The sequence below is a fragment of the Pinus tabuliformis genome, chromosome J (assembly GCF_031772625.1).
Source record: "Pinus tabuliformis cultivar Carrire ecotype Pingquan chromosome J, CPIR1, whole genome shotgun sequence".
Classification (NCBI taxonomy): Eukaryota; Viridiplantae; Streptophyta; class Pinopsida; order Pinales; family Pinaceae; genus Pinus; species Pinus tabuliformis.
Window position 1 is genome coordinate 292,713,116 of NC_142295.1, and position 72,089 is coordinate 292,785,204.

The following is a 72,089-nucleotide window of genomic DNA, read 5'->3' on the forward strand; positions in this document are numbered from 1 at the left end:
ATTGGACCTTGGAGGAGTGAAACCTAGTGACCTAATGGGACCTTGAATAACCAGACTTCATGTAGACTTGAGTGGAAAAAGACATAATGAAATGGGCTTTTAAAAATGAATGTATGCTTAGTAAGACATAGGAAGGTGGGCCAACAAATATTGATTTTTTGAGGGAGAGTGGAATTTTGACTTGGGCTACCATCAGTGAGTAAATTTTTGCATGAGGACCTAGGTGGAATGATAAAAAATTTCAACATTGGACACTAATATGATATAAAATAGGAATTTTGATCACTGACGGTAGTATGCAAATACTAACTCTAACATCAACCTTTTTTGGGGATGGAATCTCCTTGGAGGTGTCAAGAACACCCTAGACCAAGTGCCTAACCATATGGGCCAATATGGTCAAAAACTTAAACTGAAAAGAATGAGTAAATGCTGACAACTCAAATAACTCAAACTGACTCAAAACTGACTTACTGAACTGATGACTAAATACTAAAAATCGTAGAAAATCAGTGAATCTCCATGGCCTTCACTTCGAGCTCTGAACTCCAGTGATCTTCTACTTCACACTTGCCAAAAATTAAACTGCATGTACAATGAAACTAGGACAATTCAAAATTGATAGTGCTTCAGGATCCTACCATTGAATGGGCCTCCTAAGCATGGTTCTCCATTCATCTCATCCAAAAAGAAAGAATTTTGTCCTCAGAAAGCTGAAATATGATAAGGGCCTTTCCATAGGTTTTCAAATTTACCATGCTTACCCTTGTCTTCATTTCCAGCATCCCAACGAAGCACCACATCTCCAATTTTGAAGTCATCTTCCTTTGTTTTCCGATCATAGATTCTCTTTATCCTCTCATGAAGCTTAGAGATGTTCTGAAACACCTCATCCTGTGTCTGTTGTAGGTGAATCATTTGATTGATCCGACGCTGAATATCATTCTCTTCACTTCCCACTTCTTGTAACAATTTCATGATCGGTACTGCTAATGATGAAGGAAAAACAATATCTACTCCATACATAATCTAAAAAGGAAAATGCCCAAGAGATTTCTTACTACTCACCTGATCTGCCCATAATGCATTGATTATCTTTTTGTGCCAATTCTTTTTGTTGGCTTCCAACATTTTCTTGATGATGTTGATTAAGGATTTATTGGAGGAATCCACCAAACCATTTCCTTGTGGATAGTATGTTGTAGAATGTCCCAACTTAATGTTGTATTTGTCACAAAACTCAGTCATCTTTTTGGACTTGAATGTTGCTGCGTTTTCTGTGATAATCTTATTAGGACAACCAAAACAGGACAAGATATTAGTTTCTAAAAATTGAATGATAACTGAATCTGTTGCTTGCCTGGTTGGGATCGCTTTGATCCACTTAGTAAAGTAATCTATAGCTGTCAATATCCACTTACATTGTGCAGATTATTATGGATTGATCTCACCTATGAAATCTAGGCCCCACTGCTGAAAAGGTGCACTAACTGATATAGGTTGTAGAGGCAGAGGAAGAAGCTTTCTTTTACCTTAGAAAACTTGACACTCGTGACAACTCATCATTGCCTTGTAGATATTTACAAAAAGTGTAGGCCAATAGTAACCTGCTCTCAGTACTTTGTTGGTCGTGGTCTTCCAGTACAAGTGGCATCCACAATCTCCTTTATGGAAGTCATTTATTACTTCTTGGTGTCATATTCGGTCAAACAATTCAACAACACACCTCTAGGATCTTTCCAATAAAGTGCATTGTCCATGATACAATATTTGGAAGCCTTCAACTTCAATGACCTGATCTTAGCCTTAGACATGCCTAGAAGGGGATTTAGATGTTGAAGCACATAAATAATATCAGAATATCATGGGGATGATAGAAAGATTTCAGATACCTAAATGAGATCCACTTCTTCTTGATTTTTGGACAATGTTGCTACAAGGTTGATATCTAGAGCATGAAGGTTTGACTCGGCCATGAGTTTGGCTAAGCCTTGACCCTTGATCTCAGGATCATATTCTGATAATGCTGCTATCCATCTACCTCTTCTATCTTCCAGGCCATTCTACACAAGAACTTCTTTTACCACTGCATAAGGCACATAAGCAAGAGTATGTGAATGTAAAATGTAAATTATGAAATCTTTGATCGCTTTTACCAAATACAGGGCCTGTTTCTTAATGATGTTGTACTTAAGGGCTGCATCCCTAATGTTGCAATTGAAAAATGCTATTGGAAGCTCAGTTTTATCCCTTTTTTGCATTAGTACTGCTGCCATGGTATGCTCAGAAGAAAATTAAAATATAATAAAATCATCGAAGTAATTAGGACTGATTAAAATAGGGGAAGTGGTTAAGGCCAGCTTTACTGCTTGAAAGGACTTGCGGGCTTCTTCAGACCACCTCATCTCATTATCCTTTTTCAATATATTGGTCATTTTTCTAAGATGTTCAGCCAAATTAGGAATAAATCTGCATAAGAAATTCATCTTACCATTGAATGCTTGGATTTATTTCTTGCTATGAGGGAAGTCAATTCGCTGAATGGATTCTACTCATGAAGGTTCAATCTAGATGTCGTCCTTCAAAATGATGTGACCGAGAAGTTTGCCTTCCTCCATAGAAAAGAAACTTTTCTTTGGATTGAGAGAGATCCCAAACTTTCTACATTTCTAAAAAATGACTCTTAAATGAAGCAAATGTTCATCATCTGAATGTGAAAATACGGTTACATCATCTAAGTATACAACTAAGAAAACATATTTTTCATCTGAAAAGGCTATGTCCATGGCACACTGAAAAGTGGCCCCAACATTTTTTAGACCAAATGGCATTTTTTCATATTTGAATGTGCCCTAAGGTGTGGTGAATGTTGTCTTGTCCTGATCATCTTCATGCACTAAAACTTGATTGTAACCGGAGTAGCCATCCAAAAGTGACAGTTGGGAAGTGCCAACAACTCTCTGAAGGATATGGTCCATTTTGGGAAGCGGATAATTATCTTTCAGAGATACTTTGTTTAAATTTCTGAAGTCTACGCAGAGCCTAATCTCTCTGATCTTCTTTCTCGTCAGGACTAGATTTGATATCCAATCAAAAAATCTGATGGGAACGATGATGCCCACCTTGAAAAGTTTGTTAATTTCTTTCTCTATGGATGGCAGCAACCTTGGGTTAATCCTTCTTAACTTTTGTCTAAAGGGCTTTTGATTGGGCTTAATGAGGATGGTGTGCTGGATTATTTTCTTATCATACTCCTTCAAGTCTGCATAATCCCAAGTGAAAACATCAAAAAATTAAGACATTAAATGAATATATTTCTCTTTTACCTCGGGAGATAATGATTTGGACAGCTTGATCAGTTTTGGTTTGTCTGTTATTCTGATGTTCACGTCTTCAACACCCTTCTCTATAGGAACCAATGTAGGCTTCCTTGCTTCATCATCTTGATCAAACAAGTCTTCTAAAGGTACAAGACCTTTCAGAATATTGTTTTCCTTCAGCTGTAATATATGAACTTGGGTTGCCTCGATGACTTGATCATCCTTGTCATAAACTTCATCCATGGAACAATTCTCAAACCCTCCTTCACTTTGAAGAAAGTTATTCACCTATTTTTCATCCTAGAATACTTACCAATATCGCTAGTTTTCAGGAATAGAGGATTGATGCTTCACATGAATCTCAAATTTCTTGTTTGTAAAAATGGGGATTTTGAAATTGCTTGCAGTTGTAGCTAATGAATCCACCATAAGATTCTGACTTCTTGGTACAACTAAAAGTTTATATTCAAGAAACATCCTAAGAATATATAAAACCAAATTTATATATTATTTCATTCGCAGATAGTGAGCTTGATATTCACCTTTAACTTGCTTGATCACAAGTTCTGAATCACCATACACATAAATTTTCCATGCACCTAACCTTTTCAAGATATTTAAACTTGTGATCAGTGCTTCATACTCTGCCTCATTGTTAGTGCAATCAAAAGCTAACTTGTATGAGCATAATCTAACATTCTGAGGGAGCTTACCTTGCTGATGATGTGGAATTCAAATCCAAATGCCAATACCTACTCCATCTTTCCCAAGAACACCATCAAATTCCATGGTCCAAAGGCCATGTTCTTCTTCCAAGGGTTGTACATCTTGTTTATGTTTTGGGTCAATTTTATGAAATTTCTCTTCAGACTGTTCTGAATTTTCCATTACCTTCTCTGATGGTTGTTATGAGCCTTTCTTAGTGTTTTTCAATGGTTGTTCTAATGAACTTGGCAGTATTTCTTTTTCCTGATCTAAAACTGTCCTTATACAATTGAAAATCTCTGGTACATCTTTAATTTCCATAAGCTGACTATCTACATTGTTTAGTCCACTATCATTATATAAAATAGATTACTCTAAATCTATATGTACAACATTTATAGGATGATTATTGGGCTTCTCCTTGCTAGTTATCATGAATTTCATTTTGGTTTCTTGGTACAACTTCCTCAATTTCCCGAAAACCAAGATGGTGGCATAGGAGAAGTCTAACTACAGTGTGCCTCTTAGTTTCACTCCCCAGGATCTTGGCAATAACATCCCAAACTGTGGTGGTATGTCAGCTACCACCACATCCATTAAAACATTATTTGCCAGGGTTTGGTCCAGGGATACTACCAAATCTTTGATTAGACCAAGACAAGGGACCTTATTGGAATAAAAAAAGTACAAGTCATGATACTCACAAGTTATATCTAGACCCAATCTTTCCATGATGGCTTTGGGCAGTAGATTATGGGAGGCTCTAGAGTCAAGCATGGAGTTATGAAGAATGAACTGATGGATTCTTAAGCTCAGGTACAATGGAGGAACATCACTATCTCCTAACTGACCATCTATGGCTGGACTAGAAATTAATTTAGGTTGGTCATATTCAATATTAACCATGTTATACATAGGATCAACTTTCAGCATTTTAACTATATCAGACTTGTACTAGCTATTTTTGACAAGTTCAGTAACAGGGATTGACACTTTCAACTTTGAAATTTCAGTTTCTAAATTGAATGAGCTAGATTTGTCTACCTCTTTTTGGATGATGTCTCTTTTCTCAAGCAGATCTCTTGGTGTCTGATCCTTTTTCTGATTGTTATGGTCTTTGTTTGGATTTCTTGTAGACACTTTATTTACTTTTCTCTGGTTAGCTGTTGCCAACTCTTTACCTTTGCTTTGATTTCCTTGAGGATTTATTTTTGGTTGAGTATCCTTCTACTGTGATGTCCTTTTCTGAATGGGAGTGATTGGGACTTCTATATTTCTCAAGGAATATTGCTTCTGCTGAGAGCTGAGTGCATTTAAGTATCCTCTTTGATAATCATCGGATTGAGTTTCCAATGAATTGTCATTTTCTAGTATGTAGTCTTCATCCTTAGGATCCTCCATCTCGTCGACATACTTCTCGTTTTTAGTTTAGAAAATGGGATGGTAATATTCCCTGAAGAAGTGATTTTCCTCTACAATCAGATATATTTCATCATCAAACTCTCCTTGAGCATAGTTTTGCTGCAAGGGTCTCCGAATTGGCTGTTGAGATGTCGATGCTTCAGAAGCTTTCTACTCTCTCTATTTTATCATGTACTGAGGTTTCTGCTGGTTTCTAAAGTTCAGATTTCTAATTTGTGGCTTCTCAGGTCTATTTGAGTTTATCATCTGGTCATCCATTCTCTTCATGGTTCTAATTAGTGCATCTAGTTTAAGATTGGTGGAAGAAGAAGGTTCTTCTTTGATGCTTACTCTCTTTTCCAGTTTCTCATGTTTTAACTGACACATTTTAATCATCAAGTTCGCTTCCACACTTACTACATTATTCTACATTTCTTCCATAGTTGGAGAATCTCTTTCCATTAGTTTATAATCCATCTCCAAATCAAAAGCATCTGATTAATGTTGAAGTGCTAAATCGGGTGGAGGTTTCATGTTATCTGGAATAATTGTAGATCCGATTAAACCTTATAATGAACTCCCAAATTGTCTCGTTATGATTCCTTTTCAACATATTGTATTCCGCCAAGATCTGCAATGGATTATTCTTTTCCTGCCACTTGGCTAAGAAAAACTCATTTAACCTCTGAGGAGTATCAATGGAGCCAGCTGCCAAACCACAAAACCATTTTTTCACGTCTCCAGAAAAATTTTGGGCCATTAGTCTCATTTTAGCAACATCTTCATCAACCTTCTCTAAGTTAATGAAATCAGCCATCTTATCAATATGCTATTGTGTAGTGACTCATGGGCTGCCACCAAAAAGACGAAGTCTCTAGCCATAGGTTTGAGGTAAAGCTGCCAACTGACCAGGCAATACTAAGGGTACAAATCTCACCTTGACTATTGGGGAATGATGAATGGGAACTACAATGGGTTGTGTTTGTTGGGATGAAGATGAAGGTGGCGATATGGATGTTTTTGGAGGTGTGGTAGGGGATATGGAAAAAGATAACCTTTCAAGCTAATACTGAATATAGGCCTTTTCCGTAGTGATTTGTGATTGATCAGCTAGGCTTTGAAGTTTCTAAAAGTTAGACCAAACCTCGTGCTCAAGTTTTGAAGATTGAGAAGCAGCAAAAGGTTGATTAAACAATGACTTTGAGGTGAGAAGGTATGAGTCAAACTTTATGGGATCAGAAACTTCTTCTATAAGACAAGACTCAGATCTTGAACGAAATAGGGGTAACTCAAATTTAATATTAAACAGAATATCCTCAACACTAAGTATCTGACCTGGCAAGGAAGTGGTCCTTTCAAATTTTGTGCTTTTAGTCTCATGGAAAGGGATTTTAGGCTTTCTCAACAATATTTCAAGATCATCAACCAGAGAAGGAGGATTTGGGTTAGGGTTTGACCTGGTATATCTTTTCGAAGCCAGTATCTTAATAGGGTCACAAACTATATGAGGAAAAATACCTAAGACTTTGAGCTAAACAAAGATCTTTTCAAAGGAAAGTCTTCAATAGAGAAAAGTTAAATTGGTAATGATCGAGAGCTTACTAATGGAATGAATTCTGATCAAACTTGTGACTTGTAACCTTATTCACTTTTTGAACAAGTGCTGATTGTCTTTGACTGAATCAGCTGGATCAGGATGTGAAATTTTGTCTTGTTTGTCTCCTTGAGGCCGGCTCTACAATCTTGACACTGCAATTTTGGAATCAACCTTTATGAAGCTTAGTCCCATCATCTAGAGGACGAAATTCAAATGAGAACTAGTCATACATCCAGGGAAAATGAACCTTTCATTCCTTGGTAACGGCGCCAATATGTTATCACTCCTCTGGATCTCCAAGGCTGAGGAAGAGTCTAGTTGAGGTAACCACAAACCAATCTTTTGACTTGGTAGTGATGCCTACCAAGCCAGAGAGGGCTATCTCCAAAGAAAAATAGCCAAGAGGGCTGGATAGATTAGGGTTTTAGGATAGATATAGTAGCTCGGTGTTTGTTTGATTTGATTTGATTGGGGTAGTCACTGGATGAGTGAATTAGGTCGAAGAGTGAACTAGGTTAGGGAAAACGAAAATCAGAATTGTATACATATGATGGGGATAGGTAGGCAAGTTACTTTAACACTTTGTAGTATAGTGATGAAATGGTTTAGACTGGTGAGGTGCTAAAAGGAGCATGAAAAACATGAATTCTTTTAAAACTGAAGAAATGAAACAATTTATGATGATTTTCCCAAAACAGAGCATAGAAGATGAATTCTGCTTATCACACCTTGAAAATCAAACATATTTAAACTGAAATGGATAATGAAAGGTAAAAAACATTCATACACATGTAACTGAAGAAGAAACAATATCAAAATACCATGCCATAGGAATCCCACCAAAATAGTTGCAACTCATCCAATATATTCCATGCCAAAGTCTGAAACACTAGTGCAACATCCAATATAGTCAAAACTATAGAATTACTGAGAAATTACATGATATAGGCCACAAACCAACTCATCCTAGCCTCAGGGGTTGAATCCATGAGAGGAGGAGAAGTTACAACAAAAACTGAAACGATAGCTAGAGTGTAAGGTGGTCAAAGTGACTCATCCCTAACTTCAGTAAATTGATTCATTACAAGTCAAGGAGGCCATTTACCTAATGTAATTACCCTAGATAACAATAAAAAAATAATAATTACATCAATTACATCAATAAAACAATGATTTCCCATAGGTAAAAATCAGTTTTGTAGAAGAACAGTGAATAACTGGGTCAATTGTCAAACATGCAGAGCTAGTGTCAAATGCGTAGTGCCATCTTCCAGCTCACTTTTACCTACCTTCCTGATGCCTAAATTTAGCCCAGGATATCTCATTGAAAATCTTATCCTATCTAGTTTCCAAAATGGACTTTGGTTTTCAAAATGGGCATGATTTAACCCTCCAAAACTCCATTCTCCCAAGACTACTTAAAAACACAGTGCCTAGTCCAGAAATGAGGCAGAAACAAGATATTTTGGTGGATTTTTGCCTTTCTCACCTACCAGTTTTGTATTCCAAGGCTAGAAACATGGTTTTCCTCGATGTCTTGGTCCTTCTAAATCAATTGGTGGCTTCCGTTCCTCCAAAAAATGCCTCAAAAAAGTGTCAAGCACCTAGGGCACTGCGCGTTTGACCAAACAATTGATATGAAATTGCCTTAAAAAAGACAGGAAATACAATATTACAAAAATTGAACCAAGAGTCTTCAAAATTGGTCAAGAATCTAATCTTTGGTGTGGCTAGGAATGGAGTGACACCTCTACAATTATATCAAGCCTCTTCTTTTCTTCTTGGTGAGTTAGGGCTTCAATTCTTGCCCTAGTAGCCTTGAGCTTTGTCCTTGTTATTTGATTTCTTCGGCAATAATACTTTGCCATCTTTCTCTGAATTTTAGTGTCCCTTTTGGCCTTGTCTAGGATATTTTCAGGATGGTTGTTCACCCTCTCAAGCCAATGTTCCCAGTTCTCATTGATCATTTTGGCAAATTGCTCATTTAGGTTGAGCTCATTAGCTAGTTCAGCCTCTTTCTATTTTTCTAGCTCCATTGATCTTTTTAGGCCTCTGGTCCTTGGCCTTCTTCTAGGCACATGTTTCTCTAGCTGGTCACTATACTCTCCATATGATTCATCAAGTAAAGCCTTAGCCTTTTCAGCCTCCCTCTTTACCTTGATGAGTTGCATCTCTATGAGCTCATGTTTGGTCTCAAATTGCTTGTTTTCCTACTCATAATAGGAGATGATGTATTTTGCCCTCAGTAAGTTGACCTAGAGCTCCCCAATGACTACATCCTTTTCTTTGATGACAATGTTTGTGCTTTCACTGTCACCATGCTCACTTAGGTCAACTAAGTAAAAATCTTGCTCTGTCTCATGGAGGTCCTCCTCCTGTTACTGGATCTCTATCTCTATCATCTTTTCCTTGCCCTTCTGTACCTAATTTGCTGATGAAGAAGGCAAAGACCCTCCCACAATTTGTGGGGAAAACACCTGCCTATGTCCCCTCTAATAAGTGTGTGTCAAAGTGCCCAAATCAACCCCTTTAGGTTTGTTGGCCTCACCCTGTTCAATGTATTCTTGCTCTCTCATTTCATCTCTGTTAGGTGAATGAAAATGCTCATGGAATGGTGATGATGGAAGTGATGGTGAGGCTGACTCATTAGATGAGGATGAATGATCTATGGGCTGAGATGGAGGAATGTAGGTGGAAGGATGAGATGATGAAGGAGTGAATATGGGATTAGCTATGAAGGTACTCCATGCAATGTTGAGTTCCTTGAGATGATAAAGGACTATGATTTTAATGAGGGAATGATGAAAGAGACTCTTCATTTGATATTTATACTCCCTCTTTTGGGAAATGTAGGCCATCTTCTCAACACTTCGGAAAATATAGTAGGGTATATTGAGCATTTTTACCCTAGTGAAATGCATTAAAAGCTCAATGTGATAAGAATAGAGCCTAGAAAATCTACCTTCACATGAAAAATATTTCATAATAATCTTCATCATTGGGGCATATCTATCAAGGAGGTGTGAAAAAGGAAAATAGCCCCTTCTTTCATTTCGGTACCTTGGTTTCATGTAAGGCTCATAATAATGTCTCTCCAAATCACCTTGTTTAAACCATTTCTCCCCAACATCTGGGATTCCGGTGGCAGCTGATATAATGGCAGTAGATAGAGTAAAATTAATACCCACTAAAGTGACTTGGTTGTCTTGAAGTTTAGCTATGAAGAGCCTAGTCAACTCAGGATGGTGTTGGACTGCCTAAACTTACTCACAAAAATCATAACAGCCTAGCCATTTGAAGGATGTCACAGTCGTAGGAGATGCCATGAGTTCCCTGAGATCTGTGGGTTCAAATCTGTGTATTTTTCCCCCTTTTTGTATTTTCTTGACCTGTGTTTCTTCTCTATCTCTTTCCTCTTTCTCACTATGTGGTTTGTATTCCTCATCGGCCATGGTGTTTAATATCAAACCTTAAGGAGGTATAAGGTTGTGGGAATGTACTTTTTGGGAAATAGGAAAAGGGAAGGGTAAATATGAAGATGATGGGTGAAGGGATATATATGTAATGGAGGGGGATATAGGGTAGTATTATGGTAGCTTGGGGATGGGGGAAATTGTTTGCAATATAGGGGGTTTGGGAGCCTAGGTAGTTGTATCACCTAGGACTTAGGGTTTTGGGACAAAGGTTTAGATGGCATCTGGGATAAACAAGTTTAGGGAAAGGGAAGGAAGGTGTAGGGGAGTGTATAAAAGGGATTGAGAGTGAAAGGTAGTTTTTGGGGGAAATCTAGGGTTTAGATATGGAATAAAGACCAAATCTTCAATTAAAACTTTAAAACACTTTGGGAGTGACTTGAGGAGGAAGAAAAACACATTCCTTAGCTGCTACTTACATGTTTGGATGTTGAATGCACTTTGGAGGAGCTGAGGAGGTGACTATAGCCTTCCTGGACAAACACGTAGCGCCAATGCAGAGTGCGCAACACCTCAGGCAAGTGCGCAACGCCTTAAGGGAATGCATAGAACCTTAAGGAAACACGCAATGCCAGGTAAATGCACAGCGCCAGAAGAGAACAAGTAGTGCCTGCTCTGTTCTGCTGATTTTCGCCCTAGACTGTGAAAATGGTCTCTTGGGGTTTGCTAAATTAGTGGTAAGAGGCAAATGAAGTTGAGTTTGAAGCCAAGAAGTCCTTTATAGCTAAGTGAATTTGATTTTTTTAATTTAAAATCCACTTTCTAATGTTTAATTTCACCTTTTTGACCTCTTTATTAATTTCCTTTCTCCTTTGCAGGTGGATGATGCTGGAGTTTTGGCAATGTTTACTTTTGAATTTACTTGGATGATATTGGCAATAGAGTTTGAGTAAACAACTACGAATAGTGACTTATTACATATGATAAACATAAAATTACATAAATAAATAAAATTATTACATCTCTCTTTCTGAAATAAAATTACAATTTGAAACAAAACTTATGCTTTTGGAATGAAAATTAGAGCTCTAGCAACCATAGCTACATGCTTGCAAATCCTCTTTGAATGAAAAAGGGATATTATTTCTTTCACTCTCATACTTTTTTTGGTCTTAGGCAGTGAATGGTGTTTTTTTTGGACCTTGAAGGAATGAAACCTAGTGACCTAATGGGACCTTGAATAACTAGACTTCATGTAGACTTCAATGACACAAGACATGATGAAATGAGCTTTTAAAAATGAATGTATGCTTAGTAAGACATAGGAAGGTGGGCCAACAAATATTGATTTTTTTAAGGAGAGTGGAATTTTGACTTGGGCTACTATCAGTGAGCAAACTTTTGCATGAGGACCTAGGTGGAATGATAAAAAATTTCAACATGGGACAATAATATGATATAAAAGAGGAGTTTTGATCACTGATGGAAGTATGCAAATACTGACTCTAACAAGAGGTAGGTTATGAAATTTTTAACCACTTTGTATACAACATATGCTAGTTTTTCCACGGTGGGATAGTTCAGTTCAGGTCCTTGCAAGCTCACTCTTATGAAAGAGATGGGTCGTTCATTGTTCAACTCGTCTTTCTGAGTGAGCACAACAGTGAGTGAAGTATCGAAAGAAAACATGTAGAGAAAGAAATCTTTGTTGAATTTTGGGCTATACAGTGTAGGCACCTCTGCTATAACATGCTTAATCCGAGAAAAAACTTCCTTTTCATTCCTTCCCCAACTATACACTACGTCCTTCTTAGTCATTTCTTGAATGGGTTTGACAATATATGCTTAATCAGAGATGGACTTTCTGCGGAAGTTGATCTTCCCCAGGAAAGAATGCATAAATTTCTTATTCACAAGATGAGGAATCTGCATGATGGTCCAGACTCTGTCCAGATCTACCTTGATCCCACTCTTGGCAATGATGTTCCCAAGGAGGTTACCCTCAAACACTGTGAAGATGCTCTTCTTGGGATTCAAGGATATCTCGTACATTGACATCTCTCAAATATTTTCTTAAGATGGCATAGGTGGTATGACTGACATCTAGAGAAGATTGTCATGTCATCGAGGCAGACCACTATGATTTGTCTAATGAGCCCATGGAAAGCGATGTCCATTGCACGCTAAAATGTAGTGCCTACATTTACCAACCCAAACGATATTCTACAATAAGTGAACGTACCCCACTTGGTACGTAAAGTTGTTTTCAATCTGTTAGGCTTTGCTATCAGAACCTTATTATATCCTGAGAAATCGTCTAGCAAAGAGAAAATCTATGGTCGAGATATTTTCTATAATATGTGCTCCATAGACAGAACTGGGAAGTTATATTTGTCTAAGGCATGGTTAAGATTTTAGAAATCAACACACAGACGAATCTCTGTGGATTTCTTTCTACCAGGGGCTAAATTTGAAACCCATGTGGAATGACAAACCTTGTAAATGATCTGAGCATCCAGCACCTTAGTCAATTCTTTCTGTATGAGAGGCTCAAGTGATGGATGTAACTTCCTTAGCTTCTGTTGAAAAGGCTTGGCCCCTTCTTTAATTGGAATGCTGTGTTGGATTATTTGTATATCATATGTTTTCAATTCATTGTACGTCCACGCAAACACATCACGGTACTGTCTGAATAGGTGGACAAAAGTTTGCAACTCTTCTGGTGTGCAACATGTACCTAGATTTACGAACTTCAAATATTTATCAGTTCCCAGATTGATATGTTCATAAAACATTGTGGAACTGTGGGTTTTGGCATTCACTAGCCCCTAAAAGTGATTATGTAATTCATATAGATTTTCGAATGATACCACACCCTTGGGGATGAGGTTACCTTTAGTGTCATCAGCTGCGCTCTGCAGAGAGTACTCATGCTCGTCTTCATCTATTGTTGCATCCTTGAAGACATCAGTGTTGGCCATGAAATGTAGTATATGTTGATCATCATAAAAAACATGTAAATTATTGATGTTATCAGGGATAGATGGCTTATACAAAATTTCAATAGAAAATCTATCCCTAAGCGGTGTCATCCTAGCAGCTGCATTACGCATTCTTGGTACAGAAATAATATTGAAGGCTTGGAAGTTAGAGATAAGTTTCCATACCTCTTGTTGGTAACTCTTAAGATGGGGTGAAACACATTGTATGGTGTTATGTACCTGACATACCATGATCTCTGAATCACCTACCACTTTAAGGACACCAACAATAAGTCTGATGGCTTTTTTGTAAGCCCAAAATGAGTTCTTCATACTCAACGGTGTTGTTCGTGCACTCGAATTCCAAGTGGCTAGAGACTAAATGTTTTCTTTGCAATGAGTCCATCAAAACATAACTGCTATAGAGCCCTCTTGTGTCTTGGATCTATCAAAGTATAGGGTCCACATACTATCTATACAAGGATCGCTTGTCATGTTAGTACTATTGTCACTACTATTGTTACTGTTACAATCTATGGTAAGAGTTTCATTTTCGCCAAATGGGAAAGGAAGGAGACCCAACTGTGTGTCTGGTGGGGTTGGGGCTGGTTGTGCGAGATAACACCCCAACAGTGTTTCCAGAAAGAAACTGTTGAACATGAGTTCTATGAAATCCAATGGTTCATTTTGACCATCCAAGGGAGTAACGCTATGTTTCATGTACCTTTCTGACAACACCCAAATCTCGTTGTTTTTGCTCTTGTGTGGAAGCCATAAGTGTGACCAGTCCATATAAAATTATCCTTATAGCTTGCTGGACCAGTAATTGCCGAGTAATAAGCCATATGCTTTATAGGATGTTGAAAATCACAATGCTAATGCACTGGTGAACTTGTCCATTGGATGATAATCGGAGGATCACATCCAGAAGTTCACCAATGGCTGGAACACATGTTCTATCATGTTAGATGATATATGTAGTTGTGCTACTCCATTGAGCATTGATCAGCTTAGCAATAGAGAGTGTCATGACATTGACTGATGTGCCAGAATCAACCAAACAGTTGTGGACATTGAAGTTAAATATTTTGAATGACAACATAAATGGGGGGTAGAGCGATTTCACTTCATCCATGCAAAGCACGTTAAGCACAAATGTGAGTGAGTTAGGAGACTTGCTTGGTCCCTTGCTAGAAGAGGCAACATTGCGTGTGGAGGTTTGCCCCAGTCCACACAAAATAATATCCTGCTAACACGTGATCTTGGTTAACTCATAACGAGAGAAGTTTTCATGGGTCTTTTTCATGTCTTCAACAATGTTGTAATCCAAAGAAGGAAGACTCACTGAGATGTCTTGGGATAGACTTGTATTCGCGTTGTCCGGGGAGCTACATTTGTCTTCGCTGCTCACGGATGTACTTTTAGCTGTAGTTGTCTTCCCGAACTTTCTTTGTGTTTTATGTGCTAAGCTAACCGGTGGATCAATTGTTCTAAGAAGATGTTGTCTTACCTTTTCTCTTGGTATCTCAAAAATAGCGAGGGCCCCTTGACTCCTGAAACTGTATCAACTGTTTTTCTTTGGGGCTGAACAATTGCTTGAAGGGTCCTTCTCTGTGGTTTTATGTTGGGAAGTGCGAGAACATTGATACATGTTGATTACCTACACAGTACATGGAGCTTCATTAGATGTAGCAGCTTATTCTTCATCTTCATCCTCAGGCTCAGCCTACTCACTGGCCATAAATTGGTCAGTCAATTGTGTATCTAGGGTCCTCATTCCTTGGTTCCATCCTTGGAAAGTCCTCTCCGAATGTCTTTCGCTATGGAACTTGGAGTAATGATCTATCATGATATTATCCAGATTGAACACAAGGTTAAAGTTTTGTGCAGATTTGGCTGGGTGATTGTTGTTGCTGCCCAAAATAGAGTTCTTCTTCTACACAAATCCAGGATTTCTATTGTTCACAGTAGTCTCACTTGTTTGTTGCTTGAGTTCGGAAACATCAGTTGTCAACGACTTGATGAAACAAGTAAGGATTTCAATTTCACTTGCTTCCTTTACCTTTGCCTTACATAAAGTATTTTGATACCTCCTATCCTTGTATTTGGAGCCCTTAGCTGATTCGTCATCAACAATGACTCCAATAGCATGCAGGTCTTTCTCCACAGTAATTGCCTCTTGGAAATTTTCCAAAAGTGTTGGTTTTGCAGCTCGCTTAACAAACTATGAAATGTTAGTTGATGTTAAAGACATGTGGTAGTCAACTGTGATGGAGTCGTGAGGTTTGGTGTCTACAGTGAAATTGTTCAAGATATAGTTAAATCGATGTTTAAAATTTTTCACTTTTTCTTTCTTGTCCACCTTGAGACTACCCAACTCTTTTAGCAACATGGCGGCGGTTTTGTCTTTAGAAAACTTCTCAAGGAAAATTCTCTTGAACACCCGCTAGTTATCAATGGAGTTGATAGGAAGGTTGTGGTACCATACAACTTCTTTTCCATCAAAGGTACATGGAAACAGTCTACATGCAACATCATCATAACGTACCTCGAGTGCCTGCAAATGTAGGTAGAATGTGTCTAGATGATATTCCACCTTCACTTCTCTGTGAGGGTCATACTTTGTTAACAATTTCTCTATGTGTCTTTGCATCTTATGTAGGACACCCGGGAGTTCCAGTGGGCCTTTTTTCATCCATTTCAAATTTTGGTCAGCCATGTTGTCCTCTTCTTCGTCCTCCTCCTCTTCTTTTGAATCTCACGATTCAACCTCTCAGTCTGTTGGTTTGTCTCTGCCTCCACCTCCTTCGCTACCTCTGCTGGAACCTAAGCCCAATAGTACGAGGTTATCTTCTTCTCCTTCTTGGAAGACTTGAGGTTCCTCTTCATTTTCAATAGCTTCTTTAAGCTCTTCAAGAGTGGCGACGATTGCTTCTTCCACAAATGAGACTACCACTACTGTGGGAGTATTATTTTGCTTCCTCTATGAATAGGGAAGAGTGTGAAATCCTAGAATCAGTCCAACAAATTTAGAAAACTGACGGGTGATGGGATGGAAAGAGTGGATGTGTTGATATGAAATTTCTTGTTCGGGTCTAGGAGGTGAGGAATAACCAACTTCATAGTTGTGCGTAGGAGAGAGGGAGTTCGTGTTCCCGCCTTGACCAGATGATAGATAAGTGGAGTTGGTAGGACATTCAACCATAAACTATTGACGTCCCTCCTTTTAGCATAAGAAATGTTGACAATGTTGGACCCACCAACATTCACGAGATCTCCCTGTATGAAGTCCCAACTAGACCTCACATCGTTTGGTGTAGGAGTCCCATCTGGTATGATGGCCCGATTGCAATTATCTTTGAGATTTTCCTTTGCTATTGTTGTTCAACACACAATAGTGTTATCGTTGTATCTTCAAAAATTGAGGTGAGTATGCCTAGTGAGTGCATAATGTAACTTGTGTGCTGGTTCTCTTACTATAAGGGAGAGGGTAAAAGTGAGCTTCTAGTTGAGAGGTAGTAGTACCACCTAGGGAGAGACACATGTGAAAACAACAAGGGTGTGTCTAGCATCAAGCAAAGTAGACCACAGTATATGCGACAATTGTTAAAACCAAAGTGCAAGGGAAAACATGTACACCATCCAACGAAGTAGTCCACATGGGGGTGACAATTTTTATAACAAAGAAAAATAAGAATGTCATGTCTAATATCATGTAGAGTAGTCCACACGGATGAGACAACACTAGTGATAAACAATACAACACATGTTCAACAATGTAAGTACTAAAATAACCAAAGTAGTTCAACTATCTTAGTAAAAGTTAAGAAAACATGCATTACAAATGTTTAAAGAGTAGTCTTACAAACATCTACGAAACATGCATGAAAACATTCTGGCCTAAAATAGGCTTCTAATTTAAGCAAAAGTCCCAAGACACATATGTACACCATACATCACTAGTCCCAGTAGTGGGACATTGGAGCCACTCCTCGCTCCTCAAAGAATAGACTATAGACTCTCAAGGCTATGTGTGAGGATATAAGGTGAAAAGTCCTTTTCTCATACAATGGGATGGGTATATATACCCAAGGGTGATGCTTAACCCTTGTGACTCTTGGACTACCCTTGTGACTATTCAACTTCCCATGAATTTTCAACTAACCTGACTCTTTGACTTGTGTGTGCATCCATTGGACTTCACTTTACATTAGATTTAGTTACAACGAATATGGCCCATAATGGTGACGTGGATGAGACAACTCATGACACAACTCAACATGACATTACTGATGCATACTGGCTAATTGTGGTGTCCATTGTCAAGTTGTTGCGCTACTAAGTGATGGATGTACTCTTGGTGTGCTTTGTCTTCTCCTCTGCATGGTATAGTGTTGTGGGGTCTTCGATGGTCTTGGCCTTGCTTGATGGTTCAATACATGTGTTCCTTTTGCTTGTTGCTTGATATTCTTAGTATGTCCATCCAGTTGTAAGCAATTCTTCTAACATGTGCACTCATTCTTCATCTTGTTCATCATATCACCATGGTCTACCAATGTACCTGTTCCTACAATTCACTCATGACGGGACGACATCAAATCCAAAACCTCCTAGTCTATCATTATGCATTGTTCTCGTGTTCCAAGTGATAGGGAGGGAGGAAAAATCATTGAGATAGTGCAAAGTGCACCTCAGGCTGGAATGAGCCATTCTGGGAGGACAACTTGCATTGTCAGGAAAGACTGAGCAGTGATCACTTGAAGGTACGATTTCACATTGAGATTCACTAGTGTCAGCCACAAGGGGAGACACTAATGGAGGTAGCTTCTATGCAACTTTCATAGGGAAGACAGAGCGAGATATAGAGGGACTACTGGCCAATTCTACATAATTTCCATAGGGAAGATAGATTAGGGTCGTAGAGGAACCTACTAGACATGACTGTGCAATCTATTGGACCAGTGCAGGACAGTCAATAGGGGAGCTGCCAGACATGTTTGTGCAATTTCTGGGGGTAGGGTTTCATCTAGGTAGCTCTGCACAATTTTTGGGAACAGTGTAGAGCAAGGCAATAGATGACCAGCTAGGCATGTTCATGTAATTTTGCGGAAAAATGCAAACTCAAGTCTCAGAGAAGTGTAGGCTCCTAGTAGGCAAGGAGGAGGGTTGATGAATGTGCATGAGAAATGTTTAGTTTAGTTGGACAGGGAGGCAGTTTCTGTGCAATTATGGGAGGTAGACAGGTTGCTCACCCACAGGATTTTGCAGTGTAGCTCACCTAGAGGACAACCCCAAGAATTGCACAGTTCTGGGTAGGCGAGTAGGGTCACTAATGGTTTAGACTATAGTGCAACTCTGTTGGGGTCTAGTGGAAGAGGGTTGTCTGATCGGGTAGATATTTAGGAAAATAACTAAGTGTCAAAACCAAGAAATCTTGTGCAGACTGACATTGTGAACATATACTTAGCATACTCGATGATGAGACAACATAAACCACCATGACAACAAGACAAAACATGCCCTCAGTGAAATTGTCTTGGAGCTGAGAGCGACAAGTGCAACACTTGTCATAGACCTTTAGACAACCGTGACGACACTTGCATGATAATGCTTACATTTTTTTGTGTGAGTTTGACAGGTGTTCACATAGCAAAAGACAACCCAAACACACAAAGATAGACCTTCATAACTCACCAGAATTAGATCATAAGCATGACAAAGAAATCAACATGCTGGAAGACAATCATTGGTCAAACAAGCAAAAAGGTGGAAAGACTTCACAAGAGCTCATGGGGTGAGCTTGATTGTTGTAACCATCAAAGGAAAAGCCAAGGAAGGCTCTAAAATTTGGATGCAAGCTAAAATTTTGGAGGGTGTTGCAGCCGCTACAACAAAATGAATATAAAAGATAATGGAGGGGAAAATAATATAGATATATATTCATAACATGAGAAACATTACATCAATTATGTTTTCACCTTAAGTCCCTTTCTAAAGGTATCTCATATCTCCTTACTCCAACTCCTCATTGGCCCTCACACAAAGATTAATATGTTTATCAATAAGGGATGGTGTAAAAGAGTCTCTTTAAGTTTTGGCTACATAATTTTATCATAAATTATTCTTGCCTCCTCCCATGGAATTCCTTTCTATTTGTCTAATTTATGCTACAAAAAAAGGGACTATTTTCCCACATATCTTACCTTATATCTACCAAACAATGAGCAAGATGAATGATTATAGTTACTAGATATAGTAGCAATCGATCATTTACATGGAATGGAAATAGATGAGTTAGAGGCATACCTTACACCCTATGTGCATTGATGAAGATAACAGACATGTTGCAATAACCAGAAGACTTTCTCCCGACCAGAGTTCTCACTCGCACTCCTTAATCACAACACCTACACATATACAAAATCAAACAAACATGATGCTTTTCCCTTCCAAAAAAGTAGGTTAGATTATATACTAGCTAATATAATTATATAAAAATGAACATGAACTCATAAACATCATAAATGTAGAGAGGGAAACCAACTTTAAATTCATACAAAATAGAAATAGAATTAATAAGTATATTTTCTAGTTTTGAGTCCTACTCCAATCCTTTACTCCTTAGAATCCCTTTTCTCACACATAAATTGGTCTCATTCATACAACAAGACGAGGCCTAGTCTAGATGGAGTTTTATAGAGTAAGGTTCTCTCAATATGTTCTCCTCCTCCTTCACCCCTCAGGGAGTTTCATTATAAAGGCCTTTTGAGATGTAGGAGGATGTATATGGACACTTATATCCGTAATAAGTGATGGGTGCTTAATTTGAAATCTTTTTTCCACCCATTCCACACCTTTTTACCTCTCCTTTTTCTTAATTAAACCCTGCCTTCCTCAATTTCCAATCACAAACACATGCTTTTGGACAAAGGTATGACTATCACCTCAATATTCCATTCATATGCTTATTGATACAGGAGGATTTTGTTGATTCAATTGTACATGTGTTCAAGTGTCGTCATTAGTGTTCAGTGTCATCGTCGCTTCAGTTCAGCTTCGATAGTTCGACAATATTGGTTATGGATAAGGTTGTACAGGTAATGTTATGGTTTCATGGCATTCAGTTGATATGGGTGTGTACCTGGCTGTCGACTTATGTCCATCGACAGTTCCACCAAGATTGGTTGATGACATGTGTCTTGTCATTCGACTTGCAGGAGTAGGTGTCGACATGGTTGTGTCATCCATTGCAAAGGTTTGATGTGTTGACATGGGTGTCGTCCAAAGCAAAGGTTTGATATGGTTCACCTTCTCAGGATTTAGGGTGTTGTTGTAAAATGCTCTTGTGTTGATGATATGCTTTTGGGTTTTGTCTCATTATGACAAATGTATTACAAAAACCCTAATCTAAATCCTAAAAACTAAACCCTAGTTCCTAAGCCTAATGCATTAACTTATCACCTAAGAATTAAGTGTTAATCTTAACTATTGGCTTATTGGGCCCTAACCCAGGTTTGGAAGAGTTATTAGCCAAACAAATCCCGCAGCTACCAGCCCTTTCGACAACAGCCTGTGGAGTGCAAACTGAGGTCTCACCCGAGGTAGTAGGGAAGGGTACTGGAACTAGGTTTTCGCACCCTTGGGATGTCTTAATGTGGTCTGGAGGGGGTCACGACCCTTTCTGTGGCCTCGCACCACTTCTATACTACTATCAAATTGCATGTGTACTTTCTTATTAAGGAAATTATTATAGATCTGATCTTCTTGTTATAGTCTTTAAGCAAACATTTAAAAATAAAACCCAGTGCGCGCAATTATAAAGAGATATAACAGATGCATAAACTAGAACACAATAGATCCGCGATATTTTAGAAAACAAATTATCTTTATTAATATCTTCCGTCACTACAACCAAATCCACCCTGCGCACTCAGCTGCAGGGGTCCACGTACACAGCTGCGGACTCTACCAGGCCTCTGCGCACACAGCTACAGAGCCTCTATTTATTTACCAAGACCCTTGACTCGGACTTATAGACACAGAGAATATTGCCTTCACAAACCCATAATCATCAAGATCCAATGTAAAACTTAACTGCCTTCTACCCTTAGAGCCTCGCTCTACTTATACATTCCCACGGTCCATGGACCATGGGCAGACCGACTTACTTCCTATTATTCTATATTATTTTTGGGCAAACAACCCCTTGACTTGACCTATTACATTTCGTGCTTCGCGCATTCCAGAGATTTACAATATTATTACTTTATCTAAAGCCCCAAAACCCTTATGCGGGACCTCTGCTACCCAACAAGCCCCTAACACAATCATCGTGACTCATCTCGAGTCACTCGTCGGTGCGGTGATACATGCTACCTAGGCTTCATGGTCCACCATCCCTGTGAGTGACGCCCTTTGTTCTACTGCTCCCTTGTTGTCTTCTACAACTCTTCTTCTAGCTCCTGCTCCATTGCCTCCAGTACTTTGCACAACCAATCATGCTCATTCTGCTCGGCTCGGTTAACACAGAGCACCCCCTCATAGGATTTTATCTCAGGCTGGGGTACCACCTACAAGAATTCTTCAAGCCAACGCAACAAGTTTCCAATTTATGGTTGCCTGTACACACTGTCTATTGCAGCTTGTGTTACAATTTTGCAAGACACTTGTTGCTATCCGCGAGATCCCACTCTACAAGGTTCATTAGAGATGAACTGTTAACTACAATTCCAACATTTGTCTCCGTACTTATAGTCTTTCCCTTATCTTTTATGGTTCTCTGACCAGCCCATGGGTTAGGTGACGACATCTAGACTAGTTCTGCTTCGTGTCTAAGAACTTCCGGCACATCCCCTATCGTTGGTGCTGAACTCTACGCAGTGTCAGCGACCATCGATGCCATACTATCCAGAAAATCTTGCATCTCCATTGCCCATATCACAACCCTTGGGCCTACTCCTTGAGTGTGAATAATGAACAGTTCCATATCAGCAGGAAGGCACACTGGCTTACTTTCCTCACGATCATAGATCATTTGGAAAATGCCCCTTTGTGGTTTATAAACATTTCGAAATTGAAATTCGGTGGTTCCCTCAATTTCTGGTGTCGTAACGTTGAGCCTGTGGCAGATCGTTCTAGTTCTGGCTCATACCGCGTCTCTTAATTGCCTGCCGCCCACTCCCTTTTTCCATAACTCAGATATCTTGTCATGAACAGTGTCAACAATGGTCACCTCTCTACTAGTCCATGCAGCAGCGCAGTCCCTTCCGCGCAACCACAACCCTAGTGACATACCAATTCTACGCGCCTCTTGATTGTCATGCAGCTTCCCCACAAACTGCTTTAACATCCCGCACTCTCTTTCAACTGCCTGGAGAGGTGAGACTATCCTTCAATCGGTTAGTCATGCAGTCGGCCCACCTATGTAGAGCTTCAGGCGACTGCCATTTACTCTGCTTGGGAAAGTTTCTCCATTCAGCTTGGCAAGCTAGACCGCGCCCCCATCTGTGACTTCTTGTACTATAGAGGGTCCCAACCAATGCATTCAGAGCTTTCTAGGGAATTTCTTGAACTTAATGTCATAGAGTAATACTAGATCATTTTCTTTGAACATGCATATCTTGATATGGCGATCATGCCAGGCATTTTCTTGCTGCTTTTGTACCTGCTGATGGAATTCTGCCAGAAACTGTTCCTCCTCAAGTTCTTCTAGTTGCGCGATACTCTCTTCCAAAGCCACGCAGTCTTCCACGCCTGTTGTTGTTGCTATTTTCAAACTGGGGACAATGTACTCCATTGGCATGATGGCTTCCTTTCCATATACTAACCGGAAAGGCATCTAGCCCATCAACTTCTTGCATGTTGTTTGATATGCCCATAGCACAGCAGGTATGCGCAAATCCCAATCATTCCATTGTGCATTACATACCTTTGTCAATGTAGTCTCCAAGATCTTGTTGAAAGCTTCAACAGTTTCGTTGCCTGTGGATGGTACGGTGTGCTTTGTTGATGATATATTTGGAACTCCTCAGTGAGCGCACTGATAGTTTCATTTAGGAAGTGCATTATGTGGTCACTCATTAGGATTTTTGGACATCCAAATCATGTTAACACATTCTCGAACAAAAACTTTGCATCTGCAGCGGTTGTGCAGTGTTTAACCAGCTATGCTTCTGCCCATTGGGTCAAGTACTCTGTTGCGGTGATGATATAGCACGCCCCCGTATTTCTTGGAGGTGTGATAGGCCCCACAAAATCGATTGCCCATTTCTCTAATGGTTGCAGCATTAGCTGTGGCTTGAGCAACATTTCATCCCTCCGCGAAGGTTTCCCAGTCCGTTGACATACGTCACAGGCCTGGCAGTACGCTTTTGAGTCTTGATGTAGAGTTGGCCACCATAGTCCTGCGCGAAGAATCCTCTGTGTTGTGGCGTGTCCTGCATAATGTCCTCCTACAACCCCCCCATGTGCTTCAATAAGGATCTGTTCGCGCTCAAATTCTAGTACATATCAATGTAATATTTTATCGTTGCCCATTTTGTAGAGGTTCCCATCAATGACAGTAAAGTCTGCTATGCGTATCACCAGTTGTTTCTTCTGCTAAACCAAATACCCCTGTGGTGCAGTTCCTGTGGTTAAGAATTGGATAATGTCCTCAAAGTGGCCATCTGTGACATGCACTGCATAGAGTTGTGCATCAAGTAGCCCCTCCTCTAGGTTTGTGGGTTTTTCACCATTCTCAATTTGGGACAAGTGATCTGGGCCTGCGTTTAGATGTCCCGGCTTTATGATGACTACAAAATCATATTCCTGAAATAATAACAACCATCTAAAAATGCACCCCCCCAACATAGGCTTATTTACTAGGTATTTTAGCGCAGAGTGGTCAGTATACATCTCAAAGTGTCCTCCAAGTAGGTAGTGGCAGTATTTCTAGAGCGCGTATACCATCGCCAATACCTCACGCTCTGTAGTGGAGTAGTTCTTCTCAGCTTTGGACAATCGTCGACTTGCGAACATGATCAGGTGATCAATGCCTTCTGCTCCTTCCTGTGTGAGTACCACTCCCAATGCGATACATGACGCGTCAACATGCACGTGAAATTCAATGTCCCATTTTGGAAAGACCAAGATAGGAGTTAATGCCATCTTTTCCTTGAGCATTTCCAGGCTTTTGTTACATTCCTCATTCCAACAATAAGTAGCGTCCTTTTTCAACAGTTGTTCCATTGGTGTCGTGATCTGCATGTAGCTCTTGATGAACTTTCGATAGTAACCAGTGTGTCCCAGTGTGGCACGTAGCTGCTTGACACTTCGTGGTGCTTGCAGATTGAGTATGACAACAATCTTTGCCGGGTCCACCATGAGGCCTTGCCTACAGACCACATGGCTGAGCAAGTTCCCAAAGGGGACGAGGAAAGTACACTTCTTCAGATTGAGTGCAATCTGGTGTCGTCGGCATGTATCTAGCATTAACCGTAAGCTCACGGTATGTTTCTTAACTAGTCCAAATACATTCCAATCATCAAGATATACCTCCAAGAACTTGTGTATAAATTCCTAGAACACAGCTACCACGACGTGCGAGAATATCACCGGCGCATTCTTCAGTTTGAAGGGCATCACAGTGCACTAAAAATAGCCCCATTCAGTTGTGAAAGTCATTTTACTCCTATCCTCTAGCGCAATCTTGATCTGGTGGTACCCCAAGAAACTGTCCGTGAAGGAGTAAGCTTCATGTCCACCCACATTTTCTAGTATTTTGTAAATGGCGTCAAGAATGGATCGTTAACACATGCATCATTGAGCTTCCTGAGATCCACATAGATGCGAATCTCTCCCTTCTATTTCTTCTCCTGCACAACCATAGGACTTACCCAGTCAAATTCTTCCACTAGTTCAATTATTCCTGCTGCAAGCATTTTGTCCAACTCGTTGCAGACCTTTGCTTTAGATTTTGGATTCAACCGATACAGCCGCTGCTTGACTGGCTTCGCATTTGGCTGTAGAGTTATCTTCATCATTCCTAGGTCACCGAGGATCTCTTTTAGCTCCATGATTTTGGTCGGGAATAAATCTTGATATTCTCGCAATAACTCGATGACCTTCTCCACCGTGGCATCATCCCAATAGTCCCCATGCGTTGCATACTTTGGCTCCTCCTTCGTACCAATGTTCACTTGTTTTGTTTTCAGCGGCGCAGTGATTTCGAGGTCCTCGATCACTGGTCCGCGAACCTCACGATTCCCCTCTGTTTTCGGAATATTGATGTTTCTAGGGTCATCCTCATCATCTTCTATCTACACATTGTAACATTCTAGGGCTTGGCTCAACTAACATGACCAGTCTAGTGGCACTATTTCTTCTGGTTCTAGTGGTACCTTGAAGATGGCGACCTTCACCACTTGCAATGAATCATCAACAATGTCCATCCATTGGTCCTCAAAAAAGAATGTCAATAAAAACCCTTGGCACAAGATATCCCATTCGCTTGTACCATGTCGGAGTTCTGTTTCAGTGTACTAGTTCCTTGGAATGACATCCAAGGTGTGATAAAATAAGTGTACCCACTCTGGTTGAGGCTCTTCTCCATAGGCCTGGGTCCATCTGGTAAGATGCATGCATGGGTCATCACACCCATCATAATTTTCAGTTATTTGGAGTTCCAACTTACCAAACCTTATCTACATCATCCACCTACAGTCGTGCCAGTCTTCAAAGGTTCCTTCATGTGTTCCCCACCAACATGCAGGCATCGTGCGATGACCATTTTAACACATTGAACCATTGGTGCACTGGTACCGTGCTTTCAAACTTGGTCAGGAATTCATCTACCGTAGTCAGTCCATCATACATCGGTAGTTCACGATCCTGAGCTTTTACGCAATACAGCGACCTAGTCATCATATTGCAGTTTAACATTGTTACTCTGTTCAGCCGATTATGCCACCACTCATCTTCCTCATCTAAATCTGCAGTGTAGGACTCTGCATGCTCCCACGATATTATGCCTTCTGCAGTTGGATTGACCTGATCTTGATTACGTGAAGTAATATTGTAGATACAATCTAGTTCATCATCACTTCCTTCATCACACACAGGTTCAGTGTAACGCGGTCCTTCAACCGGGTCTAACGGGATGACTACGCGGAGTGACTTATTCTCAAATATCATTTTCCACTTCTTTAAATTAATGACCCCATTCATATCTATGGCCCAATCTATCCCTAACAACGCAGGGTAAGGGCTACTTTCATCCACAGTTTATATTACCTCAAAGTCTATTTGTGTGCTCGTGCCTTCTATATCTATGGTAATTCCTTGTAGTCTTCCCATGGGTAGGATCTTCTGTTGGTTCGACATCCGCAATTGAATAGGAGACCATTGCAGTGTGGGCTTGCCCATGTGTTCCCAAGTTTGTTTAGGTAGCACGTTTGCATTCGAGCCTAAGTCTAGAATGATCTGATCCATCTCATAGTCACCAATCTGCACTATTAATCGCATTTCCCATCCAGTACACGAAGCATGTTTCCCCATTTTTCAGACCACACGCAATTCACCCGATCCTACGCACCTAGTTATCAATTCTTGTAAGCCTTTAACTGCCCTATTATCGTGAAGCAATTTCATGCATGTCTCTAAGAAGGTAGTTAGCATCAAGGGATCCCTTTCCAGCTCGGGTTGATCCCTACTACCCGGGGTAGAGACCTTTGTGAAGATCTTCCTAGCTTCCAGACATGACTCCTTGCAAACCCCTGTGTCTTCCTTGGTTAGTTTCCCTTTAACCTCCCCTATGGCCATGCCACTTCTAAGCATCATGTTCACATTAGGGTCTTCTTCGTGCAGTTCGAACCTCATCATTTGGACGTTCTATGTCGCTATGGGTTGTGCTGCCCTTTTCTCACGGATCTCCCTTATCAGTGTGGGGAAATCTATCATTTCGTGATCGAACTGCTCGCAGTAGGGGAACGATATTCTAGTTAGATTAGTACAATCTTGCGCGTAGTATCCTGGTCCTCCGCAGTTGTAACAGATTAACTGCCCATGACCCCTTCCTAGCCTCATTCCTCCCCATCCTCGTCCTCACCCCTGGAACCCACCACATGCTATCGCCGCGGTTGGATCCTGACCTCGTGCCTCAGTCTACATCTTGTAGGCCGGTGTTAGATCCATCAATAATTCATAACTACGACAGTCTCATTCATCGTGAACCACCGATCTGCAAAAATTGCAAAATAGTTGTTGGGGGGTCTGGGTAAACTTTTGCAGTAGGTGATAGTTGTTCGTGTTGTGCTTTCCTTCCACTTGACAAATTGCGCACCAGAGCGAGGGCGCCGCGCTTGGCCTCGCTTATGCCTTTGGTCACAACGGCATTGGTCCCCCCACTATTAAGTAGTTTTTGAATATCAGACAATGATCCTTATCATGGCCCTAGCCTTTACACTTTACACACCACACCTTCTCACGCACTTCTGGCCTAAGCACCTTCTCCTATTTTAGACTCTGCATTTCCAAGCATAGATTTTGTATTTGCACATGTATTTGTTGAACTCCCAACCCAAGATCCTGTATTGGAGTCTCACGCAACCTCATTGCTATTTCTAATGCTTCAACCTGGGTCGAGATCTTCTGCTATGACAGCGTTGTCCTCAGGTGTGGCGTTAAAGATGCCACAAACCACACATGGTGCTGTGCATCCGTTAGTGTCATTTTAGCCTCTCAGATTGTACTCTTCAGTCTCTGATCCAGATCCCAAGGGGTTTCTCCTGGAAGCATCACAATCTCCTTGAATCCTATGATCGACTGCGTCTCTGATTTCTACTGACTAACTCCTTATTTAGTGCATCCTGGATCTCTGTTATTCCGGCATTGAGGTAATCGCTAGAGTGCTTAATATACCAAGTCAGCGCGCGATCTTGTAGTGCACTCACCAGGATAGAATTTTTAATATTATTGTCCGTAACTCCGTGCACTTCCCACACTGCCCTTACTACGAACCAAAACTATTCTAGATATTCACTTCTTGCTCCTTTGAACACAGGAAACTTAATCATGTTCGCCATGCTAAACTTCTGGTTTGCGCACAGGTGTGCTAAGGCCACCTATGAACTTGTACCGCTTCTGATCCAATCAATCTTCAATCTCTTTTTTCGTAGGGTTCCAAGCTATCGACATCAAAACACCCCTTAGGCAAATCCCGGTCCCAGCAACGGAACCATTTTTTGGCTTATTTGGCCCTAACCTAGGTTTGGAACAGTTATTAGCCAAACAAATCCCGCAGCTGCCGGCCCTTTCGGCAACAACCCGCAGAGCACGGACTGAGGTCTCACCCGAGGTAGTAGGGGAGGGTGCTGGAACCAGGTTTTCACACCCTTGGGATGTCTTGATGTGGTCTGGAGGGGTTGCGAACCTTTCTATGGCCTCGCACCACTTCTGTACTACTATCAGAATGCAGGTGTACTTTCTTATTAAGGAAATTATTATAGATCTGATATTCTTGTTATAGTCTTTAAGTAAACATTTAACAACAAAACCCAGTGCATGCAATTATATAGAGATATAACAGATGCATAAACCAAAACACAATAGATCCATGATATTTCAAAAAACAACTTATCTTTATTAATATCTTCTGTCACTACAACCAGATCCGCCCTGCGCACTCAGCTATAGGGGTCCACGCACATAGCTGCAGACTCTACCAGGCCTCTGCGTACACAGCTACAGAGCCTCTATCTATCTACCAACACCCTTGACTCGGACTTACAGATGCAGAGAATATTGCCTTCAAAAACCCATAATCATCAAGATCCAACCTAAAACTTAACTTCCTTTTACCCTTAGAGCCTCGCTCTACTTATACATTCCCATGGTCTGCAGACCATGGGTAGACCGACTTACTTCCTATTATTATATATTATTTTTGGGTGGACAACACCTTGACTTGACCTATTACATTTCATGTTCCGCACATTCCAGAGATTTACAATATTATTACTTTATCTTAAGCCCCAAAGCCCTTACACAGGACCTCCGCTACCCAACACTAACCTAAGTTCTAAGTCCTAAACAACAAAAATCATGCATTGAAACATTAGCCTAAGCTATACAACCCTAAACCTGTTGCAATTCAAATCACGTATTAAAAAACCTAGCTCTAAACTCTCGAGATATGTTATAAAAATAAATTAAAAACATTATAAATAAAAACCCAGTCCCTAAACACATCCACAGACCGTAGTGGAATCGTGGTGATGTGACCAGAAACGGGGTTGACTACAAGGGTTTGGGAACCGCAGACATAAGCTGTCAGTCCTAAACCATGCGGGGGTCCTGAATCATGTGATCAGCACATGGAGACTGCAGTGGTTAGCATAAATTGCAGTCAACAAAACTGTCTGCTGGAAACCACATTGGGGAAGCCACTAGAGGTAACTATTGGATAGTGGTCACACGCTGACTGTTAGCACAACCATCGCCAGAACCGCTGGGGGAAAAACACATGGTGGCATATCGTTGTTAGACCATCAGCACTCACATGCATCAATTACAACCCTCCACCCAGTCAACCAATTGTTTGCAGTTTCAAGGTTTATCCAATGTTTTATTTGGGTTTTCAGTTGGGTTTTGAACTATTTTTAATTCAACCACCATATGACTAGCCCTAAAGATGTCCCTTTGCTACTAGACTGTTACACTAAAATTTGTCACCATGACTATTTGCAGTTAGTATGGCTCCATCAACTGTCATACTATCCTCCTTGGCAAGCCTCATACCTCTGCTCTTCATGTCAAACTCCAAGAAAGAGAGAAAGTCATTAAAAATCTATATATCTCTAGGTACGCAGTTTCTCTTAGCCTTACCTGCGTGTACGCACCCCAAGTTCACAATACCTGCGTACATGTACGCTCTGTCTGTAAAGAAATGGGTGCGTACTCCTGTAAAGGTCAAAAGGCGCAAGTTTCACTCCAAAAAAGTTACTTGTGGTCATTTCTAGAGCATTCTAGAAGCTTGTTTGACGTGTATGAAGCGCCTCCAGATGGTTCATGTATCCCTACCAAAGAGGAACTTATCCCATCAAGAGGGGAGCTATCCCATCCAAAGAGGGGCTTATCCCATTGATGGTGGACCTGAATAACTTCCTCTAGAGCACTATAAATACAGGCATTGGGCCAAAGGGAGGGGAGGTTGAAAGCTGAACATTCCTAAGGGTAGATGCTGCTGGAATTAGGACTTCCTTGTATAAGCTTGTGAGGAGAGATTACCATCTTTACTTGTTGTATTTGGAAGTGGGTGAGCTGATCAGAGTAAAGGAGGACTCTTGTGGACCCTGGGAGGAACTTGCACAACACCAAGGCTCAGGTTGTAATGGTTTCTTTTGTTACCTTTTAATACAAATAAGTCCATTCTTCTCAACAATTTGTTATTTATGAGTTGTTTCATATACTCCTTGGTCTATATGTTAAATGTGTTTTATTTTATGTGATATTCAGGTGCTATTTAATCGTTTGATTGTTAGTGAATGCAGGTTTCGAAGAGAAGGAGGAGCTCATCCGGATCAACGAAGCTGGACTACTACAACAGCGTTGGGTTACAGGTAAGATCTAAAACACTTGATTTCTCATAGTATAAATGCATATTTAGAGAAGGATTGCTCCTATTTGTCTTGTTTGTCACTAGAAAGTCTTAGGCTTCTAGGGAGGTCGTTTGTGTCCGCACTAACGACTCTTTCCGTGTGACAAAATGGCGACTCCGCTGGGGAATCCATGAATGTGTTTGAGTTCTTTTTTATTTGATATTTTGGTCTGAGAAAAATCGCTTGTTTTTTGGTTTTTGGCTGTCTGACTGTGTATTTGGGTGGGTTAGCTTAAGGTTAATTTAGATTTTCATTTTTCTTAGCTTTGCCAGCAGTACGCAGCCTCTGAGTCAGGCACAGTGTGTACCTGTACGCACTGCAGCTTTGTGCACAGAGCGTACCCGCACCTGTGTGAACAGATCACCTGCGTACCCCTGTCAAATTTGAGAAAATTTCAATTTTTTCCTTTTTGCCTCTTAGATTTTCTTTTCAATTTGTTTTTACTGCCCAGATCCATTGGTTACCTGTCAGAGATCTTCATCTAAGCTTGTTTCATTAGCATTCCTGCTTTAAGCTTTCATCAATTGGGTGTTTTGAGTCTCTTTTTTGAGAAATTCTAAATTTGATTTCCTTTGGTCATTACTTGGAGGTTTATCTCAGTCTTTTCACAATTTTGCATCTTTTTGCTTTTGTTTTTGCAAAAAAAATTCCCCCTCATTCGCCGGGGGGGGGGGGGGGGGGGGCTAAAATGTGTATGAGTGTTAATCGCCTTTGAGTGTTTTTATTTTTTGATCTTTGGAACTCTCACCCAATTTTCTCGACTTGCACTTGATTGGTTCTTAGATTACATTAGAATCATCTTGTGTTTGAGAATTCTCTTGCATAGATCACATTTGCATAATTAGAATTCTCATCTTCAGAATATGAATGAAAAATGTGCATAGATTACATTTGCATACTTTTCAAGTGAATTGTGCATAGATTACAATTGCATAGTTTACATTCTGAAAAATCAATCGTAGATTTAGATCAGTTTCTTTGATTTGAATTTACACAAAAATAAAAATAAAAAATGGTTTGGAATTGATTTGCATTAGTTTTTCTTGATGAAATTAGTGCATTAGAGAATTTGTTATATTTTCTCTTAGTGATCAATTTTTTGCATTGTTGGAAGTGAATGGAAACTCTCTCCTTACTTTAATTAGGATTCATCGAATTGAAAAGATCACATTATCATATTCGATTGCATTCAGTTGAGTCGGGTCATAACACCATTGGTTTCATATCCATTTACCCATTTGAGTAATAACAGCCTTAATAACACAGTGCTTAATTAAAATTCATCTAGTAATTTTTACATTACTAGGGCTCTGAAACACCAATATAGATCAGGCTAGTGTCTTGGAGTAGGAGAGTAATTAACTCTCCAAGATAGCAAAACCAAACAAGTAGCTCATCTTGTGGTAGGATAAATCCAACTGTTTCATTTGTACTCTGGGAAAGCTCCTCTTAAAGGAGAAGCACGAGACCGTGTCCGAACCAGTGAGGGGATCAATCCTCCTTCATTGGGAAAGACGCCAGATACACACGTACTACAAACGGTAAACCTCGGATTATTATCGAGGAGCCTGGGGTCACTTGTCGGTAAACCTTGGATTATTGTCAAGGAGCTGGCAAGGGGATTGAGCTTGTTACTCTACCCTTGCGTGCTATCGGGTCGTAGACTGTTCCCCCAGGTATATTTGTTGCTGTTGGTAACCTTAGTGACTATTATCTTTAGGGTTCTACCCAAGGTGACGGTGGAGGGAAGATCCCACTGTACCTGGAGCAGACGTCGGCTAGACTCACTTGGATTTTCTGGGGGGGTTCACTTCACTTGAGACGGTTAAAGTGGAGGAACTTGGTCTAGTCTATTCATTAAGCAGGTTGCCGGGGTAACTGTTCCACCCGCCACTTCTGTACTGAATTCTGCGATGTTGGATTTCATCCCCAACTAGTGTTTTCAGTCCGGAAGGTTACTGTTTGTGTATGGTTTGACTCCTAGATTTGATAGCGCATGTTAATTTGTTTGTTTTTACTTTTAGAGACCATAGGTGTGAATTTTGAATTTTAATTGTTAATTTTAGTTATAAATTGTTAATAAAATTCACTGAAGTTGAATATAATGGCAAACGTTCCGGAATTTACCAACCTAGGAACCCCTCCTAATGATAATCCTAGTACTTTTCCTTACTTTGGAAATGTTGGTCCTCCTTATATGGCTACTTTGTCATTACCTGGATTTACAATAGGATTACCGATATGGTTATTTTCAACTTCGTTGGCCCAAAATACTCCAATTGTTCCATCTCAACCGGATGCTTCACCTCAACAGAGTTCACCATCTCAACATCACCAACCTTCTGTTGACCCTTTACCTTCTTCGCCTAATTTTTCTTCCTCCATTTCTTCCTCTTCGCTTGGTAAAAGCCTTGATGCTAGTAACCAGGTGTCTAAGAAGAAGAAGAAAGGGAAGAAGAAGAAGAAGAAGAAGAAGAAGAAGCAAGATAAGAAAGAAGTCAACCAACCAACCGTGGCTGTAAGTGTTAGTTGTGTTGAGGATGTTGGCATTATGTTTCAAGTGTTGTCCTTGATGGCAACTCACTCAGAGGTTGGTACAGGTGCTCAGAGGTTGGTACAGGTGATGGCAATTTGATCAGAGGACAGATCTCAGTATAGCAGGACAAGAAAGAGATATACGCAGGTTCAGCAAGGAGAATCCGCGTGTACACGCAGGTTGGCTTCAGTAAAAGCGCGTACATGTGAAAAGTACCTTTGGTCCATGGTAGTTAGACCTTGGAAGTTGTGCCTATGGTTTTGGACCATAATGTCTCGACGGACGTGTTGATCCCTAGTTTCGAGGTTGATGGTATTGTGTTTCTATGGTTTTGGCTCTTGGTATTGAACAAGGCCTAAGGCTATATAAGGAGAAGATCACTAGGCAAAGGTGTATGGATTGTGAGTGTCTGACACAGTGAGAGGATCTGGTATTGCTGGTTATCTGTTCGGGACGCTTGGCAAGGGTCGGATCTGACAGCGAAGGCAGAAGTAATCATTTCTAGATCTGCACGCGGGTTGCCTTTGGAGAAAGCGCGTATACACGCGGTTTTGGTACAATGAAGTAGCGTATGCATGATAAGGGTTAATATTTCAGGTTGCTGCTGATTCTGGTGGTTGTTACAGAGTTCTGGATTCTGGTTTGGGTTCTGTGTTCTTGATGACAGGGTTTCAGTGATTCGGTATTGGGTTGTTTAATGAATTATGATGCAAGTATAAGTTGATGATTGTATTGCGGTAATGTTTGCTTTGTATTCTTGGATCCAGTCTGAAAATTGATGAAACGTGTTCCCTGAAGGTTGTAGGGTCAGCTCCTACGTACTAGTAAATGGATCAGCTAGTACAAGAGCTGAGGGGGTTGTAACTCCCTTCCAGAAGTAGTTGGAAAACGAGAGAGGGTTGTAGCCCTCTGCAGGTTGTAGCCTGCGTACTGGTAAAGGACTGCACCAGTACATTGTAAAAGAAGTTTCTCATTAAAGAAGAAAGAGACGAATTGCAGCAGGTGGTTTTCACCCACATTGGGTTTCCACCTTATATCATGGTGTTCATGTGTGTGGCTCTTGTGTGATGTTCTGTTCTGTTATACTGCGCCTGTTTACTGTTAAATTGCTTAATAATGTTCTGATGCATTTACTGAAGATTAAGCTAACTGAATTATAAGATCTCTGGGTATACGCTAGTTGCATTAGACACAGTCGCGTGTACACGCGGGTTCACTTATTTGAAGTCGCGTATATGTTTCTGAGTATGAAATTGAAAAATTTTATCTGATCTGATAATACTGATTCACCCCCCCCTCTCAGTATTTTTTCCAACAATTGGTATCAGAGCAGGTCCTTCAGAGAAAGCTTGATCGCTTGAAGGAAAAGATCCATCAAATGGCTAATCCAGAAAGAGAGGCACACATCAGGCCACCAGTCTTTGACGGGAACAATTTTACTCACTGGAAGATAAGAACCACTGCATATCTACAATCGCTTGGAGCAGAAGTTTGGGGAATCGTAGAAGGAGGATACAAATTCCCATCAGCAACTCCTACAGATCCAGCAGAGAAAAAGCAATATGAGCTCAATGCCAAAGTAGTTACTGTCCTATTGAGTACTTTGACTCAATCAGAATTTATGAAGATCATGCATCTCAAATCAGCTAAGGAAATATGGGACAAAATCGTTACAAGCTACGAAGGAGATGATCAGGTAAAAATAGCAAAGCTTCAAACTCTCAGAATCCGGTATGAAACTCTTAAGATGCGAAGTAATGAAAGCGTAGCTAATTATTTCCTGCGTATGGATGAGATTGTGAATTGTATGAGGGATCTGGGTGAAGAATTTGAGGAAGTTGTCTTAGTTCAAAAGGTTTTGAGATCTCTGTCTACTAAATTTGATTCTAAAGTATCTGCCATAGAAGAAAAGGAGAATGTGCGGAAAATTACCATGTCACAGCTTCACGGGATCTTAACTGCTTTTGAAATGCGACAAGAGGTACCACCAGAGGCCGCATTCGAAGTGTCAGAGGAAGAAGATGAGGTAAATTTTGTCAAGAATCTTGAACGGGGATCTGGACGGTTCAAAGATAAGCTACCTTTCAAATGTTTTCTATGTGGTAGAGTTGGTCACAATGCTGCTAGATGTCCTCATAACAAAGAAAAGATATATGAAGAAGATGGTAGAAGCTATTATACCCATATTAAAAGTTCATTAAATGATAGTGAGGATATTAGAAGTCTCATGGCACATAAGAAGAAGAATGTTTCATCCAATAATAGCGAGGATATTAAAAGTCTCATGGCACATGAAGAGAAGAATGCAGAAACTGAAGAAGTTGCCAAACTAAAAGAACTATTGGAGACAGAAACCAGGGTAAGGGAGAAATTGCAGGATATAGCAAAAGATCAGAGCACAACTATTCAGAGACTTGAATCAAAGATCCTCTCTCTAAAAGAAGATCTTGAAGATCAAAAACATGAAGTGATCAAACTAAAGCGACAAGTGGAAGAAGGGAGAAAAGTTGAAGAAGACCTAAGGAAGCAGTATCTAAAAAAGGAAGAAAAACATCAAGTTGAGGTAAATATCTTGAAAGGTAAACTAGAAGAAAAGGATAAGCTCTTACGATTTCAAGATAGTTCTAAAGTCTTGGATGATATTCTTAATAGTCAAAGATCTCCTGCTATCAAGACTGGTCTTGGTTTTCATGAATATGTTGAAGGTGAATCTAGTTCACAAGGTGAGGCAAGAAACTCTAATGAGAAATCTGAAATGCTCAAGGAACAACCAAGGAAAGAAATTCCTCAAGGAAGATCCTTTACTCCTAACTATGGACGTGACAGACGATTATTTCCTTCGCTGAATAATGTTGAATGTTATGTATGTCATAATCTTGGACATGTTGCAGCCAGATGCAAAAGTAGAATGGTTCAAGAAAGATCATCGCATCCCAGGTATTTCAGAGGGTATTGCTTTGCCTGTAATGCATATGGACACAAAGCAATTGATTGTGATAGAAGGAACATGAAAAATATAAGGTGTTATACATGCAACAACTATGGGCATAAAGCAAGGGAATGCAAGAGCAGATTTCAAAATTCAAGACAAGGGGACCATACATCATCACAGTTGCAGGAATTGAAGAAGACAGAGACAGAAAGGTGTGGGATAACTCAGTCAGCTGACATAACAGACACAGGGGAATCTGAAAGTGATGAAATTCAGTATTCCATCCTGCATACGTTGATATAATGAAGACAAGTCGCGTATATACACGAGTTACAGGCTGCAAAGTCGCGTATATGGAGAAAGGGCAGCAGAACAGACCCAGGTTCAGTCATGGTTGGCTCAGGCTCAGGGGGAGCAGAACAGACTCAGGAAATGGTTCAGACATGGTTGGCTCACACTCAGGGGGAGAATATTCTTCAAATAATTCATTGTTGGCACTATGGTTAGAAGTTGATGATACATCTTGTTGTTTGATCAAAGGAATGGTATTGCAGGCTGATGCTTATGATACAGATCTGAATGGCTGGTCTTAGAACTTGCATCTGCTCAAGGGGAGCGTGGATAGATTGGTACACTTTGGCATATACAAAGGGGGAGTCAAATCAGAAACTTCAGCATGTACTCAGGGGGAGTATGGACAGCAGTATGGACAGTAGAAGGTATACCAAAGAAGAGCATATCTTGGTACGCCCTTTGCCCTTGATGTCAAAGGGGGAGAGTGACTTGGTGTGGTGGTTGCCATCAAGTCCAAAGGGGGAGATTGTTGGCATTATGTTTCAAGTGTTGTCCTTGATGGCAACTCACTCAGAGGTTGGTACAGGTGCTCAGAGGTTGGTACAGGTGATGGCAATTTGATCAGAGGACAGATCTCAGTACAGCAGGACAAGAAAGAGATATACGCAGGTTCAGCAAGGAGAATCCGCGCGTACACGCAGGTTGGCTTCAGTAAAAGCGCGTACATGTGAAAAGTACCTTTGGTCCGTGGTAGTTAGACCTTGGAAGTTGTGCCTATGGTTTTGGACCATAATGTCTCGACGGACGTGTTGATCCCTAGTTTCGAGGTTGATGGTATTGTGTTTCTATGGTTTTGGCTCTTGGTATTGAACAAGGCCTAAGGCTATATAAGGAGAAGATCACTAGGCAAAGGTGTATGGATTGTGAGTGTCTGACGCAGTGAGAGGATCTGGTATTGCTGGTTATCTGTTCGGGACGCTTGGTAAGGGTCGGATCTGACAGCGAAGGCAGAAGTAATCATTTCTAGATCTGCACGCGGGTTGCCTTTGGAGAAAGCGCGTATACACGCGGTTTTGGTACAATGAAGTAGCGTATGCATGATAAGGGTTAATATTTCAGGTTGCTGCTGATTCTGGTGGTTGTTACAGAGTTCTGGATTCTGGTTTGGGTTCTGTGTTCTTGATGACAGGGTTTCAGTGATTCGGTATTGGGTTGTTTAATGAATTATGATGCAAGTATAAGTTGATGATTGTATTGCGGTAATGTTTGCTTTGTATTCTTGGATCCAGTCTGAAAATTGATGAAACGTGGTCCCTGAAGGTTGTAGGGTCAGCTCCTACGTACTAGTAAATGGATCAGCTAGTACAAGAGCTGAGGGGGTTGTAACTCCCTTCCAGAAGTAGTTGGAAAACGAGAGAGGGTTGTAGCCCTCTACAGGTTGTAGCCTGCGTACTGGTAAAGGACTGCACCAGTACATTGTAAAAGAAGTTTCTCATTAAAGAAGAAAGAGACGAATTGCAGCAGGTGGTTTTCACCCACATTGGGTTTCCACCTTATATCATGGTGTTCATGTGTGTGGCTCTTGTGTGATGTTCTGTTCTGTTATACTGCGCCTGTTTACTGTTAAATTGCTTAATAATGTTCTGATGCATTTACTGAAGATTAAGCTAACTGAATTATAAGATCTCTGGGTATATGCTAGTTGCATTAGACACAGTCGCGTGTACACGCGGGTTCACTTATCTGAAGTCGCGTATATGTTTCTGAGTATGAAATTGAAAAATTTTATCTGATCTGATAATACTGATTCACCCCCCCCTCTCAGTATTTTTTCCAACAGAGGAAAACTCCAACATGCATCATAAACCCAAATACCCTTGCAGGCTTTGTAAGGGTGACCACTTCCTTGTCAATTGTCCTGGTATTCCAAAGGTCTTGGAAGTATGGTCAGAAAAATCTTATCAACTTTCTATTGATCCATCAACTAGTGATAGTCAGGTTCCTGGGAAAAAGGGTAAAGTTAGGTTTCCTTGTAAGTTATGCAAAGGGAGTCATCAAACTCACATTTGCCCTCACATGGATGAAGCCTCAACATTGTTGGAAAACCTTACTATTCCACAGCAAGAATTTCCGACTGGTTACCGTAAACTTTCTCCCAACCTACCGTCAACTGATGGAGTGATCGATCTAAATTCAAGTACAGTCGATCACACTCTTCCATTGGAGAGTGAAACTCATGTCACTCAGGTTGATGATCCATTAGTTGATCAAGTGGTTGATTCAATTTCACAAAGAGTCGATCCCACTTTCCCTTTAAAGAGTGAACTTCATACCGCTGAGGTTCTTCTTGTTACATCAGATTCTTCTATGCCGGGGGGGCATTTCACCTATTTCTACAGAACCCCCTCCAAGTATTGAGGTCTTTTCCTTTGATTGGAATAGACTGGCAGAACCTCGTCTTCCTTCCTCCATCCCTTTCCAAATCATTGTCAAGGCTGGTGGTAGGGACATACATCGTACTCAGGTAGATGAAGGTGCTTCTGTTAGTATTTTATCCTCAACTGTTTGGAAAGCTTTGGGTTCCCCTCAGCTTGTGCCTATTACGCAGAGTCTGAAAGCTTTTAACAGAACCATTAGTGAACCTTTAGGGATCCTTCCTAAGTTTTCTATTACCTTGGAAGGTAAAACTGTCTGTATTGATCTTATGGTAGTTCGAGGTCCCTTGGATTTCAATTTACTCCTTAGGAGAGACTATGTTTATGCAATGAAAGCTGTCGTATCGACACTCTTTCGCATGATGTCTTTCCCTCACAATGGAAATATTGTGACTGTAGACCAGCTTTCGTTCCCTAGTCTTGTCTCAACTACCAATAATATGACTCCCCTAAATGTTCCTGATTCTAAAGTGGTATCTACCCTGCCACGAGTTAATTATGTGGCAACTGGTCCCATGTTTTCAGTTACCAATGTAAGTGAGCCTCTCACTGTTTGCTCATCTTCCTTTGATTTAGATCCGGTAATTGACATGGAAAACTCTATGGGATTACTTGAACACGATGTTCTTATCCCTTTTGAGTCCCTTGACATGTGTTCCTTCCAGAGGAGTATTCTTCCTTCTGATGAAGACCTCTTGGAAGCCATGATCAAGGTGTGTCCATTGACATGTCTTTCTTCCAGTTGGAAGCCATGATCAGCTAGCACGAGGATAGTTTTTTCCTGTATCAACCTCGTTAAAAAATGAAACAGGCTAGCACAAGGATAGTTTTTTCCTGTATCAACCTCGTTAAAAAATGAAATAGGCTGTGGTGAGGAAAGTTCCTTTTACTGTGTCAACCTCGTTAAAAAATGAATCAGTGTGAGTGAGGAAAGTTCCTTTTACTGTGTCAACCTCGTTAAAAAATGAATCAGTGTGAGTGAGGAAAGTTCCTTTTACTGTGTCAACCTCGTTAAAAAATGAATCAGGTATGAGGATAGTTCCTATTACTGAGTCAACCTCGTTAAAAAATGAATCAGGTGTGAGGATAGTTCTTTTACTGAGTCAACCTCATTAAAAAATGAATCAGGTAGATTTTAGGATATGTAGGTAGATTGTAGAAAGTAGGTTTTGAGGATAGTTCCTGTTACTGAGCCAACCTCGTTAAAAAATGAATCAGGTATGAGGATAGTTCCTGTTACTGAGTCAACCTCATTAAAAAATGAATCAGGTATGAGGATAGTTCTTTTCTTGTGTCAACCTCCTTAAAAATGAAACAACTCCCTTTTCAAGTTAAATATTGAAAGTAAACCTTCATTCCATCCATCTGGTTGAATGCAATGAAGCCTGGGGGGCATGTACCTCGCTTTGCATCATTATACTGGGGGCATGCGAACTTTTGGAGCATAGTTCCTTGTCTTGTGTCAAGCTCATTAAAAAATGAAACAAGGAGTTTGGAGCATAGTTCCTTGTCTTGTGTCAAGCTCGTTAAAAAATGAAACAAGGAGCTTTGAGCATAGTTCCTTGTCTTGTGTCAAGCTCGTTAAAAAATGAAACAAGGGTAGGTTAAGTAGGTAGATTGTAGAGAGTAGTTATGAGCATAGTTCCTTGTCTTGTGTCAAGCTCATTAAAAAAAGAAACAAGGAGTCATGAGCATAGTTCCTTGTCTTGTGTCAAGCTCGTTAAAAAATGAATCAAGGTTTTTAGAGTAGAGTTTTTGTTAGGTAGATTGTAGAGAGTAGTTACGAGCATAGATCCTTATCTTGTGTCAAGCTCGTTTAAAAAAATGAAACAAGGGTTTTGAGGATAGTTCTTTTCCTGTGTCAACCTCACTAAAAAATGAAACAACTCCCACAAGTCTTTCCAAGATCTTAAAAGTAAAGCTTCATTCCATCCACCTCATTGAATGCAATGAAGCTTGGGGGGCATGTACCTCGTTTTGCGTCATTATGCTGGGGGCATGCGAACTTATAACAAGCATAGTTTTTCATTTCAAGCTTGCGTAAACATGAAACTGGATCCGAGCATAGTTCTTTTCCTGTGTCAAGCTTGTTAAAAAATGAAACAAATCCTCCTCTACTTGAGTCGAGAGATTGACTAGATCTCGTAAATGTTAAGTTGTATATTTAGGTTAGTTATTTCAGTTTTAGGTCGGGTCTTTCAAATGATCTCGTACATGAACCTTCATTCCATCCAGCTTGTACTTAGTTGAATGAAATGAAGCTAGGGGGGCATGCGCTCTAGCAGTTATGCTTAGGGGGCATCAAGCACAGTTTTTCTCTGTTTCAAGCTTCTGTAAAAATGAAACTTATCTCGAGTCAATTTCAGTTATTTTCAAGACTCGTTAAACTCATGAAAATCCCGAGATTATTTTGCTATCTTTCATTCTCGTAAAACAAATGAAAATGCCGAGTTCTTTCCGTCTTTTCCTGCTCGTAAATTAAATTGAAAGTCGGCCATATGAGTATATTTTTTATCATTTTTTCGAACTCATTAAAACTTACGAAAAAATGAAAACCATGAGTACATTTTTATCATTTTTTCGAACTCGTTAAAACTTACGAAAAAGTGAAACCTTGGAGTTCTCTTTTAAGCCCTTTTCAGACTCTCAAAATATGAAAAGATTGCCGAGCGTTTCTATTACACTCGTTAAAACGGAATTAAAAGACAGTCCTCTTATAGCTCTTTTCTGATCGTAAAAACAGGAAAAGATTGCCGGGTTTTTGTCGTTTCAAACTCGATATGGAAATAAAACGACGTGTCCTTGATCGCTTTTTACTTTTCAGGTCAGAGGCACTAATCATGAAAGTACTCCTTGGTTGCAAGGTTAAGCGGTTCTCTCAAGTATTATTTTATACTTTTTCGGGCTTGGGAGACACAACTTTACAAAAAAGTTCAACCTGGAGTCTTCTTTAGTTTTTTCAGACTCTCTAAAAATGAAAAACGCTGAGTTTCTCCTATACTGGACTCGTTAAAATTTCACAGTAAAGGACCTGTTCGATTACAAACAGGAACGGACCACTCCTTCTTAGGGTTCGAATCAAAACTAAGTTGGACTCATCCGAAGGATGAGCTTATAATCAAGCATATGTTATCCTCCTCAAGCTTGTAAAAAATAAAGAGGTACTTGCCAGAAATGGTGGGGGAAAAGAGAGAAAAATGAGCCCATTTGTTATCCTTTGTCTCAGAAGAAGCCTTATTACCACTCTTGAACACGACACTTTTCATTCACCTGGGTTAGGAAATCCTTTGCCTCACAGTTGATCAAACCACATTGAAAGTATTTAGCCGGGTATTAACTTTGGGTCAAATGTCACCAAGCTATCTGTCATGTCGTTATGTGTTCAAGAGGTCTCTGCAATAAACATTCATCTGCAAAATACTTATCATCCATTTTGACCATCCCTGAGTCAGTCCTTACAGCTACATTTCTTCAACTTGATCTATGATTTCGTGTTGTGGGCTTGCCTGCAACGGGTCGCTTTCTATCGACATCAACACATTATCTAGAAAGATGACCTAGGAATCGTCAGTACCTTGAAGTCTGCATGCATCAATGGCAGGTTTCTCGCCTTTGACGACAGTTTACATCATTGACTTTCGATCGAAGGACTCCGTGAAATGTTCGACTTCAACTCGTTCATTCACATCTCATGGATTGTACTGGGTACTTTGAGAACCATTGACATCACTGGTGGTCTCTCTCACGCTTGTTAACAGTTTACATCATTGACTGGTAATCAAGTGGATTCTACCATGTTCGACATCAACTCATTTATTCGCATGGATAGAATCGTACCTGTTTGGGAAGTAGAAATGAAGACCCTGGATCTAGTTTCCACCATCCAGGCTGCGAGGAGTTTTGTATTCATTATACAGTAGACTAATCATAAACAGATGGCTGCGTCCATACCGTGTCTACAAAAGTCTATGATTATGATGTACTACAGAATCATTCCTGTATCAGAGCAGTAGATAGTCAATTAGTTAAAGTTTTCAATCTGAGTATGGGAATGCCTACCTCAGCGATGATATGATCTTATATATGTATTTTGTGTTGAATACTTGCAGGTTCCGACTGGGCTCTCCACAAGATAATCCTTGAAATGATAAAGTACTTCACCCTTCCTAGATAATATGAAACCCTTATCTACTACAGGCTTCGCACTTTAGGGGGCAATCTGTTACACTAAAATTTGTCACCATGACTATTTGCAGTTAGTATGGCTCCATCAACTGTCATACTATCCTCCTTGGCAAGCCTCATACCTCTGCTCTTCATGTCAAACTCCAAGAAAGAGAGAAAGTCATTAAAAATCTATATATCTTTGGGTACGCAGTTTCTCTTAGCCTTACCTGTGTGTACGCACCCCAAGTTCACAATACCTGCGTACATGTACGCTCTGTCTGTAAAGCAATGGGTGCGTACTCCTGTAAAGGTCAAAAGGCGCAAGTTTCACTCCAAAAAAGTTACTTGTGGTCATTTCTAGAGCATTCTAGAAGCTTGTTTGACGTGTATGAAGCGCCTCCAGATGGTTCATGTATCCCTACCAAAGAGGAACTTATCCCATCAAGAGGGGAGCTATCCCATCCAAAGAGGGGCTTATCCCATTGATGGTGGACCTAAATAACTTCCTCTAGAGCACTATAAATACAGGCATTGGGCCAAAGGGAGGGGAGGTTGAAAGCTGAACATTCCTAAGGGTAGATGCTGCTGGAATTAGGACTTCCTTGTATAAGCTTGTGAGGAGAGATTACCATCTTTACTTGTTGTATTTGGAAGTGGGTGAGCTGATCAGAGTAAAGGAGGACTCTTGTGGACCCTGGGAGGAACTTGCACAACACCAAGGCTCAGGTTGTAATGGTTTCTTTTGTTACCTTTTAATACAAATAAGTCCATTCTTCTCAACAATTTGTTATTTATGAGTTGTTTCATATACTCCTTGGTCTATATGTTAAATGTGTTTTATTTTATGTGATATTCAGGTGCTATTTAATCGTTTGATTGTTAGTGAATGCAGGTTTCGAAGAGAAGGAGGAGCTCATCCGGATCAACGAAGCTGGACTACTACAACAGCGTTGGGTTACAGGTAAGATCTAAAACACTTGATTTCTCATAGTATAAATGCATATTTAGAGAAGGATTGCTCCTATTTGTCTTGTTTGTCACTAGAAAATCTTAGGCTTCTAGGGAGGTCGGTTGTGTCCGCACTAACGACTCTTTCCGTGTGACATAGACCGAAGACAAAACCTATCAAAAATCAACCCAATTCACCTCAAATGCAGCCAAAGGTGGTTTTTATGTATTTGCAAGCCTATAAAAGGCAGATTTGTCCTTTGAAAGACATTAGGAGTGGTTTTTGAATTTTGTTTGCAGATTCTGGAGGACATAAGCGATTTTGTTTTCAGAGTGACGGGAACATCCAGGGTTAGTTTGGGAAACTGTAAGAAGCGTTGGAAAGCTGGTTTAGAAGGATATTTGATGGTAGTGATCAGAAGTGCTTGTGTGCACGCTCAAAGTGGACTTTTCTCTATGTAATCAACTTCTTGTTCTCATTCCTAATAAAAATGTTTGCCCATCTTGAAAGCGGACCCGGAGATGTAGCCCATCAGGGACAAACTCCTTCATCAATTTTTTGTCTAGTATCACTATGTTTTTACTGTTTTCACTTCTGTTATGCATCAATTTTATGTTTAATCAGCGGTCATAAAGTGTTCTTTTCAAGCAGTTTTCCCATGGTTTGCATGCTTCAGCTAACATTCAAATCATTAATGGTTAATCAATTCTACATCAGTTTTTAGTTTATGATCATTTAAGATCACTTATTATTATGCATTATTTGGGAAATTGTTATGTACTAACCATGGTAAATAGGGAATAAGAGAACACATGAACTCATTCACAGTAGTTGCAACTCCTATTTCTACAACTCTTGTTTCTGTAGTTCTCATTGTTGCAACTTTAGACATGTTGCGGTTACAAATTCAAAGAACAACTGATGTTGGAACTCTCATTCATGCCATTTTTGCAACTTCTTCTCTAGCCTATAGCTGCAACTATTATATGCATATGTGGCTTCAACTCATGCTCTTGCTACAACTCTAAACCAACAATGCTGCAATTTCACTATAGTTATGGAAGCTTGAATTTCAAATGAAAAGTTGTTACATTTTGATCGGTCAAATGCATAAAAACCCATAACATACCCCAGACACCTAATGCTCTATTACAACCTTTGTTGAGGCCCAATTCTATACCAATTGATGGCCCTTAGTATTACAAAAAAAAATCTAGAACTCTTGAGGGACTCAACTTTATTTATCAACCCGAGGTTCATACATACTTAAGAGTTATCGATACTATATGTACAATAGGTAATATATTCTACTTAAGTTGATTTGATGTAGCTAAAGAGAATTTAAAATGCATAGAGACCACTAAACTACAAGAAATTCTTAGAAAATTCGTTGAATAATAAATATAACTTGTAAGAAAGGAAACAAATGAAAGGAATCCTATTATATTGAAGAAAATTAAATGATATATGATAAACCCTAACATATTTGTAGGAAGGTAAATGAAAATAAGTAATTAGACTCTATTTTGTAGAAGGTAAATCAATGTTATTGCAGGAAAGTAAATGATTGAAAAAAACCTATGCTATTGCAAGAAAGAAAAGAAAACATTTCAAGAATGTTGGAGGAAAATCAATCATACTCTATGGTTCATAATAAATCAATTCTACAGCTAAAAGAAGACATAAAAACATCAAACCCTATTTGTAGAAAGAAAGCTACAACTACTAGGGTAAAGTTCCTAAGGGGTATTTGAATGTCTAAACTTCATTTCCAGCATAAAATGGATGTTTTAAAATTCTAAGGAATGATATACAAGCTTCTGGTGCAAATTTTGGGACATTCCTAAGGTAATATGTGTATTGCTACAGGATGGCCTTGTTTTGCTACAAGAAACATCTGAGAGAAAATTTATGAGGTCTAAGTGTGGTTTGAAGAGTTGAGAAGTTGGGGGAAGGTTGTGGAAGGGAAAATAGGTCCTTTCCAAGCCCAAGTACACCCAATGGATCAACTCATACAAGGAAGAGTAAAAAGTAGGGGTTTCTATTAGCTCAATTAGGCAGAATTTAGCTTTGCTAGTAGTTTGTAGAGATGTAAAATAGTTGGTGAAAGATGATGTTATGAGTGAACTAAATGCATCAAGGCAGCACTAAATTTTCCTATGAAATAATATCATCTAACTAAAATCAAAGTGCATGGTTAACTAATAAAAAAAAGGTGCATAAACAACTAATGAAATACTAATGTGAAAAAAGTAAAATGATGGAAAGGATTAACTGACATTTAAATAAATATTACTACTACATAAAAGAAACTATTTTGGTGTTTATCATAACAAGGTACATAAACAAACTCAGAAAAGAGCTTACTCATAAACCTTGCAGAAACAATACATTTTTCGGAGACAAGATTTGCATAAAATCACAACTAAACTAAATGTACAAGAAGGGAGATTGATCACCTGGGTTGGGATCTAACCTAAGGAGACTTAGGTCCCTTAGAATAAAATAAGACTAAGAACAAAAGAGTGATTTTCATTAATCCTCAAAAGTTCTCATACATGAAGCATGACAAATTGAAATAATAAGAAAGAGTATTTTTCTAATGATGACTATATTCCTATAGAGTTTTTTGAATCCTTATTGGGTTGTTAAGGCCCCTTATTTATACAAAAAGTTCTTGAGGGGAAACCTCATTGAAGAGAGGAGTTCTTAACTCCAAAATCCATAAAAAAGTGGATATGGTTCCCCAGTGTCCTCGCAACTACTAGGAGGTAGTAAATGTCCTTGATCCAACCAAGTTGTGATTAGCATGTAGTAGGGGACAAACCCCATAATCTTCTCCTGTTGGACTCCTGCATGATATGCATAATATATCCTCAATATCTTGCCCATTTAATGCATTAAGCACAAAAGATATAACAATTATCTCATGGCCCTCCTAAGAACATATTAAAGTTGAGAAATACATTATCAATTGTAGAAGGTAAGGTTAAATACACAAAAGGATGTTCAAATGGGCCTTAAATTATACCTATTTGGGAGGCCCATCACCAATTATTGTTGGTATCTTGTGATCTGTGAATTTTCCCCTTTCTGGGAAATTACTACCTAATAACTTACATAATGAAATTCATACTAAAATCCACAAAATATGCCTAAACATATCTTTAACATAAATATTCTCCTTAACTTCCATTTAGAAGAATTCCATTCACATGTATATATAAAAACATAGTTGATAAACACTTACTTTAATTTGTGAAAATGGCTATAGTCATTCAGTGTTCCACCTAGCCATAGACCATGCTATTCATTTTATTCCAAAAATGTGCCACCCTTGAGTTCATGCTTTAACTCAATGGCCATCAAGTCACCTAAATCTTGGTACACATTCAATACCAACAATCACTATCCAAGGTACGACCGCTACCATCATCCAACCAACAGTCCTATGGCTTCCAAAAGTTCCATTGTCCTCAAAGGCCTTCCAAGTACCCTTCCATGCCTCACACAACTAAGGTACCAAACCTGATAGCCTCCAACCAACAATCTTGTGGCGTCCAGGAGTTTCACTATCCTCAAAGGCCTTCTGCGTACTCTACTAGGCCTCACACAACCAAGGTACCAAGCCCAACAACATCTAACCAACAATATTTTGGCTTCTAGGAGTTCAACTTCCATTACCAACCTTCCAAATATGCCTCAAGGCCTGATATCCTCCAACCATAAATCCTATGGCTTCTGGGAATTATACTTCCCTCACAATTCTTGCATGTAGCCTTATAGGCTTCCATTTCATCACTATCACCGTGATTCCATGGCCATATTTCTAGAATCATGAAAAAGAACCATTCCATACTCTTTTCATAGTGCAAGAAAATACTTTGTGTAATCCCCTTCACAATGCCAAACATGCCTCTTTATATATTCATGCTTCTTTTTCACCACTTTGCAAAATCTTCTATGTAATCCCCTTCACAATGCCAAACATGCCTCTTTTTCACCACTTGGCATTAAATCCAACCATCTCATGGGCCTTGGTTATCTACATGGGCTCATTTTAATGATTTCTTAAATCATATGAGCCCCTTTTCTCATCCATGGAGTTTCATCCCCTCGTTCTCATTTATCTTTCAGTCTGCAACCATTTTATTTTATTAATATGCATGTGTTACATGATTACATTGCTAGGCCTTTTGACCTTAAAATATAAAAAATGTGTAAAAAAGCAATCTAACTAAAAATTATATATAATAAATTATGCTCAAGTAATAATGGATATACCAATCCATGCTAAAAAATAATGATAATTCATAGATAATGGAGGGAAAAGGCCATAGATCTATATTAAATAAAGATGGAAGTGAAAATAATGTAATAATACCATGATACCATTTGAAGTAATTTTTTGTCCCTTTCTCTTTAATCCCTCCTTAACCCACTATCCAAGTGTAGTTGAACTTACTAAGGATATGAAGGATCTCTCTGGTTATACTCTAACAACATAAGTATAGAATAAGCCCTAGAATTCCTTTTCCTTTTGAACTACCTTTCTTTTATATAACGTTGCAAGAGGATTGCAGATAGCTAAAAGGAATGGAAATTATTAGCACGTATCATAAATAGATCCCAAGGCTCATCATAAATTATGGTCAGCAAAACCCAAGCTAATATCCTTGAAAATTATCAAATATAAAAAAATATAGAGGCAATCCCTTGTTGGAAACTAGCAACAAGTCATGATTGCTTCTTGTAAATTGGAAGCAACTAGTTTCTCCTTGCAAACTAGAATAAAGTGATCAATCACTACTTGGAGTAGGACAAGGTGCAACCATGAACAAAAGTAATGTTTTGACAATTAAAAGGACACAATATTAGCATGATGACATTATTAGGTCCCCTATGAGGCCCAGGGTGGCAAATAGAAATATGACATGAGTGATTCTTGTTTGTTGAACTTGCCATTAATTATAGGAAAGTTTTTCTTAGTAGCAACTCAATTGTAATCAATTTTTTTTGCATCATTACACAAAATTTATAAGTGACAAACTTGGGTGCCATAATCATAGTTTCAATTAGCCATATAGATGGGGTGCATAAGAAAAAAGGTTACTTGACGGGGATGTTAGTGATATAAGAGAAATGTAATGGGACCAATTGTTGGAGCATCACTTTGAAGAAATATTTTGGGATCTACACGACGGAGCTCCATGTATAAGGATTCCATGCAAGAAGGTTGACTAAAGGTCAATGTGAAAAATGCATAAAGTAGGTAAAGTTGCTAGGTTTAGCTTGTGGGTTATTTCCCATGGTATTATTACCGCCCACAATAAAAATAGGTTTTTTTTCAACTTTGTTCTCAAATCTAAATATATAAATAGTTAAGTAATGATCTAAAAGTATACTTGTGTGTTCTGATGAAGGGTTGTAATTCTTTTGTATGAGCCTTTTGATGTAACAATTGATCTATTAGGCTGGTGAGCCATGACAGTTCAAATGTAATAAAGACTTTACAATAATAATAAAATATATATTTTGCCTTAATTTATGTGCCTCCATATGATGTGGTGAACTGTCTATTTCTTTGTGTATGGTTCTATTAAATATAATGGATTTAATGTGAAAAATAGGGGTATACCTAAATTTTTAGTTCAGAATGACTAAGGTGTTGAATAAATATTAATGATAAGTGTATAATACACATCTCCTTCATCACCAGAAAATTTTCTAGGTTGTTGATGTCCCTCATAGATGCCTCAGGTGAGTCTTCACCTACTTGCAGGTGATGCTGAAAGGGCCATTGTCTAAGCGGTTTTGTTGGATAATCCACTCTAAACCTGGGTCTACCCTCTGTGTGCCAACAAATGGTTGTGTTTTCGAGACCAAGATATGTGATTAAAGGGGATGTGGAGGAAAACTAAGGAGGAAATACAATAGTGGGTACAAACAAAGGAATGCGAATTTGCAGTGGAATAGACTAGAAGACAATAAATTAGCCTTGAGAAATGGTTACAAAGGTACATTTTCATAGATTTTCATGAAATGTTCTTCACTAAGTTCCTGATAACTTTGGCTAAGTGGTTGAAAAAACTATAAGAGAAACTCAGAAATTTATGCCCTATGGTATCACATGATTGGAATTATGATCTAATATAGAGAGTAAATTTTGTAAGAAAAAAGGTCTCATACACACTATATTTCTTTTTGAATAGTGTTGGGTGCAACCTAACTTGGTCCAGTTTTTGTCAAAGACTGCATTTTGAGGAGCGGAGCACGCGGAGTCCGTAAAGTTATATTTACCATGCGATGTTTAGGTGCTTTAGGGTGGGTCAAAGCCCCTCATTTTGTAATGGGTAATGAAGCCTATATAAGGAGATGTAATACTTTGTCGAGTAGTAGTAGAGAATTCATAGATCAATAATTGATCATATCTTCTATCTTTAGTCTATATTTTGGGGAAGGCCCCATCGCTGAGTGCACGGAGGCCTTGAAGAGTCTACAACTGAGTGCCCAGACCACCTGTAGTTGGGTGAACAGGTCGAAGAAGTTTCATGTATTAAGATCTATCTTAATAAAGAATAAGAGGATTTGGCAAGTCTTGTGTATCTGTGTTCATTATTTGTGTTTATACTTATTGTTATGCATGATTTTTACTAAATTATGTGAAAATGTTATACTATTCTCTTATATGTTTATGTGATAGGTACAAATCTGTGAAGTAAATCATCAGCGTGAAGTTATTTATGTATGTGAAGTCATAGATAGGTATAAAACATAAGTAAACACATGGGTGCCATAGCGCGCATATCCCTCTGGCTGTAGAAACCTGGTTCTACAACATTCCATAACTGCTTCGAGTGAGACTGTGATATGCTTGTAGGTCATTGCTAAAAGGGCCAGTGGTTGAGGGTTTTGTTGGTGCATGGTACACTTCGAACCTGGGTCTAAGTCTCTTAAGCCAACAAATGGTTTCATTGCTGGGACCAAGATCTGTTTGAGGGATATGTTTTGGCAACTGTCGAAGAAGGTGTTAGTGCATGTCAGTCATGTCAGTCACCGATGATCAAATGTGCTATTACATTTTTTTTTACTAGGGTCTTAGGTTAAATTTTTATGGTTTCAAATAGCTTTTCAATAAAAAATTGGTCACTGGATAGTGTGTCTAGCGCTATTTCCACTCTCTCAAGAACTTCATATGCCGGTCACTTTCATCACATAGTTGAGTCTACCATCATGAAAACATCATTCACATCACTTCAGGCACATCATCATGGTCTCCATTCAGCTCAGTGTCACCATTAGGTCATTAGGGTTAAGGTCACAAAATCAGTCACTTCATGTATAAATACGAAAAATGAGGAGTGGAAATAGGTAAATTTGTTCAATACCACTTTATTTCAAAATGTAATTTATGTTTTTATATGTAATAATGTTCCTAAGGTTCTAAAGTTACAAGAAGAGGTACTAAGGCTACAAAACTAAAAAATAAAGTTAATTGGTGAGATGGGCCATCCTACCTCATTAATCACTTAGACACCAAAAGAAAATTATAAAAGCACATGGAGAAGCTCATTCACACTCATTTGCATTTTTCTACCATAGCCCTCATTGGAAAAAATTGGCCCTCGTTGCGCACAAAGAGCCCAGGCTATGCACTTGGACAACACACTGCGCACAGGAACCCTTCACCACGCACAGTGCAGAGTTGTCCAAAACTAGTGTTTGACCACCAAAATCCATTTTCCAAATCTCCTCTTTAGTCATTTCATCCTCCAGGCTCTATAACAAGTAAGTTTAATAATTTTCATGCCCTCCTTTACCTCATATGTCATGAAATTGATCAAATACATCTTCTCCTATGGTTTACATGATTTTCATGGTTTTGATGTTCAAATGATGAATTGCTGCCCTAAACCCTAGATTCTTTGCCCCTACACCTCAATTTTCAGCTAATACACCATCTCCATCCATCACAAAGCCTTCTCCCCTCATTTTCTATCATTTTCCTCTAAACCCTAGTTTGCCCTATCTCTTTCTAGGGTAGGTCCATGTTTTGGCCTTTTCTACCCCCTCCCTTCACTCATTTCCAAAAATTCCTTCTTCCCCTACTCACTAACATCATCCCCTACCCTCCTAAATTTCCTTAAAAATTTAGGCAACTCCTAAGTCCATCATACCACCTCATTCCCTCACAACAGCAAATTTCATTGTTTTTTCTTGCCTTTCACCTAGGGTTTGAAGTATGGAGCCTGACTCATCACCATCAGAGAAGAGGAAGTAAAACAAGGGGGAAGATACTGAGTTTTGAGCCCTCTGAGTGCAGTGAAATCACCTCCTCCCATTTTGTCATGAAATGCTTTGAAGATGTCAATTGTTTAGGGTTTTGTCAAAGAGTATAGGAAGTAGGTTACCATGAGCATCTCACAAGTATATTTTCCCTCACCTTGAAGGAAGACAAGATCACCATTGCAGGGATTGATTTCATGTTTTCAATGGATTCCATCTCTCAAGCTACAGGCATACCAAACCATGGTGAAAATTGGTTCAAAGACATGAAACTAGACCTAGAAGAGTACAAACCCTACTTGAAATCACAATACAAAGGAGATCATTCACATGTTTTCCCATTCAGATACTTGCTGGAGAGATATGCACCATTGAGGAAGGTTTTCATGAAGTTCTTCATATGTGAGGGCAGATTTTCCAGGCTATATCAATACCACATAAGGTTGCTCATGCACTTTACAGCTGCCAAGCCTCTCAATTTGTGCAGCTACTTGTATAGAAGCCTAACCAAAATGCCTAAAAGGGTGAAATTGAAAGGAAAAGAACATTACACCAACCTCTTTCACCATATCCTGATAAAGGTTATAATACTCCATCAGTTGGCAGAGATAAACATGACATGGTACACCTTCATTGAGGCATCCTTGAAAAGGCACATAACCACTTCACCAAGCCAGCACCAAACCATATCAGCACAACCCATGGAGGTGGGGTCATCAAGCAAACATGATGAGGTTTCCAAGGCACCTAGGCTTGAGGTGACCAAGACATATCAGAGAGGCAAAAGGCTTGTGTTTTCTCCTCAAATTGAGGAAGGGGCCAAGCCTACTGCATTGGCAGAATAGGGATCACCATCACATCATGAGGCTTCTTTGAATAATGAGGAACCCATTTAGCATGACTTTGACCTAGTTGACTTAGGGGCACAATATGAGCATCAAACCTTACAACAATTCATCAAAGAGAAGGATTCTTAGATCATGGAGCTCAAGGACAATTTGGTTAGGGCCAAATTCATCATTTCATTCCTTGAGCAAGAAAATAGTCAACTTAACGAAAAACAACTAGTCATGGAGAAAGAACAATTCAAAGCCAAGAAACAAGAGATGAAAGGCAAGGAAGTGATGGACAATGAGGAAATTGAGTAGCATGAATGACATGTAGCAAGGAAGATACCAAGGACAATGGGTCTTAGGAAGGCACTTCAGAGAGAAAGAGAGCAAAAGCCACCAATGGAAGAATTGACCTTTGAAGAGAGGATTACCATGGAAATAAATGATGATAGGGAGTTTTGTCTTGAAAAATTCAATTTCCACCTTGAGAGGCTCGTTGAAAAGGCCAACAGGGATAACAAGTTGCAAAGGAAAATAGTCATCCACCACTACAAGGAAAATCAATTTTGCAAGGGAAAAATCAAGAAGTTGAAGGCCCAACTAGATGAAACCCTAATTAGCCATGAGGAGAAGGGTAACTTAGATTTTCTTGCTGGTGCATCTATGGTTTCATAATATACCTCATTAGGCATCTCTAGAAAAATTTTGGGAGGAATTGGAGAAATTTTTTTGTTTTGGTGCATACTAGTGCAGACTTGCAGTTTTTAGCAATTTCTGTCTAGGAGCACAACGAGCTCACGTTGCGCTTCTTCCTTAGGGCTCCAAATGATGGAAACTTAGCATTTTTGGAATCTTATAACCCCTTCTAAAAATCCATTTTCCCACTTTCTTGGTCTAGGGCTCAAATTTTGAGAAATTTGCAAAAAGGAGACCAAACATCACCTTTCTGCCCCTCTTTTTCCATTTCGCTGCGCACCTGGAGACACCTTGGGATAATGGAAATATAACAGCCAAAAATGGGTCATTTTGAGTGAAAAATACTATAAATACATATAAACTCTCCCATATTTCTATAACATGCTTCAGATCTGGATTTGGACTTCATAAAGGCACTCAAAAATGGCCTCCAACAGCTCGCTACGCACCCGGAAATTTATGAGATTTTTGCAAAATTTTCACTGTGTAATTTTTTGTAATTCCTAGTTTGACTTTGGTAAAAGTCAAAAGGATGATGTGATTGAGTAATATTACTATAAATATGATGTTATAGTGGGTAATTAGTCTTGTTAAGTTTTTTTATGTAAACTTAGGCCTCATTAAAGAAGAAAAGCTCAAGTCAAAGTCTAAATGAAGAGTTTGTATTCAACCTTCTCAGTCTTAGTTGTTGGTTGAGATATTCATGGGAACTATTCCACCACTCATCGATTCAAACCCTAAGGGTAGGGAAACTATTTCTTTTGGTCTATATATATCATTATCTCAGTCAAAGAGAAGGGTTGGACATTTGAGGAGAGAACTCTTGTAGCTTGTGCTTAAGCATTTTCAGGCAATCAAAGGAACAATTACAGCTATTATCTAGAAATTCATGTGCCGTGAGTTTTTGATGTTGTATTTTCTCTATTATAGTTTCATATGAAAGATATTCATCTTCTCTTTCCATTCATCAGTTCTTCAGTGGTTTTTCCTTAAGTTTATCAGCAAAATTCTTTTCATAAAGCTTTGTTTTGATGGGAATATCATTATGTGTTATTTTATTTCTTGATTAATGAATTCATGATATATATGCTCATTAAGACCTCTTATTTCTTCTGAACACTACACTACACTGACAACCCTAAGCCATCAAAAAACTATTTCTACATTGATCCTTTATATCGTTTTTGTTGTTACCCTTTTTATCCTTTGACCTGGTTACCTGGTTTTCATCCCTTATCCAGCATCAAAACCCTAAATTTTCAAAACCTATCTAAGCCTAGCATATCTAGCCTAAATTCCTTTTATATTCCAGTCAATTCTTTGGCTATGATCTCATAGATAGAGCCCTCCCTGGTTTGGTAGGGATATCTAGTAAACTGAAAGCTTGGTCTGTGGTTACCTCCTCCAATTCCTCTCAGCCTAGGACATTATGGAGGATAATAGAAGGAAATCCAGGAGTGGGTTGAACAAAAAGAGTGAGAATTTGAAGTTTAGGAAAATAGAAATCCATGATTTTTGACTGAAAGTTGGTTGTAGAAGTATCTCTTTGAACAACAATACAAAATCTTCTTTGATTCATTCCACATTCAACTATATGAATGGGTATCAAATTTTATCGAGCATAGGACTTGTTTTAAAGGAGAGGAACCTAAGGAGTGGAATCCTGGATTGATAAAGCGACTCAAGAACATCAATAACAGGATCTCAAGAGTTGGCAATTTCTGGATCAATAGAATTTTGGGAGGCTTTATCACTAAATTCGCAATAGACACGATTGTATCTTAGAGTGAAGCCGAGTGAAGAGTTTTCAAGGGTCTGTGAGGTAAGTATGTAAACTCTTTGAAGATGTGGATTAAGATGATGTTGTATGAAAAAGGGATTTTACGAATGTAGTAAGATTAATGTTTGGGTGAAGAGGAAATAAGTATGAACCATGATCTACTCGAAGTGGGAAGTGATATAGAGTAGAACACAGACCAAATAACTTTATTGAGACTGACTATAGTCCCTTGTTCGGTGGTTCTAAAAGTGAAGAACAAGGAAGTAAGGTCGTGGTATTCCCCCTCCCATCCTGAAGGCACGTTGAAGTTAGGAGTTAAGAAAATTCAAGGTGTCTTTGGGATTCCCCATCCATCTACTTCCCTTACCCCCCATCCTCCTCGCCAGAATTCCCTTACACCACCTCCCCCTACCCCTCCACCCAGCCCCCCGAGAAGAAAAATGGTTGATGAGATTAAGCTACCTATATTTAAATAACTTGCATCAAAGGACCCTGACCAATTTTGGTTTGTAGCTGATGCAGTATGGAAATCAAAACAGATCACTAATGATGATGTAAAGAATGCACAACCCATCACGACATTGCGAGAAATTGCATTGACATGGTACATGAAGTACTCTGTTACTAATACGGCTGCTTTGCTGGATGATATTAAGAAAGTGATGGTATCAAAATTCAAGAAGTTGAATTCAAAATCATAGTGCATTACTGAGCTGAATGAAATCAAATAGTTTGATACTTAGTTTGTGTGGGAGTTGGATCAATGATTCAAGGTGTTAATGGGATAGCTAAGCTTTAACATACCCCCAAAATAGGATAAGGAGTGGTTTATAGCCACGCTACTACCACATATAAGGTTACCCTTGATGTAATAGATGATCGCGACTAAAGCTGAAGCATTGGAGACTTCAATGAAGCTGGAAGATTCGCCAATCGGAGATACTCATGCAGGGGTACAACAAATTCAGATTCAGCTAGCAAATTTGATGTTAGAATTGCAAGATCTAAAGAAAGGTAAAGAAAATAGATAAGAAGTATGGTGTACAAAATGCAAAGCGTAGGGCCATTATAAGGATCAATGTCTGGTGTTCAGAGATTATTTAGCAAGTCAAGCACCCAATCTAGTGAACCTAGGATCGAGTTTGTAGTGCAATATTTGTAGAATGAGAGGCCAACACTACTTTGAAGATTTTTATTTATTACAAAAGTACATACAGACCCCAAAGAAACTATTTTACAATTTTTGTAAATCAGTAGGGCATCATGAGAGAAATTACCGAAGTTATGACTTGATGATGGAGCGCAATGCCAATGCTTATAAATTGCAAGTTGAAGGACATACACATGAAGAACCAAACCAACATGCTGGCCTACGAGGGTTCTAAGGACAAGGACAAGGATCTGGTTGAGGACACGTCCAGATTATCTATTATAACTGTGGATAGGTAGGACACTTCGCAAGAGACTATCAGAACCCTATGAAAACCTATAGCTACTGTAAGTCTTTTGATCACGTGATAGAAGAATGTCCCATCCTTATCATGAAGATGTAGGAGAAAAGGAACCAACAACCCACAAAAAATATTCAAATGATGACCATTGAGCCAAGGGAGGATCAACAACGCATCGACATTATAATAAGAAGTGGAGCTGAGATTGGAAATGATAAAGTCGATGGGAAAAAGGAAGCTGAAGCTACATGGGTAAGAAAAATTACTGAAAAATCTCTTGCATTTGATATTCATAAGGAAAAGAAACTATTCATGGAAGTGAGGTGAAGCTTTATGGATGATGGGGTTTCAACCTCTACTACATAGCCAACATAGAAGAATAACTGCGAGATAGTACCAACTACAACACAAGATGTGGATCTGGATAGTTTGAAGTCTTCTCTATAGACTTACATGAAGTTGTTAAGAAACCAGACATCTATGGAGGGATTGCGGGAATCGATAGAATCTTGTGCTTCTAAGGAAGTACCACAGAGTGAGATGCACACAGTAAACAACCTACATCGACACAAGAAGAGGATTGGAAAAGAAATGAGGCTTAGTGCATAGATTGGAGAATATGACATGGATTAGGTTATCGTAAATCTAGGATCTGATGCCAATGTCTTACTGAAGTAGATTTGGGAATTGATGAGTAAGCCGAAGGTTCAATGGTCACTAATCTAGCTGAAGATGGAAAGCCAACAGAATATTGTTCCTCTAGGAATGTTTTTAGGTATCAAGATAGACATTGAAGGAGTGCACACTACTACTGACTTTGAAGTGATCAAACTTTTGGATGATAGTAATCCCTATCCTGTGTTTCTTGGATTGGATTGGGCATTTTCTAACATGGCTATAATTAAATTAAAGGAAAGGAAAATGATATTGAAAGAAAAATTGTGAGATTCATTGTTCCATTAGATCCATCAAGAGGATTGAGGTATACTGAGCCTATTAAAGAGGAGTACAATGCAGATGACATCGATAACATTTACCAGATAACAACAAAAAGAGAAGAATGAATCAACCCTATTGCATATGGAAAATTGAGTTGGGAGTATGATCTGATTTAGAATATTAGTTTTCATTGCTAATATCTTACTTATATTATAAACAAAATTCTTTAATTATGCTTAAGGATTCATCAATTTTTGCAAGTAAAATGAAGAGTTTTTATGTTAATTTTATGAGAAATTTAACATAAACTGAAAACTGAACAACAACATAAACATATAAAAAACATCATCAAAAACACATTACAACAAGAACATGATAAAGGAGTTCACCCCTCCTAGGCTACATCTCCTTGGTCCAACTTCCAATGGCTTGGGCCTCTCTATTATACTCAAAAGTGTAAAAATTTGTGTTTACAATGCTCAAATGCTTATGAAACCTACTCCAATCAGTCCAGAATACTCAAAAATGGCTATCTAGCCTCTTTTTACAACCAATTTGGTGGAAAACTAAAGAATTTATGACTTCTCCTTGTTTTCCCACTATTCGTTTGACAAATTGCTCCAAACTCGACATGATCCTACAAATTAGCTTCGAAAATCCACTAACTAGGAGAACATTTCACTGGGTGGTGGGCCATAATCTACCGGCACCAAATATCTGATCGCAAATCACAATCAGTGGAGTTTTGTGGGCTTATGGTCTTGTGAACACGACAGACGATGTGTGATTGTAATATGGTAGACCCGACGGGAGGATTAATCAGAACTGATAAACATCTCGCATCTGGGGACTTATCACATTTCACAATTCGGCAGATAACTAGGGTTTTTTATATGTGGAACTTTGCACCATTGTGATTTGCGATTGTGATATTGCATCAAAACTTGGTACCTACCGGGGGCCGATTTTGTAACACCAACCCTTTACCAATTTGGGATTGTGATACATTGCATCGCACCTCCAGGCGATTCTTGAAAACCTTCTTTCCTGTCTTATCGCATCGCACCCTTCCCTACTTGGGGGCTTATTTTTAATGTCGACCTACCTACGATTACAATTTGCGACATGTGGGGGCTAATGGAAGATTTCCACTTGGCACCTCGTCATTCACTGAAGGACCTTACCACATCATCCAATCCTGCCATGCGAGTAAGTCAAACATGAAATTTAACTTGCTATAACTCCTGCATATGAGCTCAGATTTGAGTGTTGTTCACACCGTTGGAATCTGAGTGACAAGCTCTTTGATCTGAAGCTAATTTTAATAAGATTCTGACACTTTTATTTTTGAGCCTAATTTGAGCACCTAATCACTCCTCCCCACTAGAAGCCTTTTGGACCCCAAAAGGATCACTTTCAATTGTTTAGCAGGTGGGGGTATAATTCCCTCACCTTTTCAATCTCTATCCATTTTCTTTTGAAGGAATTGTACCTTTGAGCCCCACTCGAAGATAATCAATACTTCCCCTTTTATTGTCCTTGTTCTTCTATCAAGTATAGTGTCTTGTTAAAGCACATCAAGGAATTCTGGAGAAAAGTCTTCAATTGATGGAATTTGAATATTCTCTCCTTGATATTCAATCAAAGGAGGCTCATACAACCTTAAATTATCAACATTAACAACATCATAAATTTGCATATATGAAGGCAAATCCAACCTGAGGGAATTATTACCAATCTTTTCCAAAATTCTGAATGGACCATATATAATTGGTTTGAGCTTTTTACTTTCTCTTTGGAGCCTCTCTTTGTTAATGTGAAGCCAAATTTCATCACCAACTTGGAACTTGTGATCTTAACGATGGTTGTCATGCCTTTCTTTGTACTTTCTTTAGCTTTTCTCAAGTTGTTCTTGAACCTTTTGGTGCACTAATTGGATCTTTTCAATGAAATTTGTTTCTTTGTCTATTTCGATATGACCTTCAATAGCAACATATTTTCCAAAAATAAAATCCAAAGGAGATTTAGGCAAGTATCAAAAAAATGCCTCAAATGGCGAAGTTTGAGTGGAAGAGTGCTTGGCTCAATTGTAAGCATGTTGAATATAGTGCAACTGTTCATCCCACAACTTAGGATGCTTGCTGCAATACCCACGCAGAAGATGTATCACTGTTCTATTCACTACCTTTGTTTGACCATCTATTTGTGGATGAAAGGTTGTACTCTTTTTCAATTTGGTGTCGATGAATCCCCACAAGTTTGATAAAAAATGCCCCACAAAGCGAGAATACCATCACTAACAATGGATGTTGGAAATCCAAAATGCACCCAAACATTCTGAAAGAATAACTGAGCAGTTTATTCAACTGTAACTTGTGTTTTACATGGCATCAAAATACACATTTTTCTAAACTGATCCACAACTACATACAAATAATCATGACCTCTTTTTGAAAATGGAATACCTCCTACAAAATCCATAGAAACACTTTTCCACAGTAGTGAAGGAACCAGAAGTGGTGTGTACAATCCTAACTTCCTATTATTAGGCTTACTAATTACACATAATGAACATCCCTTAATAAAATGAGACACACTTTGAAGCATACAAGGCCAATAAAAATACCTCTGTAGATGTGCCACCATCTTACTTACACCGAAATGACTATAAGTAAGAGAATTATGTGCCTCTCTTATGATGTTAACTCTTTCTTCCTGCGGAATACAAAGCTTGCCAAGATGGTACAACAAGTTATCATACAAATGATAATCCAATTCCTCTACTTGGTTACCTTGACTCAAGCTTGCATAAACATCTTGAAATTCATTATCTAATGCATATTACTCAATATTAATTTTATGTAAAACAAAATTATGCTTGAGTAAAGTAACTGCACTAACGATCGACCTAGAAAGCAAATCAACAACTTTATTGTAGATGTCTTTCTTATACCTACCAAGCGGAATCGCTGAAGGAAACCCATCCATCAGAACTGCCTTGATTGCTGCAACTTTGATTGAGATTGCAAGTATTGAAATGGTCGATGATCAATGTGAATGACTATTTCCTTACACATCAGGTAGTGTTTCCATTTTTTCACACTTTGCACCAATGCATACAGTTCCTTGTCATATGTAGGATAGTTAATCACTACATCATTAAAAGTTTCTGAATGAAAATAGATAGGCTTACCATGCTACATGAGGATTGCACCCGTAGCGTAGTCACTAGCATCTGTTTGAATCTCGAATGAATGTCTCAAGTCTAGAAGTGTGAGTATGGGAGATGTATTGATCTTTTCCTTCAACACATAAAAGGCCTTTTGTTGTTTTCCTCCCATTGAAAAACCTTTTTCATGCTGGTCAACGCATGCAAAGGAGTTGATATAAGAGAAAAATTAGCAATGAATTTCCTCCAATATTCGGTTGTTCCAAGAAAACTTCTTACCTATGTAACTGTCTTGGGCATCGGCTAATTTACAATGGCATCAACCTTGGAGGGATCTATTTTCAACTCACCTCCTTCAACAATATGACCCAAATAAACTAAAGAAGTCTTTCCAAACTCGCACTTTGACATCTTAAGATACAATTGTTCTTTTTTAAGACATCAAGTACTTTTCTTATTAATGACATGTTCATCATGGGATTTACTGAAAATTAAGATGTCATCTAAGTAGACTATGACAAATTCATCAAGAAATGGCCTCAACACATCATTCATCACATGCATGAATGTAGAAAGAGAATTACATAAACTAAACGACATAACTAGCCATTCAAACAAACCCTGTTTTGTTTTGAACGTTGTCTTCCAAATGTCTCCTTCAGCTATTCTAATTTGATGGTAGCCACTTGTTAAGTAAAACTTAGTAAAATACTTTGCATCTTTCAATTGATCCAGTAAGTCATTTATTCTGGGCAGTGGGTAACAGTTCTTTACCATAATTTTGTTCAATGCATGGAGGTCCACACACATGCGCCATGTTCCATCCTTCTTTAGCACAAAGACAATAGGTGAACCACATGGCGACAAATATTGTCTAATGATCCCTTTATTCAACAACTCTTGGATTTGTGTCTTAATTTTTGCGCTTTCCATCACTGACATCCTATACATGCTAATGTTAGGAAAAGGACAATCTTGCTGCAACTGTATCTCATGTTGAATTCCTCTCTTGGGAGGCAATCCCTTTGGTTCCTAAAACATTTCATCATATTGGTTAACTACGTCAATGAATTCAGATTTAAAATTTGAATCAAAACCTTTAAAAGCTTCATTATCAACATCATTTTTGGGTTTGATCATGAGAAGCATGAAATTGTTCCTCAAATTCACCAGTCTTTTCATCTGCCCTACATTAACAAGTGAAATATGTGTTTTCTTGTTGTGAGCTCTCACAATATATTCTACTCCATTTTTTAATAATTGATATTTATTTCCATGTCGATGGAAGATAGCTTTTCTGTCATAAAGGTACGGGTTGCCCAAAACCATGCCACAAATATCTAACAACACAACGTCAAGCTCCACTTCATCTATGAAATTTGTAGTAATAGCGAATCTTAGTTTACACTTTCTAGTAACCTGCAATTGTGCATTGTCACATACCCATCCAAGTGGATACGGTTTATGATGTGGAACAGTTTCCATATTTAAACTCTTGACAATGTTTTCAGAGATAAGATTGGCTTGAGAGCCACTATCGAACAACGTATCAATATTGTTATGTTTTGAGATCACCCTTATGTGAAACAGTTCTATTCTCCTCTTTTCATTTGGAGTTTCATTTTGTGAGTTTGAAGAACTAGTGCTAGCAATGGATTCTTTTCCTTTTAACCCCATGGTTGTGATTTTAGTTTCATCGCTTGAATCAGATCCCAAATCTTGTTGAGTGGTTGCAGTTGTCTTCTGTTTTCCCTTGTTGTTGTTTCTTTTTGGTTTCATTTTGGGATGAAGCTTCCAATAGTGAGCTTCATTGTGACCCTCTCTGGAATAGTGTTTGCATGTAATGTATCTCCTTATTTTTTGATCGACTCATTTTTCTTTGCTTTCCCTTTGAAATCATATTCTTTTCCCTTACTCTTAAATGGATTTTTACTACCTTCTTTTGGGTGTTCTTCCCTCTTGCCTCAATATGAGTGGGTTGCACACACACATCATCTAGATTATTGGGATTAAACATTAAGATATTATGCCTAAGATAATTGTTTAAACACCCTATGTACTTTAGAAAAGTATCCTATGACTACAAATCTACACCTAACATCGGAGACCTTTTTCTGAATTCTTGGGTGTAATCTTGCACATTTTGACCTTTTAGCTGTCTAAAGTTCTGCCAATTCATGATGGCTTTCTGCATATAAGCTAGAGGGTAGAATTGTCTTTTAATTGCAACAATGAAATCATTCCAAGAAATAGAGATCTTATCATGTTTTTTAATCTCCTCTAGGGTCTTTGATTCCCACCATACTAGTGCTACACCCTCCATTCTCAAGGAAGCTAACTAAATCTTTATGTCATCCTCTTGAAGGTTTTAAATCTTGCAATAGACCTCCAACTGAAGAATCCAATTATCAAACTTCTCTACATTCACTTCACCATTATACATCGGCAACTTGAATTTAACATCAAGTTTTAAAAAAGGTGATTTACGAGTTCCTTTTGAAGAATGATGATGAGTATGAATAAGGGTTGTATTAGTGGAAGAGTGTGAAGATTCTTGTGAAGAATAAGATGAAGAAAATGGTGGAGAGGGTGGAGGTTTATCCCCATTCCCATTACCTCCTTTTCCATTACCCCCTCCTAAAGATCCTTCTTCTTTGGGAGGTTTGGAACTTTCTCCTTACAACCTGCTATTCCTCTCTTCATATAGGACCTTCACCATCTATGTCATATCAAAGAATTCCTTTTTGAAGGTCTTCTCATCTTCTGTAATGTTTTTAGGTTCTCCTTCATGAGACATGATCTCTGGAGTCTCAACTGCAACTTCAGGTTGAACTAGTGTTGGAGATTGTGGCAACCTTTCTCTTCTTCCCCTTGACCCAACTTCAAGGTTTCAAACTAGATTTCCTTCACCTCTTTTGAGTTTTAACCATGTAAGCATGACATAAGCTTGCAAACAATTAAATCCTTCTTTCACAAAGAAAATATAGTGCTCTGATACCAGATTGTTCTAATTTAGAATATTAGTTTACAGTTCTAAGATCTTCGTCAGATTATAAACAAAATTCGTCCATTATGCTTAAGGATTCATCAATTTTTGCAAGTAAAATGAAGACATTTTATGTTAATTTTATGAGAAATTTAACATAAACTAGAAATTGAATAGCATCATAAACATATATAGAACATCATCAAAAACACATTATAGCAAGGACATGATAAAGGAGTTCACCCCTCCTGGGCTATGTCTCCTTGGTCCAACTTCCAATGGCTTGGGCCGCTCTATTATGCTCAAAAGTGTAAAAATCTGTGTTTACAATGCTCAAATGCTTTTGAAACCTAGTCTAACCAGTCCATGATACTCAAAAATGGATATCTAGCCTCTTTTTGCAACCAATTTGGTGGAAAATTGAAGAATTTATTACTTCTCCTTGTTTTCCCACTATTCATTCCACAAATTTCTCCGAACCTGTCATGATCCTACAAATTAGCTCAAAAAATCTGCTAACTGGGTGAAAATTTCGTCACACAGTGGGCCATAATCTTCCGGCACTGACTATCTTATCGCAAATCGCAATCGGTGGAGTTATGCAGGCTTATGGTCTTGTGAACATGATGGGCAATGTGTGATTGTGATGTGGTAGACCTGATGAGAGGATTAACTGGAATTGATAAACATCTCACATCTAGGGACTTATCACATTTCACAATTCGATGGATAACCAGGGTTTTGTATATGCAGAACTTTGCACCATTGCGATTTGTGACTGCAATATCGCATCGAAACCCTGTACCTATCGGGGGCTGATTCTATAACACCGACCCTTTATGGATCTACGATTGTGATCCATCGCATTGTCCCTCCAACTAATTCTTGAAAGCCTTCTTTCCTACCTTATCACATCGTACCCTTCCCTGCTCAAGGGCCAATTTTTAATGCCGACCTGCCTGTGATTGCGATTTGCGACATGTACGGAGCAATGGAGGCTTACCACTTGGTGCTTCCTTATTCACTGAAGGACCTTGGCACATCATCCAATCCTACCATGTGAGCAAGTCAAACCTGAACTTTGACTTGCTATAACTTCTGCATACGAGCTCGGATTTGAGTGTCGTTCACACTGTTGGAATCAAAATGATGAGCTCTTTGATCTAAAAATAAGTTTAACAAGATTCTGACACTTTGATTTTTTACCCTAATTTTGAGCACCTGCTAAGAGAAAGACAGTGCTTGCACTTCAAATTCAGAAGAAGAATTCGAAGACAGGAAAAATAGGTTATATGAAGTGTCTATAAGGCGATGTGCAAGGATCACTAAAGCAATGCATTGTATGACAACAAAGGTATGTGATTTACCTTTCTATGATGGTTTGGATAATGCCGGTACTTTCTTTAGAGATTATGAAAGACAGGTGCCAGAATGTTGATGAGCCTCTAAATTAGACATAAATTAAGGCCCATGCCTCTAATTTAAAACATAAATTAAGGCCTATGACCATCCTTCAACACATTAAACCTCTCTTTTTTCATTAGATAAATTATTTTTAACTTTAATGTATTCATTAGGAAGGTTTATGAATAATTGAATATTTGTGCCTAGTATTATTTATTTTTGTGGAATATTATGAGAATATTGGGAAAATTATGAAGAGTTGGAGGAGGAGATAATTTAGGGACTTGTTCCCTACTACTGGAGGATCAATAATAAATAATAAGTCAAAAAGATATTATGGAATTATGGAACAAATTGTGGAACTCCAATGATTGAGAAAATCTAGGAATGTGTTCCACTAATCAAGGGAGCAGATCCACTAATCAAGGGATTTTGGCGGGGAAAGATTCTTCCATTCATTGGGAATGATTCTTAATCATTTTGTATAAGTACCAAGTCGAATTTTCCTCTAGGGAATGATTGAGAAAATATAGGAATGTGTTCCTTGCCATTTAACGCAAATTCCTAGTATTGGGGACCAGATCCACTAATCAAGGGATTTTGGTGGGGAAAGCTTCCTCCATTCATGGGGAATGATTCCTAATATTTTTTTATAAGTGCCAAGTGGAATTTTCCTCTAGGGGGCAGTTTTTCATTAGTGTTATTGTGGAGAGAGCTTTTATTCTTGCAGCTCCACTATATTTTCTTGCAAGGATGTAATTCTATTGAGAAAATCATGAAGATTGGTGTCATGTTCAGCTTCTAAATCTTGTCCTCCTCCATAGGTCTCTGATTTTCCTTGGGCTTGGCCACCATAGGAATGTCAGATCCCTTTTGTATCATTTTCTTTCCTTCTTTTCATTTCTTACTCACATGCATCTCTAGTTTTTATGTCTCTCTATTTCTGCATTTAGGATTAATAACTTCTTGTTGTAGGATTGAGTTAAATGGTTGATGTAAGTTCTTTTTCAAGATCAAAAGCATTATTTCATCCTTGGAAAAGCTTTGGAAGTTCATATTAGTCATTGAGCCACTTGGATTAGTCTTCTTATTCCCAAATATAGATTGTTGGACCTCCTTTTTAGCAAAGAACAGTAAATTTCTGCTATTTGTTGGAGCATGCTAATGAGCTTCAATTGAGTTGATTCCACTTGCATTAGATCAAAAAAACATTCTAGTTCATAACCAAAATTACACCATAGCATTTTCGCTTGATTTGGTTAGCCATTGTTTAGATTTACTAGCTCACTAGTTCTCAAATTTCTAGATTTTCGACTAGTAATGTTTTTTATTTTATTTTTGCATGGGTTAAGATAGGTATTTTTGAGTGATTCCAATAGGAATAGGAACCTAAGACATCCTAGTTAATAAAAAAAAATCTCCCATCCAATTTGGATTTTATTTGCTTGGTCATTAAACCCTCGCTAATTTCATCATTTCACAAGTAAACTTCTCCAAGCTTTTTGAGCAAATCCATCCATCTCCCAACTTTGGTTTTGAGTTCCGATTGATCCTAGGAATTTTCCCACTCCATTTCACCCATAACACACCTTTCTTAGGCCTCCCATAACCTCAAACACCTCACATTTTTCTCTCGGCTGTATCATTTAGGTTCACTGTAATTCCTACATGATCATCCTGTAGGTTTCTAGTACATCCTGTAGGTTTTCCTGAAATGGACCATTTTGAGTCCCAATTGAGAGAAAACCGAAGTCACCAAAAGCCTCCCAAGAGTCTCCCAAACCATCCAACCATCTCCTAACCCTTCCATCCAACCTCCAACATCCTTAATTCACCTTCCACATTACCAAAGGAAATTAGTTTGCATACTTGATTTTGCATGAAAAGACAAAAGGACAAAAAATGATTTATTTCAGTCACTTTACTTGCACATTAGTGATGTTTGATGCTTCTTACTTCCATGCTTAGATAGTAGCATTTGGTTCATGATAATTTAGCATTATTGCAAAGCATAGTTTCTTGGTAGTTAATTAGGAAATGGTGTGATTTAGCATTGAATTTCCGTCTCTTTCCTTGTACTTTCTTTCTTGCAATAGGTTAAGGTTCCATTTCAAACATTTCATTTTCTGTAATAAGTTTAGGATTTGATTTCAGTACTTACACTCCATTACATCATGACAACAAAGGAAGGACACATTGTATGCCACACATATAGTGCCGACACCTCTTAAGTTTGTACGAACCCCAGGTTGATAATTAAAGTCGGTAGCCTTGGGAGTTGCAGCATTCTTGTTGCAATACCGAGGCTCATCACTTTTTGGCACCGTTACCGGGGAGGTGGTAAAGTATGCATTGTTTTCCTCCCTAGTTGATTCATTTCTTTTTAAATTTTTCAAAAACAAAAAAAATATATATGTATTTTCATTTAATAGGCATATTTAATTTAAAAAGTAGAAAATTTCATTGCATTATAGTTTTTATTCAATCATAAAAACAAAAACAAAATTCTCCAACACCAACCCACCCCCCAATTGATCACGTGGTGTAGTAAGAGCCACATCACCATTCACTTTTGCAGGTAGAAGAAGAAAATGACAAAGAATGTAGAAAAAATGGATGGAGATGATGACAAATGAGGAAGATCCTCTCAGATTTCCCATTCAAGATACTAATGGTAGTGTGCACATGAAGAACATCCCTCCATATTTTCTTCCAAATTTCATGGTCTAAGGTTAGAGGATTCGGAAACCTTTCTCTTTGAATTTGAGATTTTTTGTAGATCTTATGGTTACTTATTAAAAACTCAAAAACTGAGATAGTTTCCAACAACTTTGAAGGATAGAGCTCTTAAATGGTTCATGAATTTAGAGACTAATTCAATAAGATCATAGAATGATATGCAAAATATATTTCTAGACAAATATAAAGATTGTGATATTAAAGAAGAAATCTTTAGAATGAATCAAAGAGAAGATGAGAGCCTTGAGGATCTAATAGAGATGTTCATGTACAATTTTAAGAGGGGAAAACTACATCATTTAGGATCTGACACACTAAAAACCCTCTTAGAACAATTAGGGATGAGTGGATTGATCTCCTTAATCTTATGAGTAGAGGTGATGTATATCAATTATCATTTGAGGATATTTGCGAAACATGCAAACACATATCAAGAGGAAAGGCAAGAGTAAGTAAATCAGCATCAAGGTCGATAAGTCAAGCTAAACTTGGAAATTCATTTGATGATTTTAAAGCAGAAATTCTTAGCAATCTAACCAAACAAGTAGAAATGTTAAGAATACAAAATGAGCAAAAAGAAGATGTCTGTATTGTCCATGCAGAATCACATGATGGTAAACATTGTCCATCATTACCAAGGTTGAAGAAAGTTCACCAAGAGGACAATGGAGCAAGTCAATTGCCAATGCAACAATGTTATGTAGCTCCAAGAGAACCATGGCAGCTTATTCAGTCGGATATGATGCAAGAGCCTAATTCACAATTTCAAGGTTATGCATATCCACCTCAAAGTAATTGGAACACACCCTTTCATTGGAAACATTAGCCATATCAACCCCAAAACCAATCTTGGCAACAAGGTTGGCAAGGAACTTATGGGAGCCATCCACAATATCCTCAGTATTTTCCTCAATATCCTCCATACCAAACTCCATGTTATCCTTACCATTCACCTCCACCACAACCACAACCCCATCCACATCCATCTCAAATATACACTCCCACTCAACTACCTATACCACCATTCCCAAACCCACACATTGAAGTAGCTCAACCCACTTACAATGTTGAGGTACAAAACTTCCAAACATCTCATCTTGAACTCAACGGTATTCACCATAGATCAGGAAGAGTATTGCTAACTAGAGATTATCTTGATATCATTGAAGGACCACATCCAGAAGAAGAAGATTCAAATAAGAAGACCATAGAACCATGGGTTGCAATTGATGAAGAGCAGACATCAAAATTAGATATCAAGAGAACTCCCTCATGGTTACCATCAAATCCTCCATGTATTCAAGAGAACAATCAACAAAAAGAGGAAGATTTGAAGGTCATAGTAGAAGAAGACATGAAGAATGATCCAGATCAGCAAAAGGACCAAGGACATCACAACTATGTTGAAATATGGTTCTAGACAGTCACTAAGTTGCAGCATCACTCTCTTCCTCGACTATGCTTGATCCTTTCAAATTCAAATCATTTGGTCTCTGAAATCTAGGTACATGTCAAAGCATACATTTCAAGCCTCCACATCATTTTGTCTGTCATCTTGATGTGCACATGGCTCCATTGGAAGTATTCTTATACTTGAAAGTGATTTTGTTTTTCAAGTAGGGTAGGGTAGAAGAAAACGAAAAACAAAAGAACAAAATGAAAAATAAGAGAAAAAATAAAAATCTAAGGTGAAAACCTCCTTGGAGGTGCCTCAGATTGGCTCATTGATTGAAAACCTCCATGAGGCGGTCAATGGGTTGGGAAAAAAGAAAAAAGAGAAAAAAAGAAAAGATCCTAGGTGAAAACCTCATTTCAGGCACCTAGGCAGACCTACTAGTTGAAAACCTCATTGAGGTGGCTAGTAGGCCTAGAAGAAAAAGAAAAAGGAAAAAATAAAATAATCCTTGCTCCATGCATGCATGTACTCTCCAACATCTGCAAGCAACAAGAACAAGTTGGTACCAAAAGGAAAATTGGTCAAGCCTAGTCACAATTTTTTACTTTCTCCTACTTCGCTCAAGTGATCCAACAAGGCCAAGGCCATGCCAATCCATCACCCTCATCTATTTTCACCATCCACCAATCATTCTCAAGCTTCTACCACTAATTTTCCTTAATGTCCTAAAAAGCTATAGGATGTTCTGTTTTACTATAGGATACAAAAATACATAGAGAAGAAATTTGTTTTTGCCATAATTTGAAAACCATCCATCCATTTTCCAAGTTGTTTCAGGGGGAGATGCATATGGATAATGGTAACATGCTCAAACAATTTCAACAAATTCCAATGCACGATTTCCAAGAAATTGGCCTCCATCACCTTCAGACATTTTTGCATTTTCTCAATATCTATGCACCCATTTAAAACATTGTTTCATGGGGAGATGCATATGGATGATGGTAACATGCCCAAGAAATTTCAGCAAATTCCACTGCACGGTTTCCATGAAATCAGCCTCCATCACCTTCAGCCATTTCTAGTTTTTCTTGAGATCCGTGGATCCATTGACCAAAATATTTCTATGGGGAGGTGCATAATGATGATGGAAACATGGTCAAAAATTTTCAGCTCAATCCAGTCTGCCATTTGGGAGATATGGACAAAACAAGTCGCTGTTCTGTAAACCTACAGGATACAAAACAACACCTATAGCATTGGCACTGAGTAGTTTTAAGGGATATCCAAAGGTCAAAGAAGCTCCTCCAGAGCTTAGGAGCAGCATCAGGATCATCAGCATAACCATCCAACACTTGCACATCAACATCAACTCAACCAACAACCATTAGGTAGGTACAAGTATGCAATATTCTTGACCTCTTCTCTTGAGCATATTATAGTTAGAAATTTGTTGTCAATGCATGAGAGATGAGGTTTTATAAGTTAAGGATGGGTCAGCAGTCTCATCCGCCTTCAACTAGTTGATTGCATCTCACTCCTTCACTCATGAAATGTTGAAAAGTCAAATTATGAAGGGTGATGATTTCAAGGAATGAGGACAACAATTAAAAGAATAAATTTTTGCAAAGGCCAAGGTCACCACATCACTCCAAGCCCTCCATCCACTTCATATTCACTATCTATTCATCATTCATCCATCCCATTTCATTCTTAAAAAAAAAGAAAAAAAAATGAGAGCATCCTCTCCATTTTCATGAAATTTCCATTTGCAGGTCAGCAAGAAGGACAGTCAAAGAGAAAAGGAGGATCACAAAGAGACCCCTGTCACTCACATTTTTATTTTACCACTCATTACCATTCATTCCTCCACCATTTCTGTCATTTTTTCCACTCCTTTACTTCAGTTTACAAAGGGACTTTATTTTCTACAGCATGATCCTGTAGGAATTACAGTGACCCAAAAATCCTATAGGAGGTGTCCAAATGGTGGAACAAGGTAGCAGAAGGTTGATAAGGGTATGGAAGACCTTGCCAAACTGAA